This window comes from Lactuca saligna, chromosome 4 (genome assembly GCF_052625555.1).
Source record: "Lactuca saligna cultivar CGN05327 chromosome 4, ASM5262555v1, whole genome shotgun sequence".
Classification (NCBI taxonomy): Eukaryota; Viridiplantae; Streptophyta; class Magnoliopsida; order Asterales; family Asteraceae; genus Lactuca; species Lactuca saligna.
This window is the reverse complement of record NC_136420.1, coordinates 73726593-73798681: the sequence shown is the minus strand read 5'-3', so window position 1 is coordinate 73798681 and position 72089 is coordinate 73726593. Positions and strand designations below refer to the sequence as shown.

Below are 72089 nucleotides of genomic sequence, written 5' to 3'. Positions count from 1 at the left end.
GAATTTTACCAGAACAGAGAGTAACCGAGCGGTCTGTTAGGTTCGGTTCTTGAATTTTACCAGAACAGAGAGTGACCGAGCGGTCTGTTAGGTTCGGTTCTTGAATTTTACCAGAACAGAGAGTAACCGAGCGGTCTGTTAGGTTCGGTTCTTGAATTTTACCAGAACAGAGAGTAACCGAGCGGTCTGTTAGGTTCGGTTCTTGAATTTTACCAGAACAGAGAGTAACCGAGCGGTCTGTTAGGTTCGGTTCTTGAATTTTACCAGAACAGAGAGTAACCGAGCGGTCTGTTAGGTTCGGTTCTTGAATTTTACCAGAACAGAGAGTGACCGAGCGGTCTGTTAGGTTCGGTTCTTGAATTTTTTTTTTTTTTTTTTTTTTTTTAAATAGAGACATGAGGATTTGGGACCGATTCTACAACCATCATACCTAAGCCTTGCAATATCTGATTGAATGATGCTTCAGGAAGAGCTTTTGTAAAGATGTCAGCCAGCTAATCAGTGGTTCTTACGAAGTGAACTTCGACATTTCCATCTTCCACATGATCTTTGATGAAGTGATACCTTAGTGCTATGTGTTTGGTTTTGGAGTGTTGCACTGGGTTATGACAGATCCTAATTGCACTTTCAGAGTCACAATATAGTGGGATCTTCTTCATATTGAGTCCATAGTCTCGAAGTTGACTTTGGATCCAAATCACTTGTGATGTGCATGATGCGGCTGCAATGTATTCTGCTTCGGCTGTGGATAGCGACACACATGTCTGTTTCTTGGATTGCCAGCTAACTAACTTCCCGTCAAGAAATTGACATCCACCGGTCGTGCTTTTTCGGTCGAGTCCACATCCTCCAAGGTCAGCATCAGAATAGGCTTGAACGAAGAAGCCTGAGTTGGATGGATACCAAAGACCTAAGGAGGTGGTTCGCTTGAGATATCGGAGGATGTTCTTCACTGCAAGCATGTGAGGTTCACGGGGGTTTGCCTGAAATCGAGCACAATAACACACAGAAAACATGATATCAGGTCTGCTAGCAGTAAGATACATTAACGATCCAATCATTTGACGATAGAGCATGATATCAACAGCTGGTTTGTCTAGAGATGGGGTAAGCTTAGTGCCGAATGCCATTGGGACTTTGACTTTTGAGTCTCCCATCATACCGAACTTTGCTAGGAGAGTTTTCGTGTAAGCTTCCTGATTAATAAAGATGCCTTCGGGTCCCTGTCTAATGTTTAAACCAAGGAAAAAGTTAATAGGACCCATTGAGCTCATTTCAAACTTAGTCTCCATCAGCTTTCTGAATTCAGCCGTTAAGCTTGGATTTGTGGAGCCAAAGATGATATCATCGACATAAATTTGAACTATCATAAGGTGGTTACCTTCCTTTTTGCGAAAGAAGGTTGGGTCAACCGAACCTTGTTTGAATTTAGATATCTTTAAAAATTTTGTAAGCGTTTCATACCAGGCTCTCGGAGCTTGTTTAAGGCCGTACATAGCTTTATCCAGAATATAGCAATGATTTGGATGCTTTTCGTTCACGAATCCAGGAGGTTGCTCTACGTACACCGTCTCTTCAAGTTCTCCATTGAGAAATGCACACTTGACGTCCATTTGGAAAACTTCAAAGTTCTTGTGAGCAGCATAAGCTAGGAATATTCTAACAGATTCTAGCCGAGCTACTGGAGCGAAAGTCTCTTCGTAGTCTATCCCTTCCTCTTGACAATATCCCTTGACCACCAGACGAGCCTTGTTCCGTATAACATTACCTTCCTTGTCCATTTTGTTCCTAAAGACCCATTTGAGACCAACAACCGAAGCATCTGGAGGAGTTGGAATTAGGCGCCAGACTTTGTTTCTTTCAAATTCGTTCAACTCGTCTTGCATTGCTTGAACCCAATCAGAGTGGTCGAGAGCAGTGTTAACTGTCTTTGGTTCAACTTTTGATACGAAAGAATTGAACATGCAAAACTCTACCTTTGAAAATAAGGAAGTTTGTTTTTCCTTCAGTTGGGATCGGGTCAGAACTTTTTCAGATACATTCCCAACTACTTGAGAGACAGGATGATCTCTGGTCCATTTGATAAGAGGAGGGTAATTTGGATCAACGGTTGGGTCTAATTCGGCATTGATTATTTCTTCTAGTTCAGATTGGCTATCATAACCGAGTGTCACATCGTCATGTTCTACCTCAGTTGGTGTACTTTGGAAGATATGAGGTTCGTGTGATTCTAGTGGACCTGAGCTTGCTGGTGTTGAGACCTCTTCGGATGAAGTTGTGGAATTTGGCTCCCCCTGGACTTGAGCGTTTGGCTCACCCTCGACTTGAGTACTTGGCTCCCCCTCGATTTGAGTACATGGCTCCCCCTCGATTTGAGCTTCGTTGGAAGGAGAGTCGTTACAGATTGATTCTTCTTCATACATTCTCCTTGCAGCATCTTCAACAATCTGCTCCATATGATCAACTTTGTTATCTGCTGCACCAGCTTCAGAAAGTGAAGCATTCTCTGGTTCATCAAAGAGCTCCAGAAATGTCTCAAATAGATTAGCAACCGAGACTGTAACCATGCCATTTGGAGGAAAGATTTCCCCAGTGATATTTTCTTTAGCCTGTAGCTTCTTGACATAGTTGTCGTCAAAGGTCACATAATACGTCTCTTCAATTTTTCTTGAACGCTTGTTTAGGACCCTGTATGCCTTGGATGTGAGAGAGTAACCCAGGAAAATTCCTTCGTCGGCTTTGACATCAAACTTGTTGCGGTGTTCTTTGGAGTTGAAGATGAAACACCTTGAGCCGAACACATGGAAAAATTTCACATTTGGCTTCCTGTTGTTCAATATCTCATATGGGGTGAGTGCGAACCTTTTGTTGAGATATGACCTGTTCTGTGTAAAACAAGCAGCACAAATAGCATCAGCCCAAAAATAAAGAGGTAAAGAAGCAAAACTTAGCATAGTTCGGGCAGCTTCACACAAGGATCGGTTTCGTCTTTCGACTATTCCGTTCTGTTGTGGTGTGTAGGGAGCTGAGAAATTATGACTAATTCCCTTCTCTGCAAGAAACTCTTCAAACTCCCTGTTCTTGAATTCGAGACCATTGTCGCTTCGGATGTTGCGGACAACCTTTTTGAGCTGTACTTCAATTTGCGTAATAAACGTTTTCATCTTTTGAGTCGCTTCAGATTTGAGCTTTAGAAAGAACACCCATGTAAATCGAGAAAAGTCATCAACGATAACAAGAATATACTTGCTACCACCGATGCTTTCGATAGATGAAGGACCACACAAATCAATATGAATTAATTCGAGTGGTTCAACAACTTTTGTGTTGATAATGGATGGATGACTTTGACGACTCTGCTTTCCCATTTCACATGCAGCACATAGATGATCCCTGTCGAACTTGAGTAATGGAAGGCCCCTTACATGACCTCCTGTAACAAGACGATTGATATCTTTGAAGTTAAGATGAGATAATCTTCGGTGCCACAACCAGCTTTCATTGGATTGCGCTTTTGACAATAAGCATACAACTGGGTTTCCTTTGATGGGTTTCATGTTTAAGGGAAACATTTCACCCTTTCGCTCTGACTTGAGAATTATTTTATTTGACTTTTTCTCTATAATTTCTGAACCTTCATCATCGAATGAGACTTTGAGACCTGTACCTCCAACCAGTTGAGATACACTAATGAGGTTGTGTTGGAGTCCTTCCACATACGCCACCTTCCTTATAGAGAAGTCCCCATTGGTTATCATCCCGTATCCCTTTATGGTGCCGAAAGAATTGTTTCCGAACTTGACGTTGCCACCATTTGCAAGCGATCTGTACTCCCTAAGCTCTTCTTTCCTCCCTGTCATGTGACGTGAGCAGCCACTATCAATGTACCATTCTTCGTCGAACTGCTCGTCACTTATAATCTGCAAAATTTAGAGAGATTTAGGAACCCAAAGTTTCTTGGGTCCACGTGAGCTTTGCATGAAAACAGGAGCAATGAGAGAGATATCAACAAGATAAGTTCTTTTTACGAGAGTTGTTTTATCTTTCCTTTTAATGGTGTACACTTTTATTTTGTTAAGATTAGTAGTGTTAGATTCGGTCTTTGATGTGGATTTATGGACCTTCTGCTTCCACTTTTGCTCAGTTGATGAATGAGATTTAGAACGAGATCGATATGAAACTGAGGGTGAAGAAGAATTAGAAGAATGAGAAGAATCAGACTTAGAAGAAGACTTTAGGTGACCCTTTTGTTTTTTATCATTGGAGGGACCGACCTTAGAGTTTTGTACTCTTTTGTCTTCAGAACCGAACCTTTGTGTTTGGGTCGAGCCACCTTTGGAACAGAACCTTTGGTTCTGGTTGATATCCTTTTCAGAGCCGAACTTCTGCTTTCGGTTGTTATTGTTTTGTGAACCGAACCTTGGCTTTCGGTTTTTGGGACTTTCAAGCTTTTCTTCAGGAATGTTTTCATACTTTAGATTCTTGTCTTGATGAGTGAAGTATGCATTCTGGGAACGCCAAAATTGTTTCCTTTCCGAAAGGTTCTTCCGGTATCTGTTGTTCCTTTCTATCTTCCTGTTCCGCATCTGAGATGGTTGATGATGAACATTTGCTTTCGTTTTTGCTGACTCCTTGATCGGTTCCATTTGAACTGCGGTTGAATTACTTTGAGCTGAAGAAGCCGAAGAAATGGTTTCTTTTGGTGAGTGAACATCCTTCTGAGGAGTATCTTTTGTACCACTAGTGCTCGGCTCACTGAAGTTGTTTGGCTTATTCAATGGTTCGGGTATGTATCTTCCTTTGCTCTTCCAGGAAGTTCGTTCAGATAAACCAATGGTTTCGTCTGCATTATCAATAGGAGCTTCCAAGAAGTATTCATCGCAGCCATCAGCATTGTCTTTGTTTACAATGGCTGCAAGTTCAGCTGTTTGATGTTCAGTTACTCCTGTTACCTTGTATACTTGATTCGGAGTAGTCCTGACCTTTTGATACACAACAGCTTTCTCAACTAATTTCGGGGACTTTTGATCGGACAACCGAGCGAACTCTACTGAATTTTCAGAAATAAGATTCTTGTGATTTTCTGGCTCGGTTTTAATAAATTCTGAGCAGTCAACCGTGTCCTCTACAGAAATTTCACTCATATTGTCATCCTCGTTAAGCTCAGATGCATTTTCAACATCAATTTTGTTTTCTGAGCTTACTTTGGCGTTTAAAGAGTCAAATTTTTGTATGGTTTCGGTCCTCAGTTTAAGTCTGTCATTTTCATCCAAAAGATTTTTAAGCATGAGCTTGTGGTCTTTAGATTTAATGAAGGACTCAATTTTGTCCAGTCCATACATGTAGGTGGGATTTATGTCATCAGATGATATCACACTTTCACAGTTATAAGCTTCGGCATCGATTTCATCTTCCTTAAATTCCAGGAAGGGCAAAATCATGCGGTGAATTCTTTGGCCTATTTCACAATCCAAGTGGAGCTGAGTAATATTAGAATACAGACGTTTAGCAATTAAACAAAAAACATTTCGTTGTTTTAACAATTTCAAATTGTCTCTTTGCAAATAAATGTTTTCATCTTTAACTCTGACTAATTCCGATTCCTTTAACTCTATCCACATTCTCCGCTCCTCACTCTTCGACGCTGCCCTGCTCAATTGATCAGTTAGGTTAGAATTTGTGACCCGAGTTTGAGTTAAGCTACTATCTAGATGAGATATTCTTGAATTGACATTTTTTAGTTCTTTCTCATAAGAGGATGATGGTACTTTGCATGAAATAAAAACAGATTGTACCTTCTTTATCAGTTCATCCAGCTCATTGAACTGTTGGCTGAGTGGTTTGGCTGTGAAGCACATGTCCTCCTTTGCATTCTGTCCATCATGACCTCCATCGGTGTTGTATCCCCTCAATTGAGATACACCTGAAACCATAAGGCATTTACCACCACTGCCTTCCGCCTTAGACACGAGCGCCTTTCCATGAGTAGGCTGTCTCACTTCCTCGTCTTCTGAGTCGGTAGACCAAACTTCCGTGCTACCGAACTCACCACCTGGAACAGAATCCTGCACAATAAGAGCATTACTAGGCGGGTTATCAGCAGACTTCTTCTTTCTTAACTCATCTAGCCTCTTCTGCAACACAGTTTCCTCATTATTTCCATCATCTTTCTCAGCCATTTTCTTGAGGACACAGTCCTTAGCATAATGATTTTTCCCACCACAGTAGAAGCAGCTCACTCCAGAGTCGCCGTCAACCTTCGGTTCCTTCTTGTGCTCCTCAACTTTCGGTTCATTAACCACCTTTTCTGAGCTGTAACTTCCCTGCCAGTTTCGGTTTTTGTTGCTGGGAAATTTCTTCTTTATGAACCTTTTGGGATTGGATACCATCAAGGCATAATCTTCTGATGTGAGATCATATTCTTCCAGGCTGAGGTCTTCATCCTCCATAACGGCTTTACTTTTTGACAAGAGAGCCAACGAACCGAGACCAGAAACGACATTCTTTTCTTGCACCACGTTTTTCTCTTGAGACTTGAGAATTCCCACCAATTTCGCCAAAGAGTATGATTTAAATTGCTCATGGGCTTTAACTGTGGAAACTACTGCTCTCCACTCAGACCTTAGACCATTCAGGAATGTAACTTTCTGTTCGATGAGCTTCCTTTCGATATCATGTTTGATCATCTTGCTGAGAAGATGATTGAAGCGATCGAATGTCTGGGTCACAGATTCTTCAGCCCCTTGTCTGAATTCACCAAACTCAGATAGAAGCAGAGTTTGAATAGAATGTTCGAGATCTTCGTCTGTAGAATACAATTCACGAAGTCTGTCCCAAACATCCTTCGCCGTCGTACAAGAGCTAACCAATCTGAATGTATCGGACTGAAGGGCGAACCGGATCAATCTTAGTGCTTTGATATTGCATTGGAACTTGTCCTTTTCATCTTGTGCAATGTCTTTCACGTCCTTAAGCAGATCATTGTATTCTTTTTGAGTTTTAATGATTCTGGACGTTGCAGAATGAGAAAACGGTCCGTTTGTGATGGCTTCCCAAATCAAATACCCATTTTCCTCCGACCCAATAACGTAGTCTTCGAAATGATGTGCCCATACTTCATAATCGTTGGTGTATAAGATCGGAATCCTTGTCGTCGAACCAATGCTGTTTGAAATATTAATAACGTTTGATTGTGTCGCGTCCATTATGATCGTAAAAACCTGTTCAAAGATCAGACTTGTAATAAAGCAGATCAGGGCAAAATAATAAATATCAAGATACGTCAATAAAGAGATGACGGCTCAATAAATATTGATGATTGCGGAAAAACCCTAATGAAAATCTTTTTCACAGAAAAGATGTGTATCAATTACACAGCCTCCTGCTCTGATACCAATTGATGTGATTAAATAATCTTTTAATCTAAGAAGATCGATAAGATCTTGAACAAGTTATGAAAACAATGACGATATAAACACAGTAAAATTATGGAACAAGAATGAATCAAACGTGTTGAATGATTAAAACAAAATCCTCAGAAGAGCTCGATTAAGAACATCAACTGTAGAGGATTGGAAGGTTACAAGTATGATTGAAGAAACCTTTAGTCGTCTGGAAAAATTGTTTTCTCAAATCTCTAAAAACTTTACCTAATATGCATGCAAGCATAAGCTTATATACAAAGCATAAAAGACACACGGTTGGACAGGCCCAAACCGTAATACAAAGAATTATAAACAAACGGGCCCAAAAGACGCAATCTTCTAAGCCCAACAAAAATATAGTTGATCCTTTGACAAAAGGCCTTAGTAGAGAGAAAGTTCTCTTTACGTCGAGGGGAATAGGCTTAAAGCCAACATAAGAGTCACCACCTGGCGGAAACCTAACCTATCAACATTGGAGATCCCATGGTTTAGGTTCAATAGGACAACTAGTTGGGGAAGACTCAAAGAAGCACTAACATAAAGGTATGCTCACTCCTATAGTATTTATTTTGTGTCCTCCGTTGATGATATAAGGATGATTTCTTTATTCTTAATAATGCTGATAACTTTTATAGTAGAATAGTACGGATTATTCTAGATTAGCATTACCTATGTGAAATGAATGCGAGGTTGCATATTTGGGAGCTGATATGCCTAAGCTCTCCAAACTTCTCATGAAAAAAGGATTGTTTATGAAGGAAATGAATGCAACGGTAAGAAATGATCTATGCTTAGATATGATCCGTGTGATACTTCTTGTTTTTGATTCTACTATAAAAAAAAAAAGTGGTTAGTTCAAGACTCTAGTTCACTACCCACCAAGTAGATCAAGTAGTACTCACTATAAAAGGTTCAAGTTTTACAACACCTATTCAGATGCATGTCATATCTTACTTCCCTTATTTGAATATCAAAGTTCTCTTATTTTCTATTCAAATGTGGGGTATTTTTAGAGTTTGAATAGAAAATGTGGGGTATTGTTGGAACTTTGTTTAGTAATATACTTTGTGGGACTTGTCCCACATTGGAAGCAAGAAAGGAAAAGCTCCTCCTTATAAGTCTAAGCCTCATTAGTTTATCAATATGGATAAAGCATTAGGCTAAGTTGGATGGGCTTGGATTGTGGTGTTGGAGTAGCGTAACTGGACTCAAAATAGGCTAATTTAAATAGAATATTTAATGGTCAAAAGATGGGCCTTGGGGCTCTTGGGGTCTTCCTGATTAATTAAATATTTTTATTTATGGAATTAATTTTTATTTTATTTTTTAAAAATTCGTAATTACTGAATGACATGTATTATGGCAGTTATTTTCGGTTTTGTCAATTTCCAATTGTCATATTGAATACCTATAAATACCTGTTTTCAGTCATTTGAGGAGGGTCAGATAAATCATTTACACACCACAAATTCTCTTGCAAATTCATTTTTCCTGAAGATGAAGGGAACATAGAAATTTCGACAGATTCAAGATCACTTCTTGGATTGATTGTTGTATCCTTTGGACAGATCCCTACAAGGGAATTTTCTGTCTTAGGACACTGCAATTTGCAAACCTCAATCTACATAATTTTGCATTTGTGATTATGTTGTAAACATCAACATTCAAGTATGTTTTCTGATTATGATTCTTATATATAAATTTGATTTAATTGTATCTATTTGTTAGATTTTGTATTTTATTACTTTTGTCATAACAAATACAAAGTACACAAGCAATGCTAGTTAAAGTAACAAAAGAGTCTTCATGCATTGTCCATCTATACGGTTGTTCTTCAAGTCTGCGGTTGACATACAACAAAAACAATCTTCGGTTTCAATCTTCTCTATGGTACCATCAAGTGTTCCGCTCTACGGTTCCCTAGCTGAAAAAAGGGTCACTTTTTGTTATAAAAGTTAGAGATAAAGGTAGAAGCTTTATGACATATAAGGGTCTAAAAGAACTGCAAGGTAATGATGTAGGAGCTTGATTTCCAAAAGGATGCACCTAAGGAGTCTTCTTCTTCTTTAAAGAGCTAAAAACTAAATGAGCACCAAAAACCACCCTGAAGAACTATGGTTAGAATTTATGAGGTTTAGAGAGATGGAGGCTGGGAAATGAACCATAAAACCGAGTTTTAGGTCCTTAAATACGAAGCAAACCCTAAAAGATCATGGGCTTGGGTTGCAGTCCTCCTTACGTCGTGACCAACTAATTGTCACGTCGTGACTTCATTTGGCACGTCACGTCAAGACCCATGGATTTTACCAAAACCATGCCTTAAACTTCTTAATGCTTCACACTGATCGAATCTAGGAAACGGGTGTTACAATTCTCCTCCACTTAAATTATATTTCACCCTCGAAATATGTCCTTACCATTCACTCTGCAACAACCATTCCTTCGAATCCCTTCGAGGGACCTTCCAAGACTAATCACTTCTTGCTTGAGCCATTACCACACCAGAGTCCCGAAACTATGACTAACACACAAAGACTTCCTAAAGCAGCGCGTGCACGCCTAACCTGAGCAGAGACTTCCCAAAGGTCAAAAGTTGCATCCACAAATCGAGAAAGAAAATTAAGACATCACAACCAACTGATTCGAGAAGAATTGGCTCCCACGTTTATAAATTAGAGTCAACGAACATTTCTGTCTCTCTAGAAAACAAGGTATCCCTCAACATTAACCCATGTTGTCCAAAACACAAAGGTTTGACCCAATACAAAATCATTCCCAACCTTGCGCCATCACACTAACAAAAGAATTCAATAATTCACTACCAATTGTAGGAACTGCCAATCTCGCTTACTGTCATCAGAGCGAGAAGGAACAAGCGAGACCTAAACTAGTCCACACATCTCCATGCTTTGGCTCAAAAACATTGCATCGTGCCATGAAGATAATCAAACGGAACAACAACAGTCCATCTAACCCCAATCCAAAAATTAGATATCATGATTAAGGTCCTTAACTAAAAATCACGACTTATTGACAAGTCTTAGCTAAATATCTACCATTACGAGCGCAACCATGAGCATTACCAAAAGTCGTGTGACACTCAATCTCCTAGAACATCACAAGTATACCATCATCTATAATAATTCCAAAGGGTCTTATAACCACTCGCATCACCGGCCCCTTGGTATGCCCAACCAGCAAACCACTAACCCTATGCCAATCTAAATAACTATGGGTTATCAGCAATCCTGAGACTTTCAACAGTCCTTGAGTTTTTAACAACTTCGAAAATACTTATAACAACCACCAGCTACTAAAGACTCAACTAGAAGACTCAACTAGTGTAGCATGCACACCATAATGACATAGGGAGAGAATTCACACAATATTTCATCAAAATGAACACAAGTCCGATAGAAAACTCCAGCATTAACCTATCAACAACTACCATGACCTTCCCAACAATTCAACACTCTACAACTGCCTAACTCGATCTGTTGGTGACTGAGACACCAGTGATGATGCTATACTGCTCAAACACCCACCAAAGCCACATGATTAACGAGTCCACACCTAGGTCTCTGCCATTCAGTTGTTGAACTTGTTCACAAAATGGACCCTAAGATGGCTCACAGCATTTCGTGACATCATCCAACCTTTGGGATGAGAAGCTCACGGCTCCTTAGCGTTCTTCCCATCACGCAACCACAAACATGAATACTAATGACCCACATCCAATGGCCTAAGGACATACTATCATAACTCCAATGTAGGAACCCAATCAACATCTCACTAAACACTTGCTCGACTACAAGAGCCATACCATCCTAAAACATGCACTCGTCCATAGTCCAACTGCCATTGACACAACGTCAGATGAAACATGACTACACATAATCAGGGAACAAATAGACCTCTAAGATCCTATATCAACTTGAAAACATGACATGACATACCCACCAGGAGGGAACAAAAAGCTCCTTAAGACAACTGTGTTTCTTCTTAATCGTGGCCTTACCTAAAAGGTGACATACGTGTGAATCAAACAAAATGGTGAACTTCTACTGCCATCATACACATTCATCTAGTAATACACAAACCGATCCGACACCCTGATGAAATTGCACAGATCCCACCGATGGACAATTAGCAAATAAAACTTCCAATATCAGAGGATAACTCCTCAATTCTCTAGAACGCAACCAAAGGATCTGGTGGCAACAATTTGAATACCAATCTAACCAACACGATATGCTAGTACCACACTTGGCGTAACCATGATGGTACCCGAAAAACTGAACAACATTTCCCCGATATCCCATCATCCAATAACTAAGGCCAACTACCAACTCAACCACAAGAAGCAAAAAAAAAAATCACAACCACGGAATCAATAAGAAACATCCATAGGGTACTAGATTTACTGTGCTTAACTAAGGTTTGACTCATAGATTTCCCCTTAGATGATACAACTTGAATCTTTCGAATAACCTCAATTGTTCTGATAACGAAACAACCAACTATTGAAAATGGCTTGGGAACTAAATTTGATGACTCCACATATGCTAAATACAACCCCTGTGAAATACTCTTATCAAACTATAAAATTTCCCACTACATCAATGACTGCCCATTCCCAGTCATATCTAACCGACCCATATTAATCATGATCTCTACATCTGATGCGCAATAGAGTGATTCAACATCCCTCCATCCAGATCCATGGAGCTACCCCAAAGGACCACTGGCCACAACAAATTCCGTACCCATCAACTTTTATTACGAGGACAACACACAAAACTAACGACAACTTGCTCTGCACTCACGGTCTGATAAAACCTTGAATTCTCCGCATCTAAGGAGGAATCCATTGGATTCCTGAGGAAAGGAACGAGAACTTCCAAATCACGAACACTTCAATGATAGCCCATTTGCTTCCTCCATGTAGCCATAAATCTTGAACTAAAATCCTACACCCTTGAACTGCAGGTTACTCTGACCCATCATGATGAAACCATAAAAAATGAACCAACCAATGATCCTCCAAGCAAAATACATAGTTTTCCCCCACTTATGGTTTGAACCATCATCGTCTGACATCTGTAACACTAAAGACTCAGACCAGATTAACCATGAACATACCCAATTTGGGTCTCAGGATGCATATCACAACATAAGATGATCCAAAGAACAAGAAATATTTGAATCTCAAATGGAGACTTCAGAGACCTTTATCCCAGCATCGCCTAATAAACTTAGCGAAATTGGCTAGAACATCATTAGATAGACTTAGCACCTTTCAAGTTGAACTTACACACAGGAATCCTTAAAATTAGAGGGTTGATCCACAACCTCATCCTCTCCATGAAACTTCAAGGACTCCTATTATAGATGCTCAAAACACATCTCAAACAAACTTAACACCTTCACATAACTCTTCTGCCCAGAACAGGATCAACTTGACGTTTCCCTAGGTACACCCGATCTCCCATAATCCGCGCTACATATTCCACCTAAAACATGGCCTTCACTTTGGCCATCAAACTATAAGAACCACTTCGTCTCAAATATCCCTTCACTACTACAATTCACAATTCACCTTCCTTCAACAGAACCGGTAAGGAGATCACCATATTCTATCTTAACCATCTACTGACCCATAACTAATATCTCATCCCTTAAGCACAGGAGGTAAGAAAACACAAATCTGATGCAGCAAGTAATATCCATTGCCATCAGTTTACCACTCAGCCTCAGGTTGCAACCCTTAAGTTGATAATCACAACATCTTCCTGCACTCAGACTGACACTACTTTGAGCAAGGTCCTTGATATCTCTAAATCAGCAAAACCTCATAGGTCTTCACCAACCAGAACTAAACTGTCAAAGACACTCAGATCCAAATGATTTTCGTTGTCATTCTACACAATAATAACGGATAAGCTGACATCGACGATGGCGATTGCAATTAACATTAGTGTAATACCACACTACCTAACCTAAACTAGCTTCTTAAAAGCCTATTTTACCGTTCCTGATCACCATACGGATCATGTACTTTTAGTACTAGCTTCCACACCTATCTGTATGTGTCCTGAGAATTGCCTCCTAGTCTCTAAGTCACTATACCAGACCACTATCAATCTCAGATACCCATATCACCCCAGGCACACACTACCACTCATCCTAGAAACTCTCACTCTAGCATTCTTCTTATGCATTAGAACGCACTAGAACACTTTTCTAGGAAATCCACTACTACCATTTGTATTAGCACACCCATAAGCCTAGAAACGCCACCACCAACTACCTAGATTTCCACCTTGGATTTCCTCTCACACAAGTGCTCACACCAGCATACCCGAATACTTTCCTAATATCACTAGGAATACCCACCCCCACCCTGCTATCAGTTGCGGAAGAAACTTCTACCAATGCCAACTAACTATATTTCGAATACAATTACATGCAACAAGGATTAAATAGTCCTTCAACTAAAACATCACGCACTACAACTTTGGATTCAAACAAGAGTTACGCAATAGGCCAAATCAAACATTTTAAAGCTATTTAATCATTATGGCATGTAACTTAATGTATTCTCTTAGTAGCTAACTAATGTTAATATATGTTTCACATAGCACAAACCCAACAATATTTGAGCAAAAAACCAATAGGCAAAAACGCATCACAAAGATCATGCAATTCTAACACACAATTCTTAAGGATCCTTAGCTTAAACATGCATCTCTAATAGCTCATATAGCACACAAACAGAAAGGCATCTCTCGTAGCATGCTCTAGCATGCAACCATGAGTAAATCCTTAGCCTATCTTATAACATACACATCATACTCTAACACATATAACAACAACTCAATTTCAACATACTCCCTCTGTCCCATATTAATAGTCCATGTTTCCTTTTTGGTTTGTCCCAAAATAATAGCCTACTTCTAAAAATAAATATCACTTTACTCAATTTATTAGTTAAACTACCAATGAATTAAATGCAACTACAATGAAATTAAATGCAACAAATGGGTAAAATTTTCTTTTCATTTAACAAAGTTAGAGGTAATTAATGTTTTCTTAATCTGTGTGTTTTTTTTTGTCTATGGACAATAATTTTGGGACGCAGGGAGTATAAAGCAAACATGGATATTTGGGATATCACTTTTCGAGGTCCATATGACTATACACATCGCATCTTCCTTTTTCTGCTCTTGAAATGATGCTTTTCTAAAAAGGTTTATAAAAACTCTCAGCTCCATAGTTTGAGTTTGGAATCCCACGAGTGTTCATCCAAATCGCCCAAACTAGGGCTCTAATACCAACTCGTATTTAATAATAATACATTCAAATAAATCATTTGTTCAAAAACCATTATTCAGAAATCAGAGTTATAATGCAAAATCTCGAATCATAAAGTTGTTGATATGTGTGTACAGTCCCGCCTTCGCAAACCAAATGAGTACCGAAAAAAAATATTTAATCCACAACTATAACCACAAAGCTTAGTGAGTTCCCCAAATATCTCATACAACATAGCATATAACAACAACCTAGGAACTATCAAAAATTTTGAATATCACATACAACATCATATAATAGTTATGGGTCTTCAACAACCCTGGGGACTATCAATAGTCACAATGGCTAACAACACTCCCTGTGGATTAACAACACACCTCACGGGTTATCAGCAACCGCGGGGACTATCAGCAATCCTATGGACTTACAGCAGTCCAGGAGTTAACATCAACTTAATTCACATACATTAATAATCAACAGATAAGACCCAGTTGGTCAACACATACTACCATACAGGCAAGTATAGTGGGAGGAGACTCACATCGCAAGTAGCAATTAAATTCCATAACTCTTACTCAGCAAAGACTCATCCTAGATGGCACCTAACAACAACAAAGATTACCCTCACAGTCTGAAATCCAAAACCCTTAGTTTGACCGAAAGTCTACCATGTTCAAAAAGTCAACATTATCCAACGGTCACGTGGTCACCACCCATAGGTCATGTCATGACTGGAATAGGACAAAATAGTCGCAAACACCACATCTCACGACATGACAGGCTATTGCTCATGCTATGAGATCTGCTCTGGCAAGCTTTGAGCATTAAGTTCTTAATGCCTTAAGCTATTCCTTGAGATTTTCTAAAGGGTCTCCCCCAACCCTAAGGACCATAAAAATCGAAGCTTTACAATCATGCATGTCCAATGCATGACTTCGACACCAATTAGGTCAATAATAGGGAAAATAAGATTAACACTCATGCTTAAAGTCTAAATCAATACCAAAACTCATATCTGAACTCTTACTAAAAGGAAATGCCTCAATAAACCATAAAGTTGCTAACTTTATAAATCTCATGCATGCTATAAAAAAACATCCATAAAAAGCAAAGAATAAACCTTAGATCTAGCATGCATTAGAGATAAAGGTAGAAGCTTTATGGCATACAAGGGTCCAAAAACACTGCAAGGTGATGAGGTAGGATCTTGATTGCCAAAAGGATGCACCCAAGGAGTCTTCTTCTTCTTTAAAGAGCCAAAAATCACTAAATGAGCACCAAAAACCACCATGAAGAACTAGGGTTAGTATTGCTGAGGTTTAGAGAGGTGGAGGCTGGGAAATGAACCTAAAACCGAGTTTAGGATGCTTAAATACGAAGCGAATCCTAAAAGGTCATAGGCTTGGGATGTAGCCCTCCTCACGTCGTGACCAATTAATTGCCACATCGTGACTTCATTTGACACGTCACGTTGTGACCACCTATGGTCACATCGTGACCCATGGCTTTTCCTAAAACCATGTATTAAACTTGTTAATGCCCCATTGATCCGATCCAGGAAACAGATGTTATACTCGAGATTGAGCATGTGTTCCTAAGATTGATTAGGCTCACAAACCTAAATAAGCATACATGTATAATAATTTTTTTATTTTTATATATTAAAATAAGTAAGTATTTCAATAAATACATTTTTAATAAATTATGGTATACCATATACGAGTGGTGTCGAAACCCTTATAGTTCTTCACGACCAGGTCTCAAGCTTCATACCATAAGGCTCGAAACGAGACGAGCTCGAACTTGAACTAAAAAAAGTTAAATGAATGAAGCTTGTGTATGGTCAGGTTCGGGCTCAACTAAACTCGTTTGCACCCAAATGTGTGCAAAGGAAGAAGGACTTGTTTAGAGCATAGCGTTTTAAAACATTGTAGGTTGATTCTTACCTACACTAAGTTAAATTTTGTAAAATGTTACCGTATAAAATTTACAAAAACGTTTCCTTTCATATAATAATCTCAATTTCATGGTTGCTGGAATCATATTTAAAATTATATGGTTGGTTATTCAAATAAAATAAGGACTAGTGACTATTAAACAACCACCTAGAGTCGTCACGAAAGCAAGAAGAAGCGGGAAGGGAAAAGGGGTTGCTAATGTAGAACATTCGGTACCAACATAAACAACACCCCACCCTCTGTTGGAAATCAGCCTCCTCGGACCCGGAATCACACGCCTTGAACACTTATCAAAACAACAATTTGTATTAAGAGTAGCAATATTACTTTCAAATGGAAACTTCTATTATTCTTCTCTTTCAAAAGCAACCATTACAACTAACTCTATTACCAACATGACTATTTACTAAGTCATACTCCTAACAAAGATTAAAATGCCCATGAATAGAACATGTGGCTTTGACCTGGTTTGGATTAACATCAATCACTACAAGAAAATTTCGATTTAACTACGGAACAATTCCGTAGCAAAATGATGTAATTCCGTAGCTAAACCTAAATAACTACGGAAGTTGCTATGGAATTCGCTAATGACATTCCATAGTAAGATTTCTTGTAGCAAAATGTTTAACTACAAAATTATAGTTTCGTAGCAATTTTGCTATGGTCGTTGCTACGACGTCTATCCGTAACATTTCAACTACAACACACTTCTATCACAATTCCGTAACAATGAGTTATGTAGCAAATTCCGTATCTTTTTTGTTCCGTAGCAAATTCCGTAGCCATTTGGTCCGTAGCAAATTCCGTAGCTATTTGGTCCATAGCAAGTTCCGTAGCCATTTGTTTTGTAGCAAATTCCTTAGCCATTTGGTCCATATTAAATTTCGTAACTAATTGTTCCGTAGCAAATTCTGTAGCCATTCGTTCCGTAACAAATTTCGTAGCCATTCATTCCGTAGCAAATTCCGTAACAACTTTTTTGTAGTCAATTCCATAACAATCGTTCAATACTAATTTCATTTGTTATATCAATTTATAAAAATACAATTAATATAAAACCAAAAATAACAAAGTATTTCTATAGAAACTAAAAGAAATATCCAATACATCAAAAGATACATATTTCAAATTTAAAAGTCGCTACAAATTTAACGTAAAACACTATTCGATACATAATATTCTATCATTGTTTAACAAAAGTTTTGACTTGTTCACTCAATGTGTTAATGACATTCATTGCTTGTGCAAGTTGTTGTTCAAACTTTGCTTGAACATCTACATTTTTCTGCTGAAACTCCACATTCTTTTTCTGAGCATCCTCATATTTTTGCTGAACATCCTCATATTTTTGTTGAATATCCTCATATTGTTCGCGTTGTGTCTCAACTAACTTCTTCAAATTCTCAATCTCGACTTTTGTCTCGATATTATTATCCTCGTATTGTTCGTGATGCATTTTAGAAGATCCTTTACTAGAACGAATGCGCTTTCCATATGAGCCAAATCCATATAATCTCTTTTTTCGATCATGCCCTCCAACAACATCATAAAATAGTTTGTCCTCATCAATTTCCTCTCCTATTGCTTCCAAGCGATCACATCGTTCCATAAAATCATCCTATAATTTTATAATTGTGTTGAGATAAAACTTATACAAAAAAAAATGAAAATTTTTTTTACATGAAATTATTAAAAAAAACTTACATAAATTTTTTTAGCTTTGTCAACTAAAAAAGTCACTCCATCGTGATTCTTAGTGTGTGTATACAAGAATAGTTCATGGTGTGCTGGATCATGTCCCCAAAGCTTCTTCTACATATATACAAAATAAATCAATATTAAATTAGATTGCTATTTTTACATTTAGGCTTAGATTGTTAAAAATGAAAAAATAGCAACTTACTTTTAGGCTAATCCCATTTAAAAATCAAAACGGAACTAGATTGCTATAATACAAAAATAAATGAAAGTAGATTGCTATTTTTTTCATATAGGCTCCACTCTTTAAAAATGAAAAATAAAGTAACATACTTTTTAGGATTAGTCCCCTTAAAAATCAAAATGGAACTAGAAAAACTATAACATACAACTAAAAAAAATAGATTGTTATTTTATGTATTTAGGCTTAGTCCTTATAAAAATCAAAATAGAACTAAATAATGGTATTTCTAAATGAATGTAGATTGCTATAATATAAAATTAAATGAGTACTTACTAAATCAGAAGCAATCTTGGAATGAGAAGTCGAGCCACCGGTATGCGTAGAAAGGCTTGTCCATCAGCTACACCTCTACGCCTATTTTTTTGTTTTGTTCTGATTTCTTCTTGAAGTCTTCAGTATTTCATCTTGCAGTCCAGGATGTCCACACTTCTGATGTTATATTAACTGGTTTTTTTTAGAGTCAACATTTTCCATTTTGAGCTTATATTGTAGATATATTGTCTATATCTTTCCTTTGCCTTATTTTCCCAACAAGCTTGGACTAACGGAGTTTTTGCCTCATCCCAATGGCACTTTTTCTACAATACAAAATATATAGATGAGTTTTTTAGTTGATGAGTACCTAATAACTGCATAAACGAGATACATACATGAAACCCGTCGCAATAAAGGAGTTTTGTCTCATCACTTAAAGTTGCCCAGCTATACCCGTTTAAATCAGCTCTTTCACCAAAAGATTCATAGATAATGGAAGAACATGGGCCCGAAGGAAATAACCTACAAAATAAAAAATCAACCGCATTGTAAAATTCATGAAGCTCAATGTTGATAAAAATATAAGAATTTTAACTTACTCCTTATCTCGCACTCGAATATATAGACGCCCATCCAGTCCTGTAGATCCAAGCAAATACCCTTGATGTTAAACACCAACACTTTCCTCAACCGATTCACTACAATTTGTTGTGGATCTAGGTACAGATGATGTAGTAGATGCAGGTGGAGATGATTGGATAGATGTAGGTACAGATGATTGGGTAGATGATATAGGTAAGGAAGACTGGTTGGATGATGTAGGTATGGATGATGCATGTGTTGATGATGTGGCACCAACATGTGAAACAAATGTTGGGGCAGATACAGTACCAACAGATGATAATGTGGTACGAGATGATGATGACAACAATGCTGGTGTAGATATTGGGGCAGATATATTACCAACAGATTTAGCATCATCGGTGCGTTTGTTTATGAAACGTACACTTGTATGTTGCTTTCGTTTCAATGTGTCTCTTAATAAGAAGAATTGTAACATCTTCCCTGAAATTTTAAAAACTTAGGAAGTTATAAATCTGTTAGATCACAAATATTATAGAAATATCTTACTAAAAATTTAAGCATACTACTTTTTACTTTAAAAATACCAATATACTTTTGTTTGCTTATTTATTTTAGCATCCTACTTTTTACTTTGAAAAATACAAAAACTAAAGTATAATGCATATACTTTAATGAAAGTAGATTGTTATTTTTTGCATTTAAAAATGAAAAAAATAAAAACTTACAATGTCATAGTAAGTATAAAAGATAAAGCACAAAACTTAAACATGATGCTTTTGTTATCACCTGGATTGGATTGGATTGGATTGGACTGGAGTGGAGTGGATTGGAACCTGGAACAAAGAAAAAGTTGAAAAAGTTGATGCCTTTAATTAATATTGCATACATAAAGATTATTTGAGTATGACAAATGATTGTTTTACCCTTCACCAACTTAGCACATTATAACATAGTTCAAAGGAATGTTAGGAATGGAAAAAGGGGTGTCTAGATAGTATACACATTAACTCATTATAGCATTCAAAATGCCATACATCTAGAAGAAATGAGGTCATTTTAAACAAGAGTGTTAATACACAAACAAGATATAGGACCAAAAATTCAAAATTATCTATAAAAGTGTATGCATGTTTGTTTGTTAGTAAAGAAAGACCTACTTTCATAATATTCTTTGTAAGAATCAACAAAGCGGGATCCAAGCTCCTGCATTATCCAACAAGAAAAATCATTAATTGATTTATTATGAATGTTGATTCTAAAGATATTTAATATAATTGAGATGCCAACAATAGAATAGCAAAAACAAGCATAGAAGAGTCGGGTAATTTTAAACCTAGAAAATTATATCAAATGTGAGATTGGAATGGAATTGAATTCCAGTTGCATAAATAACAGTCCATTTTGTTGTTTACCATGGCAAACTAGCAACAAAATCTAATAGTCCATATAAAAAAACAATGAGAATCGTTGCTCCTACTTTATCTAGCTACTTTGTAGTCTGTTGTAGCCAACAAGGCAGATGAGTACATGTTGTTTAAGCAGAAAAATTATCATTGAATGTATTTCATGAGTAACAGATTTATATAGAAGGGAAGAGAAGTGATTGAGAACTTGTGATAAGAACCTGTAGGATGTTGTAGTTTTCCTTGGTGGTATCTACACAAAGATAATAGTATGTGAGTGATAGTTTCAACAAGTAATGATACAAAGTTTATGAAACAGATAACATAAGAAATAAGTTTATTGGTGATATAAGAGTGAATATCAGCATTGCTTATTTGCTTTCATCTACATTAAGGCCCTGTTTTTTTTTCATCATAAAGTGTAGTCTAGATATATGATATTTGTTTAATGGTATTATATAAACAAATGTTGATTTGACAATTAAACATGGTAAAAGATCTTAGAAGACTATAATCAAACAAACTAATCACAAATATCGAATAGACATACGATACTCCAACTGAGGAACTATAACAATTAGAAATGTTCTCCACTATATGATCGACATTTACATAAAAACATGACCCCAAATTTTTTCTGTTTGTCAAAATTTTAACCAATAGTTCAAGACCATCATAATTCAATTCACTTGTTATAGAAAAGACATATGTGCACTCTTCTTAACAGTTCCGATCAAAAGTCTAATCATGGTCAACCTAAACCTGTTGACCGAAACATAGAGAAGACTGTAACCAAAGAGGAAATCATGACCAAAATTGAGGAGTCCAAACTACAAGCAACAGAAGCTGCTGATTATGCCGCTGTTGCAGTCACACACGGCAACATGTATGGAGTCAATTAGAAAGACAAAATAGTTGTGGTTTGGCTTCAGATGATGAAGCAAAACTAGCTTCTTCAGCTGTTTCCATTGAATCTGTTGGTTCTGTTGCTAAAGTGGCTGCATATGCTGCTAAAATCACATTAAATGTTGCAGAACAAGCAAGATTAATATGCATTGCAAGTAGATAATTGATTGCAAAACAAATAAATTTACAACAGGAGAACGCTACTAAGAGTGGATTTCTAGGGTTTCTGAATCAGTGATAAGTTAAAATCGCATCAAATGTTGCAGAACGCTACTAAGAGAGATCATTATCCTTCGATTCATTGGATGATAGAAAGAGAAAATGGAGCAAAAATAAGAGAGAAGAATGTTACCTAGTAGGGATGAAGACGATTGAGAGTGAGAGGAGCTCCGATCGATAAACTGTTTGGGGAATGAGGAATGCGATCGGCGATTGAAAAGTTTGATCCGATACCTCTGATTTGGGGAAGAAGACTTATTTGATTAATCGATGGAGTTGCAGAAAATCAAACATTGCTTTTTAACAAACATCGCTTTTAAAAAAAAATACTAAACATATCTTGTATTTACTATACTAGCCAAGTTAACCCTTTATTTCCTTCGGTTAAGTAATTAACAATGCTTCTCATAAAATACTAAGAATTCAATTCCCTTTCGAGCTCTTTTTTTTTTATTAAATATTAGGGGTAGAGAATCAGACTTTAAGGTCATATATTTATTAAAAAAAAATTAATTGAAAGGATCTACACATATAAGGACCCCATCAATCACTTAGAGCATATTTTCTTGTTCATAAATCATAATCAATAATCTTTGACTATACAATTATTTCAATTATTTTATTAAATTCAAATGAAATAGAAACATAAAGATAATGATAATGGAGTCATTCTCAAAGCATTTCACGTGTGTCTTTGGGTCCTATTTTATTATTTTTTTGGTGTGTTATTATGGGCAACACTACCATTGCTTTACCTACAGTCATGATCATCAACAGTGGATGATGTATGATGACAACAAAGTCAAGGTATTTATTTATTCACTCTGCAATTTCTTATTTTTTTTCTTGTGTAGTAAAGTAAAAGTAAAGTAATAGTGAGAAATATGTAATTTTGTAGGTGATTGGAAGGTAGGAAGATGTCCAGTGTGTGAAAAAGGACATCTGCAACCCAGGTTATTTTCTATGAAGTTGTACACTAAATAGCAAAGCATTCAGACATTATTACATTTTTTGATGGTGATAGACGGATATGTGGAGTTACATAAACACAATCAATGTTATATATTTTTTAAATAAATTTGTACATCATTTGTAAATCATTATATATTTTTTTAAATAAACTTAGATAATTTAAACAATAACAGGATTAATAATTTCAAATGAGCATGATTATAAGCAAATGTTAAAAATATATTTGATGCTTCACGAACTAAGTATGCATTGCAAATCGACCCTTCCACTCTAGGTTTATTTTTCACATCTTTTTTCAACTGGTGGAGAAATCTAAAGCATAACATTTGATATGTTAACCAAGAGTGACAACCTACAATTTTGAAATATAATGTGATTAACAAAACAAACCTCTCAAATGGATACATCCATCGATATTGCACGGGACCGGCTATCATTGCTTCGTACGGAAAATGTATCGGCAAATGTTCCATCGAGTCAAAAAAACCAGGGACAAAGATGGTCTCTAATTTACAAATAATTATCGGGATCTCAGCTTCAATCCTTTTCATGTCTTCTGTTGTAATTACTGTTGAAGTTAAGATTTTGAAGAAAAAACTTATCTCGGTAACTGCTTCCCACACATTTTTTGGCAACATCTCGCAGAATGCAATCAGCAACAATCTTTGCATAAAAACATGGCAATCATGGCTTTTCATTCCAAACAGTCTACATGCACTCAAATCTACACACCTCCCCAAATTTGAAACGGAACCATCGGGGAAACTTAAACTCTCTACCCATTCACATACGACTTTCTTTTGCCTCTTCTCTAATGCATAATATGCTCTTTGATTTTGATCTACTCCTTTTCACTTCTTACAATAGAGTTTCAGATCATCTCTCGCATTTGCATTGTCCTTTGTCTTCTTCTTAACATCCATTATAGTGTAAAACATATTCTCAAAAAAATTCTTCTCAATATGCATAACATCAAAATTATGTCTAATGAGGTTTGTTTTCCAATATGGTAAATCCCAGAATATGCTTCTCTTTTTCTAACCACATTTTCCACGTGATTTATTTACTGCATCAGCATTAAGTTCAGTCACTTTTAACAAACCAAGTTCTTCAATTTGCCTTATGGTTTCTTCACCATTCATACTTGGAGGAGGACCCTTTGTCTCTACACGATTCTTTTTGAACTTATTTTTATCTTTTCTATATGGATGATCAGTGGTGAGGAATCTTCTATGACAATCAAACCATGATATCTTCTTACCATTTTCAAGCCTAAAAGCTTGTGTATGTTTCCCACAATATGGACATGCTAGTTTCCCTGCGGTTGCCCATCCTGATAACATTCCATACGCCGGAAAATCGCTAATTGTCCACATCAATGCAGCTCTTAATTGGAAATTTTGTTTCAAAGAAACATCATAAGTTAAAACACCTTCTTCCCATAACTGTTTGAGTTCTGCAATAACTGGTTGAAGGAAGACATCTAGTTTTTGCTTAGGGTTTGTAGGTCCGGGCACAATTGCAGTCAAAAACATGTAAGGCTCTTTCATACACATAAACGGTGGCAAATTATAAGGTGTTATAATGACAGGTCAAGATGAATATTTTTTTCCTGAAGCACCATGGGGTTGAAACCCATCTGTACATAGGCCTAATATAACATTATGTCTTTCAGCTGCAAATGAAGGATGGTTAATATCAAACTGCTTCCATGCTTCAGAATCAGATGGATGACACATTACACCAACATGGTGGCCATGATTATCAGCATGCCATCGCATGTAAGCGGCTGTTGTTTGTGTAGCATATAGTCTCTTCAACCTTGGAGTCAAGGGAAAATAATGCATCCTCTTGAAAGGTATACGCGAACGTGTGGACGAATTTCTTGACTTTTTGTACCTCTGTGCATTGCAAAATTTGCACCGATCAAGATCTTTGTCGCCCTTCCAATATATCATACATCCAGACCTGCAACAATCAATCAATTCCACAGGTAAACCCAATGCTTGTATTAACTTTTTGCTCTCGTATAAACTATCAACCATGTTATTCTCCTCCGGTAACCCATCCTTTATCAATTGACAAATGGCATCAAAACATAACTCAGGGATGCGATATTCTGATTTGATATTCAATAGACGAGTTAGAACAGATAGTTGTGTCACCTTTTTACAACCAGGCCACAACTCTCTATCGGCTGCCTCTAGCATATCAAAAAACTTCTTATCTTCTGAATTTGGCTCCTCATCAAGAGTTCTAGTCATGAAATCAGGACCCATTGCATCCATAACCAGTTCTCTATATGTAGGTTCATGGTGTTCATTTAAACTCGTGTATGTATCATCCATCCCTAATGAAGTACTATCCATTGATGTTTCTCCATGTTTATCCCAAAACCGATAATTTGGAACAAAACCAAACTTGTATAAGTGATATTTTGCGTCATCAACTGCTTTATATGCTTTGTTATTGCATTTTGTGCATGGGCATTTAATTTTATCTCCATCCATATAACTTTGCTTAGTAGAAGCAAACTCGATGAATGTTTTCACACCATTAATGAAAACATGAGAGACATGACCACGATCATCAAGTCGTTCATACATCCAATTTCTATTTCTATTGCTCATTTTATTATATCTGCACGCAAATATCAAAAACTAGGTGTAATCAAGGAATAATAAAAAGATTAGCAAGAAAGATATCAATAATAACAACACCATTAATCAAAATCATTCTTTTAATAAAAGCTTACAAGCATAACGATTAAAAGTATATACGTATACTAAAGTCACGCAAATATTAAAAAATAAGTATATAACAGATGCTTACACCAATGTCAGACAAATTCCAAAAAAATGTATTTTTATCAAGGATAATGCATTCATGCTTCAACAATAGCCATATTTTTTGAAACTTCTTAAAATAACTATATGTTTCACAAGGGTAAAGTAGTTGCAAGAATCTACAATACGAAAAAATAATAATAATAATAATAATTAATTGTCGTTTCAAAGACGATGAATTTAAAGTTGAAAAAAAGATGGATATTCGATTCTAATTTGGGCACTTCAATGGACTAAAATGCCCTTCATGTTCATCATCATCTGCAGCAAAGGGACAAATGGTTGTTCATCATCATACCTTAATAAAAATAATATTATTGTTTTGTAAATATTATTAGAACTTTTTTAATAAGTTATTTATATTATTATATTATAAAAATAATATTATTGTTTTTTATTACCTTAATAAAAATAAGTTTAAAACAATTAATTTTTAATAAAGTTAGTAATAAAAATATTATGAAATTATAAAGCAATACTGATCAGTATATAATAATTAAAGTAAAAAATTAGTCAAATAATAATTATATCCTAATGATTAACTAAAAAGTAACACCATAACGATATATGATAGTTAAGAAATATTTTAAAAACAATTTTTGAAGACAAAATACTTTTTAAAAACAACTTTTAGGTTTTACACCTTCCAAAACTAAAATCAAAAAGGACTTTTAAGATTAAAAGGGAATCCCAAACACCGCTAAAAGTGTATAAAAGGGTCCTATGATTTGCAACTTTATCTTTTTGGATGGACATTTGTTATTCCAATTAATCAATTGTCAACTGAGCCCTTGAATATTGTTAACTTTCTAATAATATTTACAAAACTTGTAATCGAATACGACAATTGTTTCATTTCATCATATTATTTCAAAAGAAATGAACAGAGCATGATTTTCAGATGTCACAAAAACCGTTGGATCAATAGCCCATAACTGCTCACCAACCACAATACTTTGAAGATCAAGATTATAATGAGACCTGAAAAATAACAAAATTACGATATTACCCCTCTTGCTTTTTCTTCTTTTCTTTTTGCAACCATGGTATCTGTGACACTTTTGACCAACTAGTTTTATTTACAACTTTTCATGGCCCTCGAAGGCTGAAAATGACTTAAATGCCCTTCATTTGACTCTACCCTCTCATGCAATTTGATGGTCATTAAGTAATTTAAGAAAATAATAATACATACTGTGATGGGACAAGGGGACTATAAACCATGGTCGGAGCCAAAATCTCACCAAGAACAAGTTTGCCCCCACCAGCTCCATCTCCACGTAAGCAATGGGAGAATACTTTTGGTGTAATTCCTTGAGCAGATAATTGTGATACAACAGATAGATCGTGTTGCCCAAATCAGAATAACTACATATCGTGTGGTTCTTGATTTCTGAAATCTTAATCTGCTCTGGATTGACCATATAAAGCCAGGGCTTCAGCAAAGATCAGAATAAGAATCATCCCCACTAAAAGCTTTGGTTGCTGTGCATTTTCTCTGCAATCCATAACAAAAATAAGATTAATACCCTCTTGATACTTCACTTCATGTATCTCTTAATCCTACATTACATCATCTGAAATAAATGATTTGAGATAACTTTAACTCCTTGTGTTACCCATTATACCCTTGATGCCATTGATAACTTTCAGTCTTCCACAAGTGTTCAAGACAAAGGGTATCATTGGAAAGTACGATTGAAATGATAAGAGCAGTTCCCTTAAGTTACGGACCACATCCCACAAGGAGGGTACCTGATTTAACCCCAACCCCATAAATTTTATCACAATTCAATTTACACCGCACCATAAATGGTAGTGCTTAACTAATCTAGAACTTGGATTCTCTAAAGATGGATATTCGACAAAAAGTCTTTTAGATGCTTCCACCAAATTAACATGAAACAACAGATGCTTATACCAATGAAATCGGAATATTGTGAGCAGCGACGACGTGGCTAAGCAACAGCAGCAGCGGCAACAGGTTGAGAGACAGGAAGAGATGAGATCTCTACATGTCCGACAATTCCCCTAATTTGGACTCGGCAAAAATACCTCTAATTTGGGAGGTAGTAAATTGGGGTTACTGGATTTACTAATTCGCCCCTAATGAAAAGTTATTCGGGTAAATTACACGAATGATCCCTATGGTTTAGGGTAACTTGTGCGTTTGGTCCCTAACTTATTTTTCTAACTCGGAAGGTTTCTACTGTTTGTTTTTGTTACACGTTTGTTCCCTGTCTTACATAAAAAGTCTATTTTTCCTTTGATTTTTTAATTTATTTAAATAAACACACCATCAATCTCATCCTCTCTCCTTACCTTACCTACTCTATCATTTTTCTCTATTTAAATAATTGTCTTTTTTACGTAAGATAGGGACCAAACGCGTAACAAAAACAAACAATATGGACCAAATGTGTAGCAATGACAAACAGTAGGGACCTTCCGAGTTAAAAAAATAAGTTAGAGACCAAGCGTGCAAATTACTCCAAACCATAGGGACAATTCGTGTAATTTACCCAAGTTATTCAAACAAGCTGAAACATTATTGAAACAAATTTTATGCGGCTATTTCCCTTTGGTAATTCCTTTTTAACTAAAAAATCAAAATAAACATTTTAATTCTTTTTTTATAATGTAGAAATTATGTTATAACTAAATTTTCAAAACAATTAAAAATAATATTTTATTTTTGTTGTTGAGTTTTCAAAGATAATTGTGAATTTTTAATATATATTTTTAAATAATCTTCTATATTTTGCTACAGAAACATATTTCGTAACTACTTGACTACGGAATTTTCCGTAGTCAAATACCTATGGATTGTGATTTCGTAGCTACTTTGTAAATTCATCTTTTGTAACAAATTCCATAATAGATTAACTACAAAATTTTATTTTGTAGCAAATTTTCCTAGCAAAATAGCTATGGATCCTAATTCCATAGCTAACTAGCTACGGATTTTTATTTTGTAGTCAATTATGTAGCCAACTAGCTACGTACATGGATTTTGTAACAGGTTTCATAGAGAACTAGCTACAACAAAAAAAACTTGTAGCTATTTTCGTAGTAAACTAGCTACGAATTTTAAATCTGTAGCAACTATTCAAGATTTAGCTACGGAATGTAATTCCGTAGCCATTTTCGTAGCAAATTAGTTACAACAAACCATTTTGTAACATATTCCGTAGTAAAATAACTATAAATTTAGATTCCGTAACAATTTTACGTAGCTATTTAAGATTTAGCTACACAATGCAATTCCGTAACCATTTCTGTAGCAAAATAGCTACGACAAGTCATTCTGTAGTATATTCCGTAGTAAAATAGCAACGGATTTTGATTGCATAGTAATTTTCCGTAGCTATTTAGGATTTTTCTTGTAGTGAATACCCTCTTGGCACCGAACATAAGGAAGCAACATCGGGTTTGTCTTCCTTATTCGTAAGTGTGCACAAAAAGGACCCAAAAGGATGGAGAAACAGTGTGGGAGGCGAAAACACACCACCCCACCCATTTGGGACCAGCAACATAGTTACATAGGAGGGACGCAAGAAATTAATTTCAAATAACAACAATTTAATACAAAATTTAAAGGACTTGATGCCAACAGTTGATGCAAAATGGAAGAAATGAAGACCAAAGTTCAAGAAACGGAGAAGCTATTTACTGTGATGCAAAAGATGAGGAGGAAATTGAAAATATTTAATTTTGATAGTTTGGAAAATTTATACTTTGAAATAGAATGTGAATGTTTAATTTTGATAATTTTGGTTTTTAAATAATAATGCTTTGGTTTTAAATTATTTGATTTTGTGAATTTGCTTTTCGAATATTTTAATATATTGAAAATAAATGACAACAATAGAAAAGAGACAACAAAATATATTGTCGATAATGTAAATTGCAGTCGGATATCAACAAATTTCAATAACCGGCTATTGAAAATAAATGATCCTTTATTCCTTTTGCATATATAGAACTTATGTTTAAGTCCCACGCAACTTGAAATTCGTTCGCTATCTGTCTTAAGGCTGTTACGACATTCTTAACAATTTATAAAATAAAACACGTTGAAAAAATACACTTATACAAAGAAACAACAAACAACAACAACATTACAAATTAACAAGTTCCATATTTTAGTAGCTTCACCAGCACTTAAGTTGTATAGAAAAGAATGTAACTTAACTAGGGATAAACTTCAATAATAGATCTTAACCCCAAAATTGGAGTTATTTTATAGTCGCTAAAGTCGGCATCAAGGAAGAGCTTTGCCCATTCTTTTTCGCTCCTCTCTTTTCCTGTGAGCACAGTCATCATAAGCATGTCAAAGTAGAGTTGAGTCATGAGTAAACTATTGTCCTCTTTGTGAGTCTTCACCACCATGTCTATGATGATTAGTTTTCCTCCATTTTCCTTACTCGGGATTGCCTCTTTGCATCGCATCAATATCTTTATGCATTCTTCATCACTCCAGTCATGCAATATCCACTATTTTTTCATAAACCAAAATCACCAATTAACATATATAATTATTATTGCACATATATAAACCTTAAGTCTAACTAGTACGTAATGTATAACTATAGATAATATATTTCAACAACATATGTGAGTTGGAAAATTTTGTCTTCATTAACAAAACGTCCAATTATTAGCAAATGTGTCTTCAAACAGATTGAAATAAAATGTCCAAAAGAAAATGGACGTTACTTTAAAATCAAAGTATACCTTTAACAAAACTGCATCCGCTTTGGGAATAGCTTCAAACATATCTCCACCAACATAACTCAAATTCTTACTTCCTACCAAACCCATAACGACATCAGGAAGATCAAAACTGATGCAACTTATATCAGGAAAAGCTTCGGCAATGGCTTTGGCAACAGTGCCAGTACCTCCACCAACATCAACAATCGAATTCAACGTTCTAAAAGCGTTTGTGTAGTGTTTTAGAACGACACTCATAACAAGCCTTGAATCATTGGCCATTGATTCGTTGAAGAACTGTTTAAGCTTCGGCTCTTCACCTAGAAAATCCCAATAATGACTCCCGTGGGTTGTAAGAAAGGGGTTCGCATCATCGTTTTGGAACCATTTGCTCATGTGTTGCCATGGATCCATCAATATTGGATCTAACATGGCGAGCACAAGGGACCTACTGCTTAGTGGCTCTTCTGTTAGAAGGTATTGAGAAGCTGGAGCTAACAAATAGCCTTTTGTTTCCTCGTCATCGTTGTCTCCAGTTGTGGATATACTTTGTTTTAAAAAGAAACCAGAGTGAACAAGGATGCGCATAAGTCGAAAGACATACTGGGTTTTCTCCTTGTTGATGGAGAGGGCTTCCACTAACTCGGGGAGCAACATTGGTGCACCATGGCGATTGATGATATCAGGTATTTGCAGTTGAATAGCACATTTCAGTGACATGGAATTTATAAAGCTGTAAATATGGTTCCATATGTGAGCTTCTGAACGAAGCAAGTCTAATGATTGCTCATCATGTTGCAATTCCATCTATCTTTTGTTAAGATGACTACGTGATGGACAATTTGACATGGTTTATGACTTTATGCATCATATATATATACTAAGAGAGAAAGAGAGAGTTATATCATATGAGAATGATAGGTATGATGAGAATATAAAAAGAAATCTAGAGCTTAGGATTGGAAAAAACAAGTATTTTGAATGATTATTGTGTGTTTAAAACATTCATAAATTAAATAAATTTATTTATGATAAAAATTGACTGCGATTTTGATCGACGTTCAAGAATCCTTCTTAGTTCTTACGTTTACAAAATATCACAAGGGTCACCAATGAAATGGGTCGCAGGGTCACATGCCAAATGTAGTTGAAACTTGTGAAATAATATTTCGCATGCATTTTTAATAATTTGGCGAAGGCGACCTATGCAACTCAAAAATATTGAAGATGTTTTTAAAAAATTGACTTATGTAAGTGGGCATTGACGGGCCCAATTCGAACGTAAGAAGCTCAACTTTTGCTAAATCTTGGAAGAATCTTCAGTGGATTAATCAAATGTCTTTTTCGCTAATGATATTGACGCATCATTTGTAGTGTTAGATTATATAATTTTAGAGTTTTGGTTCTAAATTTACCACTCAAGTTATAATTTTGTAAACATATGAGTGTAGATTATGAGATGACCCTTTTTTTTGTCTTGCATGTTTTTATTTGTTAATGTTAGAAAATTGAACCTTTGTTGACTTAAGAATTGAAGTTCAAAGTTTAAACCAATTTGTGAATTTAACTTATAGTTAATCTTTTAATTATATAAATTACACATACTATGAAAATAGATGATAATTTGTACACAACATTTTTAGACATACACATCAAATTATGATTTATACAGTTGTACAATACAATAGCTAAAAATAATTTTACAAAATAGAAAACCATTGCTTCCTATTATTTTCTGAAATCTAATAAATATACAATTCGCATAGCAACTATTGTGAGACAGACAGACTAAAATGTCAAGCTGGAGATGTAGTTATGTAGATTATATTTATTTGTTAACAATTATGATCATCGAATTCCCATCTATTTGTTCGTCAATTATCGAGTGAGTGAGATCGACCATTACATGTGTCTGCGCTATATTTCTTTTGAAACCTTTCTGTGTATGTCTAGCCGAATTTCTGTAACCAATTAGATTCGACAATTACATAACGGCTATGAGGACCAATTAACATTACATAAAACTTTCGCAATTTGTCACGAACAAAAATATGATGCTTTTGGCATTTTGCATCTTGAACCATCTCCATAGAGCATTACTTTAACCACTTGAAATTGCTTTTGTTGTCGAAATATCCCTTGATAAAGTGATTCTCATGCACTCTCCATATAAGAATCCATTATTATGATTCTTAAGGGACCCTAACATGTGGCATGTAAAGAAAGGGAAAATATAAAGTTATTAACTCCTAACATTAATTTACTAGGGATTAGGGAATACCCGTGCAAAGCGAGAGAATATAACTATATAGTTAAAATGATAACAAATATATTTCTTTAGAATATCTATGTCATTGCCATTAACTATGAAATAACTATTTTTATACCAAATCAAAATGTTGATGTAAAACATTACCATTATATGAAACCGTATGATAAAATAGATTAATTTAATCTTGAAGTTAAATATTTATAAACATTATATACAAACAAACGACCGAACAAAACCTTAACTGATATAGAGTCAATAAATGTTCATTAACTGTGAGACTCCATTTTGATTTTGAGTTTTACACTATACTTGATTGGGTCGACATCCATTTAATTCATCAATTCTCAAATCATATTTTATAGTATCCATTACATGAGATCCTCTAAGTGTTTTTACGAGGGCCCCCATGTGATATAATCGAATCAAGGATCAGAGTTAAATTCATTGTATAGTTGATCAAGTTATAATCACACATACAATCAATAATGATTTTTTTGTATTACGTATCAAATTGATTATCGAGTGTCGATGCATGTCATTTTCAATGTTTATCATTAATCGACTATTTGGATGTACTGATTAATAAGTAAATGTAACATCCTAAAATTTAAGATAATGTTCTTAAACTAATTAAGTAATTAAATAAATGATGATTTTCATAATTAAATCGTTAAATGGTGATCGTATCATTAGTTGATATGAATCTTAGAAAGTTAAAAGTTGAAATGATAACATTTCAAAGTTAAGGGACTAAAATTATCAATTTATATCTATAATAATATATTAATGATGTATTTAAAATATATTTATATTGAAACTAAAGGAATATGTATTGTAACATTATGTTTGCACGGCGTAATTAATAAACATAAACGATTTAAATATAGTTTTTTCTATTAATGAAATAACAAATTAATAAATTAAACATTAATTTTTAAAACTTAAGTTGTTTTTATTTTTTAAATAATAAACAATATGTTTGAAATAGTTTGTGTCAGTGGGACCGGTTATGAATGAGTGTATATTGTATTGATGTAGAAGTTTATTATAAAACTAACGTGACATATTTGAAAGATTAGTTGGCATTGCACTGATGTGGATGGTCTAAAGTTAAATGAATGAGGAGGGTTAAGAAGGTGAGGGTTAATGAATTATTATGTCAAAGCTTAAATTAAAATCTAAAATATTAAGGTTTAGTGGGTTTTGGCCAAAAGATGTAAATTAGAGGGATCAAATGTGAAAAAGGTGGGGAAATAAGATGCACACACCTCCTCGTACCTTCTTCCAATCGTGGTTTGCAAGAAATAAACTCTTTAATGGTGATTTTTGATTCTCAAGAGCTTCTAGGGTTGATTTAAGTGGAGATTTAAATGTCCAAAAAAAAGAAAGAAGAATCAAAGTCATTCTAAGTATAATTTATCCTCCTTTGGCTCTAAAATTTGAATGCAATGTTTGGGTGAACCCCAATATCGAAATTAGTTTGATTCGTTAATTAGGGTTTTAGTTTTTAAACTTCCTTGGGTGATTTCCATGGTTTTAATCTCAATCTAATCATCCAATTAATGGATTTGATGATTTGGGTAAAAAGCTCCATGAACCCTAGAAAACACAAATTAAGAATATTGAATTGATGGTGAAATGGGATTGGATAATGTAACATCCCAAAAAACAGAGTAAAATTTTTATTTTTCCAAAACAACCTCAAGTCAATAATTGTTTACAAAAACGTTGTTTCAAAAGTAACATAAAATCCGAAGGATGTGTACGATTGGATGCACAACATCAGAATGGCTCTTCGATTAGAGGTAAAAGAATATGTCCTTGAAGAAAAACTTGTTGAAGTTAATGAAGCCACTGCTACTCCTAAACAACTAGCCTCCTACAGAAAAAACTTCGATGATGCCACAAAATTTACTTGCATCATGGTCGCCACAATGACTCCTGAGTTGTAGAGGTTCTGTGAGGACTACTAGTCATTTGAGATGAACAATGACCTTGTGCAAAATTACCACAAGAGAGCCCGTCAAGAAAAGTTTGAAGTGGTCAAGTCCCCCATGGCTTGCAAGATGAAAATGGGAGAGTCTGTTTGCAACCTCGTGCATAGAATGAAAAGATACGTGGAGCGCCTTCTTAAGCTCAATATGCATTTTGGCGAGGAGTTGGCCATTGACATGTTCCTAGACTCTTTGCCAAGTTTTTATGATTAGTTTATATTAGCTTATCATTTAGACAACACATAAACCAAATTGGCTCAACTCCACAACTTGCTACAGACTACTAATTCGGGATTGAAGGGATAGAGTCAATCCCCCTCCACTACTTCTAGTGCTCTCGTTCTCATAATTGGTAAAGACAAACGAAAGAAGAGAAAGGTTGCTGCTAAAGCTAACAAGAATAACAAGGCCCAAGTTGGGTCATCAAGCAATGGACCAAAGCCAAGGCCAACTCATACATTCCAGCTGTTAGTGACCCCAAAGAGACCACCTACTACTATTGCAATGACAAGGGCCATTAGAAGAGGAGTTTCCCCAAATACTTGTAAGACATCAAGGATGGTAAGGTGAAGCCATTGTCGGCATGTATACACACTATTCAAAATAATAAGGTACCATCTACTTATTCTTCGGTCCTTGATACAGGATGTGGTTTTCACATTTGTTCTGAATTGCAAGGCTAAGAGAAAGTGAAGAGGTGGAGCATGGGAAGATGAATCTGATCATGGGCAATAGGCGATTTTCTCCTGTGACCAAGATTGGGACTTATCAACTTATGCTTAGTAGTAATGTTATTTTAGATTTGATTAATTGTTGCTATTCTTCAAAAATGACACAAAGCATTATTTCATTTCATGCATTGTTTAGACAAGGTTTTCGATACTCATTTAATGATTTGAATGGTTCAATTCTTGTTTATAAAAATGGTGTTTTTTATTTGAAGCTTTACCTTGTAATGATGTGTATGAAACTGTGACTTGTGTTGATAGCTTAGGTAATAGTGTATTTCACATTGATTCATCCAATGGTTTAGACAAGGCATGCTTGTGGCATTATCATCTTGGGCACTTTAACAAGAAACGCATCGCCCAAGTCCAAAAAGATGGAGTGTTGGGATCATTTGACCTAAGGCTAGATGATGAATGTGAATCTTGTCTTTTAGAAAAGATGACAAAATCACCTTTCACTGGCCTAGAGACTCATGACCAGCACCACATGGGCCTAAAGGTACCCAACCATCATCCTACCGACTTGAAGAAATCTAGACAACATCTATTTCAACACTTACCAAAACCATAGTATATATACCTTTCTATAACACATAACCCTTCCACAGTCAAGGTTGCCATGGACGCATCAACCGACAAACCATGCCATAAAGTCGAACCAAGTATTCTGATGCTATCATACTCGGTCCACGTATACCCCTCACAATATTATTTATGGAGTTTCCGACATTTCACTCTCTAGGAGAAAACAAAATGCTCAACATGTTGACAGTGTCCCTTCTTCATCAGAACCTTACCCAAAGGTTGGAGTACCAAGGAATCCATTAGGTGAAGAACCTCAACCTATAATAGAAACCTCCTCATGAACAACTGAAATAAGATCCCACACCTAAATTGAAACTGAACAGATCCCAATAATGCCTAAAGAACCTGTTAACACTTCCAAGTTCATAGGAAAATTCAGAAATATCTAGAAATGTTGTTAGAGCCCTGATCGAATCAACCCGATTGCCAACCCTATCAATGCAATATGCCTAAATTGAACTATACGTAGATCTAAGGTCATACCTAAAAACCGAACAACACTGCCCCAACATCCGAACTCCCAATAACCAAGAATAATAGTTCCACAACCAACAACTGAGAGTATACATATCCAAAAACCAAAATGTACACCTTACAAAGCTTGATAAAAGGTTGATGCATCAATTAAACTTCCAACTGATACAAATCGAAACCTTCGAACAACCTTATTTGTTGAGGATTAACGAAATAATCAACGATCAAAGATGTGTCGACCACTAGTAACAATGACCCACATACTACTAAACAAATTCCAAGTGAAAATACACATAGTGAAATCTAAAGCTAAATAAGAGATGCCCATCCTTGATTATAAATAGTGATATGAACTACAAGCTAACCAATCTCTTAAAAATCGGTACAAACCCGAGCGGCCCAATGCTTCTTAAAGCTATTTCTTGACGTTCTCGAAAGGAACCACTGGTTACAATGAGATATTCCTCCAACAACTTTTGAGGCGAGGACAACATGCACGTCCTTGAAGGCATGAACCCAAAAACAAATAACTTTGAACTCAATTATTTCATAGCTATGAAGGATTTCAAATAATCTTTGAGAACGCAACGATAAACTCCCAAACTCTATGCACTTTGATGGCAACCCACCTTTCTTCTCTTATACAGCAATAAACCTGAACCCAAACCTCGCATACCGGAACCACAGATTCCTATGACCTTGAACTGAAACCACAAAATCGAACAGACCAATAATCCTCCAAGAATAATGCCCTCACTTAGGGTTCGAACCATCATCGAATGATGTCTACCACACTAGAGTCTCAAACCGGCTCAACCAGACACATACCAACCTTTACTTTCAATGAGAAAGTTCAAGAAGTTTGAATTTTGAGAAATAAATATGAGCCATACATATGTCAAAGCTAGTGGAGATAGATCAAAGTGATTCATTGGATTAAGCTAAAGTACATGGAATCTTGAGGTAATTTGACACATAGAACTCAAGAAGGAGTTCATACTTAATAAGATATGTCATGACATTGAACGATGCTAATGTCCTAGTTCTACTATTGAGATAAAGGAAATGAGTTGTTTCCTACATGCTTTTGCTATTGGATCGATCATATATGCCATGGCATGTACCAGATTTGATGACTCGTATGCCTTGAGCATGCCAAGTTGGAACAGAACAATTTAGCAAGAATCAACAAATCAAGATTAAGAACATTATTAAGTGTCCTGGGAGGATAGAGGAAATGATCTTGATAGTATATAAGAGATCAACGTAAAAGTTACATTGATGCTAAGTTCCACACTAATAAACACGATTTCGTTCGTAGAAGGAATTCGTGCTTTTTTTTAAAGGTGATGTATTAGCATGGAAGAGTACCAAGTAATACACCATAATGGATTTTAAAAACTTAGATTATATTGCAGTTTGCTAAATTTCAAAGAAGACAACATGAATATAAGAGATTCGTTAGTGACATCTTGGTTGAAATTCAATCAATGATGGTCATTTTGGAGGCTTTTGTGACTTTTAAGGTGAATTTACCTCAAGTGTGGATCACAAATCACACAAGCTCACATGATACATACTCAGTAAGTACCATTACATTTGATATTTGTTCCAATGTAAAGACATCATAGTTAATAAGTCATATCGAATGATAATTTTGTCGATCCATTCAATAAGCCAATGTCACTGATCAAGTCTGACGGTTAGCAAAGTTGAGGGGCATTAGATTTGCAAATTAATTGGCTTAAACATTATGGTTTTAGTTTTTTTTAAACTTGATAACTTAAGCAATATAAGTGTTAATTCGATTTGGCGATTATTAAGTGGAGATGTTAATATATGATGGATTGACCATAGTGATTGGACATAGAATAAAGTATTGGTGGATTGACCATAGTGATTGTTGAATTGACCATAGTGATTGGACATAGAATAGAGTATTGGTGGATTGACCAAGTATCAATTTAATCTCAAACTTCCACATTCGGCCTACTCTGTAACGCCCGTAGATTCCGGCTAGTCATTTTAGAGACGATAAGCATCAAAAAATGAATTTTTGATGGAAGATTATTTAGAATAAATAATTTAAACCATGATACAGTATATGCCACAAGGGTTCCATACATATAAAGAACGCAGAATTCGAGTTATAACGAAGAAGTTATGACCTGTCGAAGTTTTGCGGCAAAAGCGACACGACACCGCATAACATAAAAAGTGATTTTTTGTTAAATTACTTTTTAGCCTTATCCATCTAAACTATAGTCATAGTATATGTTAAACCGAGAATGTGCATAAAAATAACGTCCAAATATGACTTCGTATGAGGAAGTTATGATTTTTCTAAGATTTAACATAACAGTGCACAACCTGGAATTCAAATTTTAAATCGAGCAATTTTTAACCAGCACAACCTAAATGAGAATTAAAGATCTCATTAATAGGAGCTCAAGAATAAAAAGACAATTGAAAACGGAGTCCGTATATAGAAGTTATGAATTTTGCACGATCGTTAAATAGTGTAATCTTCTGATATTGTTAAATTTGAAATCGGTTGAGAATTAGCCGATGGAGTCAAAAGGAGAGTTGTAGATCTTGTCAATACCTATGCGTGGATATAAAAAAACATCAAAATGGATTTCTTATTTGAAAGTTACGGAATTTAGAAGTCGGGATGGGCTGATGCGAAGCGGGTGGCGTGGCGCGATCTGAGCCATTGCTTTCTCCCCACGCCTTGCCACCAGATGGTGACACTTGGCACCCAAATCAACAAGTTGGAGGCTTAGAACTCACTGAGTTGAGCCATTTTTTAGCCTATAAATACCATGTGAGGCTCATTTTTTTTCCTCACACCTTAACCCTTCTCTCTCTCTCCCTCTCTCTCTCTCTCTAACTTCTTTCTAAACCTCCCTCGGTGTCTAGTAACTTCTAAGTGCTTGAGCAAACCCCCCAGAGTGCCAGAAGGCTTCGAGAAGAAGTTCTGTTTGGCTCGGAAGTTCTGCCCCCGCAAAGCCCGATTCATAGCTAAACCTCCCGGTAAGTGAGTTATGCTTACCCTACTTCAAGTACAGCTTATGTTTAAGTTCAATATCGTTATTATGAACACATAAACAATAAATATATTATAAAATATAATATACAAAGTGTTACTATAATATATTTTAACTACTCGCCGTACGGGGAATCTGGTTTGAAGGGTCGCATAGGGTTGTTGGATTTCAGAATTGCTATAATGCCAAAATGGTCTTGCCCTCCAGTGTTTCATGTCTAGCCCCTGTCCATACATGGTGGTTGAAAAATACTATTTAATACTTATAAAACAAAAATTGCTCGTTATTAGTCGCGATAAATATTAGACTAAAATCTAGTGGTAATAATACTAGGTTTCGTCGAAGGAAATTATATTGTTAAAAGTGAAGCGTTGTTGTAATATTCTGTTTCGGATCGTTTTGCAATTCAAGGCTCATGGGCCGTAATCCGAGTATGATAAGTTTTTGAGGCTTTGAAGGAGAAAGGTTTAGGCCCTTTGTGGATAGGGATAAGGTAGGTTGTGTGATGAAAGGGTTCAGGTTGTGCTTTAGAGCCCAAGATTATCGGTGAAGGTGTTGGCTCGATCTTTTATGAATTTTGGATTCTTTTCTCGTGGAGTTTTAAGGAGGTGATGAGTTACTAGAAGCATAGGGATTCTCACCACCTTTTCGTGGATATAAGGTTCGTTAGAAACGAACTTATAACGAGGAAGTTATGATAGTTTGAAGTTTTGGCAAGTTTAGTCCTTACTGAGAAATGGGTGGCAATTAGGTACGTGGGGCGTACACTTGTGTACACGCAGTGTAGTCATGTGCATAGAATGAATGCGAAGACCACCTAGTATGTTGGGTATACTAGGCTCAAAGTGTAAATCCTAATATTTTTAGGTGACCCTATTTAAGGAACATGATGGCCTCATTTTCAGCACCATTGCTAGTCTCCAAGCCCTCTCAAACCCTAATCTCATTTCCTCTAGCTTGTGTGAGTATGGAGGCTCATTTGAGTGTTCTTGGTGAAGCTCTTGGTGAAGAAAGAGACTTGAAAGAGGATAACTTGTGCTTCTAGCTTTTGGATCTGAGTTCTCCTCTTGTTGGTGCATCTTCCAGAGGTATCAAGTTCGACACTTGCTTATTGTTGTGCTAGTTCTTGTTTTGGGTCCATTTTTACGGTTTTATCTCCCAAGATTGGAACTTTGTGAGTTTGGTGAACTCCAGAGCAAATCCCATGTCCTTTTAAGTGTATTGGGTTGCCTTGATTCATAAAAATGAGAACTTGGTCATCTAGACCTCTTCATGCATGTGTTAAGATGATTTAAGAGAGTGTTAATGGTTATTTTTGGAAGTTAGGTCCCATTGAGACATGAAAACTGATAAAGTCACCAACTTTATCAATTAGGATCTTGTAATGAAGCTTCCTTGAGGTTTGGATGCTTTGAGCTGAAGTGGTTAAGTCGAAAATAGAGTTTTTGGACTTGATCCGTATGCCCCGCGTAAGTCCCAGTGCCCCCCGCGTACTAGTCTAGTTTCCCCGATCAGGATTCCTGTGTACGATGAGTGTACCAGGGGAGGTACGCCCTGCGTAGTCTCGTTGTGGGCTTGTTACATTTTGGGCTTCGTATCCTTGGTCCATTTTGTTTGGACTTTCTGTTTTGGCCTCTGGGCCATCTAATATTATTGTGGGCTAAGAGAATCCTTAGGCTTATGATAAGGCCCATATGGGGGTTGAGGCCAATTTGGAAAATAGGCCATTAGAGGGCCCTTTCTGGATCTCTTGGTTGTGTTGGATTAGTGTCTAAGTCCATAACTATTTTGGTATGTACTTGACCCGATGGTGCATGGTCCTTTTGGGTTGCCTTCACCAAAGCAACTTGATAGGATGAATTATGGAGAGTAAGGATTAAATATGATTTATTAATATATTATGGGAATAATATATTAAAGGAGAAATCATATTGTTTAATTAATATTAGTCAATAATTAATTGGTAATTAGTTTTGTGACTAAAAGAGATTAATTAAACTTAAGGGATTGGAATTGTAATTATAAGATAATTGCAATTTGGGCCATGGATTGCCTTGTATTAAGGGATGGACAAATTCTAATGGGAAACCCATAAGGAAATCGTCCATGGGCTTAATTAAAGGAGTCTATGGGTTGCTTAGGGCTTAGGCATCCAAATTAGGGTTTCCTTGTTAGATAACCCTAATAGCCCAACTATATAAAGAACCCTTAAGGCTCAAAAACGTGGCTAAGCTTCTTGTAAGGGTTTACACACGTTTTTGGTAGCCTCCATCCTCTCTCCTCTTCATCCTCTTGCTTATGGTGTTTGTGAACCATTAGAGGAGTGACACTTGTGACTCTAAGCCTTCCAAAGTCAATTCAAGGAGATTTGTGATTGTTATTGCTACATAACAATCAAGGTAATACTATAAACTTATTCTCATGTTAATATGATTATATGTATGCTAGAATTAGGGTTTATAGTCTTGGATTCAAAGCATGTACAATAGAGAAACCTAGATCCAAGCATTAGGGTTTGTATGAGCACATAGGATGTCTTATGACTAAAACCCATCAGTGGTATCAGAGCCTAGATTGGTTTCCATTGTATTGATGCTTGATATAACTGGAAAATTCGATTTTTTGGATTCTGGAGGCTGGACTCGCCGAGTCCATGGCTGAACTCGCCGAGTCCATGCAGACTCGACGAGTCCAAGGCTGACTCGACGAGTCAACTCGTCAGACAGGCGGATTTTCAGGATTTTTACCTATTATGACTTAGGATAATTACCATAATTGTTTAAACTTAATAAAATTCGAATTTTGTTAATCCTTTATGATTATCCTTGTCAAAATAAAAGATTTTGGTCATCTAATTAGATAATTGTTACCTTATTTGATATATGTGAAGTTATGGAAATTATTTGATCATTATCTTGCAAGAATTTGAACTAGATCTAATTAGATAATCACCAATTATAGTTAATTGTCTTATTTGAATTATGTGATCTAGAATATTCTTGACAAAGTTTGGAATAGTTTCAAATTAATCCCTTTAGGTTTTATAGTTTAAATTTGAACCCCAAAAGTTTTGTTGTTTTGAAATTTAAATAGTTAAAACCCTAATGTTTTGAAAAAGGTTTCAAAACTTGCCCTCAAGTTTTGGAATTTAAATTTTGATTGAATAGTTTAATTTTGATGCATATTTAAATTCTAAACCCTTATGGTTTGAAATGTTTCAAAACTTGCCCTCAAGTTATGGAATTTAAAGGTTGATTAAAAGGTTAATTAGAAATGTTAAATTCTAAAACTCTTGTATTGTTTTGAAAAGGTTCAAACCACACCCTTATGGTTCTATTAATTAATTAAGGTGTATAATTAAAAGAGATTTAATAAATCCATAAAAGTTTAGGTTAACCTTTTAATTGAATTAAAAGTGTAATTGTTAAAGTTAACCATATAGTATTTTAAAAGTATAAAATACACTCTATACTATATATAACATTAAAAGTCTAACATTATATATATGTATGAGTAAAAGTCAGTCTTACCGTTAGTAGGCCTCATTCACGAAGTTGGTCTATGAGGGGTGTTTAAGGAAATTGCCTATAAAATGGCGATTGAATGGGTATCCACTCTTACCCACCGCACTCTTGACTAGTGGAGGGTCGTTAGCCGAACGGGTAGGATAGGACGAAACCTTCCATTATAAGTATAATGAAATACCAAGTAACTAATTTTTTTTTTTAAATTCCCAATCTTAGTTACTTAGGCAAAGTGAATTGATGCAATTCCATGAAATTACACTTTGTGCCCTTGCGAAGACGTTAGTGGAGCATGTGTGGTTTACCGGCACACTAAATGGTTCTAAGCAAAGGTAGCAAAGGGTGACTTAATGTTTGTCATAGTTCGGTGGAGCGTGTGTGGTTTACCGGCACATCGAATAGGTGATTGTAACATGTGAGGGCACCATGTAGTTTGCATGGTTATTCACACCCGCTTTGTGATCCTCGACATCCCAGTCACAAACTAGAGGGGCATATCGAGATTTAAACATGCCATTGAAATGTTCAATGAATCTCAAAGGATCTAGGAGTTTTCATAGATTTAAAACTTAAATTTCCTTTTCGTTTTTCATGGTGGAAACTAGTGAATCGTCATTCACTTACCTTCAAATGTTCTGCAGTTTGGGTTACGGCATCCCTCTCCCGAGTTGTAGGATATTGTGTTGGGTCCTAGCCTTGGAATTTTATTTGGGTGATTTACCAAGGACTCAATCAATCAACTAACTTGAATTCGGTTTTCTCCCGATGCCAAAGTTCGACAACTATGGTCTTCTCAAATCCCGTGGAACAAGCATTCCACATGAAGATGATATTCCACGATTTGATCGAGGAACAAGAAATCATGCTTCACTTCCTCCTCCTCCTCCAATTATTCTCCCTAACCCACAAGATTGTAAAATTGAAAAGTTCAATATCACTCAAGCCCTTTTGGCAAGTAAACATAAAGAGGGCAAGTCGGTGTGTGCACACGTCTTAGGGATGAAGTCACACATTGATAGATTAAGAATGATGGGATCCGTTGTCAGTGAAGTGATGGCTGTTGATTGGGTTTTTCAGTCACTCCCTAACTCATGTAGTGAGTTCGCAAGAGAGTACTATATGATAAACCGCGACGTGAACCTTATAGATCTCACCTACATGCTTATTGCTGCTGAATCAGCAATGGTTTGGCGCAATAGAAAAGCAAAGTTGATTGGTGAATCTGCCTTCAAGACCTCTATGGATATAGATAATGGCAATGAAAGACATGCAATGATCGAAAAGGTTGATCATAAGAGAAAGGCGATGTCTGAAGTAGTTCCATATGTTGTTCCAAAAGAGTCAATTTGCTTTTATTGCCAAGAGAAGGGGCATTGGAGATGAAGTTGTCCTATTTACCTAAGAGATCTAAGAGATGGGAGAGTCAAAAGTATGACTACGCTTTAGGTAAGAATCCACTATCTAACTCCATTAAGTTCCTATTCATTGATTCTTAATACATGATGTGATAAGATTGCATTTGAATGTTTTGAAGGATCGGTGAAAAGAAAGGAAGCTTGATAAGAGAGCAAGATGAATCTAATCACAAGAGATGGATCTTGATCGCATGGACTTGAAGATTGGATTTTGAGCTTAGATAGTTATGATAGACTTGTTAGAAATTTTCTTTTACATAGTTTTCAATAGATTTTGCATTGTAAGGACAAATGTTTTTCCGCTGCTTTTTATAAACAAAATAAATTTTGTTTGACTTATTTATGTGTTTACTTCCTTGCAATGAAATTGTTATGAAAATTGATGTTTGCATATTTCTACAACGAATGGATATGATTCTTAGTTATGTTATTTATGGAAGTGTCAAGAATTTACCAAATAGGGAGAGTTTCTCATCGCCCAAGTTTCAATTGGACCGAAACTTGGAATCATGCAACTTGGTTGCACGATGAATGAGAAATTACGTATTTGGAAATTAGACTAACTCATTGACAAAGTGTCAAGTGAAGGACTAGGAGATCGAGTACACAAAGTTGTGTGTTGATCAAGTTCACCATAAGAGTAACAAATATATTCGTCATGATTTACTAAAGGTTTGGTAAATATGATTATACTTATAAGATTAAGTGTAATTCTGAATTGATTAAAGGGTTTAGATCAATAGTAGAACGAATAACAAGAATCATGTAGGCAGAGAGATAAAAGTTTCTCCATTCTAAGAAGAAGGGAGAGTACCTTTTATGCTTTATGATAGGTCTTAATGATTAAGAACCATATCTCAATTGATCCTCTAATGAGTCTTGGTACAATTGTATGTCCAAGAAGAGGAATCAAAGATTGAAGAAATGGTCAAATCAAGAAGTCAATCATACTTCGTTCCAAAACAAATCTTAAAGTCAAGATTGTGACATTGAGTGAATAGTATTAAGAAGGTTTATAACATTCATCAATTGTGGAAAGTTGTGATGTCTTGGATAAGACAAAGACCAACTAAGACCAAAATTATGAAGTGTTTTGTTTTGATATAAGCTACACTAACTCTTGAATATTTGTTTGTCAAGAAATGTTTTGATAAGAGAATCGTATATGTCAAGGAGTCAGTGGGAGTCTTAATAGTCTTGAAAGGTTTCAAGAACAAATCAAATAAACCTTATCGATCATCACTAGCACACGAGTTGAGGTTTACAACCTATCGTGAAGACATTATGTTTCTGTGCCAATCCAATCGAGTAAATTATGCATGTGAGTCCTATGAGTTCTCATTTGAATGCATAAAAGGCAAGGACCTTGATCAATGGAAAGTACATTGATAGGAAAAGGTGAGCTACTTAACTTATTGGAAGACGTGGTGGGCAGCTGTGCTACCATAAGGCAAGAAATCAAGATTAAGAAAGTTCAATCCATATGAGTTTGAATTTGTCGTAAACTTTGGTTTTAACAAATTCACATGGATAGGAACACATACACCGTTTAAATCTAAGTGTCATAAGATTTCCTCCTTCATGAAAATGATTGTGAGAAAATGCTTTCACTAAGAAAGATTTTAAAAGATAGTGATTGTAAAATTGCATTCTCGAATTCGATCATGGTTACGGCATCCCTTTCCATAATTCGAATTGTGAGGTTTGGCAATTAGTCTTAATTGTTAAGACACACATATGAATTATCTAAAGCAAAAGTGTATAAAAGTTTATGAATACATGTCGAAGCTAGTGGGAGCATAAGTGTTATGTTTTATAATAATCATCATGATAGTGGGAGCATAAATGTTATGATTGTATGATTATTAAGGCACGTATTGCAAAGTTGGCAATATTAATTATAGAAAACAAGAGTCATACTTTGCAAAGTTGTAAGAGTTGAAAGGTTGTTTTGCTATAATTAAGGGAGAGAATATTATGCTTCATTTCAAATCTAAAGGATTAGGTTGTGGAATGTTAATAAATTTAGTCAAGGGTACATAGTGTGTTCTTAAAATTTTGATTATGATTACGGCATTCCTCTTCACAATTCGAATTTTGAGAACATAGAAAATAAAACATTGTGCGTCGTGTACCATACGTTTCGAGTATAGGATCGATTGCAAATGCTTTAATGTTTGACCATTCTAAAATTTTCCAAATGTCGAGCGCATTTAGAGGGAAAAGGGACTAGAATTGGTTTTGACTAAAATAATTAAACAACTATCAAAGGACAATCCAAAGTTCGACGAGGATTGGTCGCTTGTGAAGTAGTTGGAAGTATAGTATTGGAAATTATGGAAATGTTTCCATATTGGATGGACAATATCGACATCATTACGAATAGATAAGATTCTATTAAGAAATTAGTTGTCATATGGAAAATATGGAAGCGTGTCCATATTGGGAAGTAAATATTGAAAATCTATGTCTAGATTAGAAACCTTTATGCAAAAGGATGTTCAAAGGAATGTACTTTGAGTGAGAGACATCGTATCTAAGGAATTGTCTTGTAACAATCTCCGATAGAGGACTTTGTAATGTCATTGGCAATAGTCTTTGTGACCTTGGTGCAGTGACATTACGAAAGGATCGTTGCATAAAGTGTTAGAATCTAGCATATTCTATAAGTAGCGAGAATTTGATATTCTTACACTTAAGAAAATGGATTTGGAGTTGTAAAATGAGAATGATTGGAAATGTGTTCAATTTGTCTATTTCACAAAAGTAAGAACCATAGGTAAACATTGTGTGCATGCTAGGAGCATGGGACAAGTGTAATAATTCAAGTAAAAAGTTGATTACCCGAAACGACAAATAATGAGTAATCGATATGGTGATAAATAAAATGTGTTTTGTTTATACTCAAAGGTTTGAGGCCATATGGGATTAGTATTATTCTTGTGTTTCACCTTGCATGTTTTGACTTCCAGAATAATTGAGTTTATTAAGAATAATCGAATTATTCAAACGGGCCACAGTCGTTCATATGTTGGAAGTAGATATGAATGAAGACTGTCGTGAATTGGTGTGTGGATTGTCTAGAAGAGTATTAGACATAAGCAAATGGTTGCTGCAACGTTCATGAGTGCTTATGAATATGATTTGAGCATTGGATTAAACCCACGCTCACTTGGATCACTCCATGAATTGTATTACGAGTGATTAGTGAGACGATAACATCTTATATTCTTGAAACCGAGATGTGTGAGTTGTATCTTGCGAATCGGTTGCACATTGATAATATGTAAACGCACCAGTAACTTGGTGTTATAAAACATATTGTTGTATGTAATTCGGTGAGTGAGTGCAAGCGAGCATTGTATCAAAGTTTATCCGTTCCTTTTATCCAAAGTAGGATAAAAGCGATATCTTTGGGCCCCTCGATGGTTTAGTGATGACATACGTAAATGCTCGGCCGGGCTAGGGCTAATTTGATTTGTTCAATTAGTCTGTCGTCATAAATCAGAAATCGAGAAGTAGTACAAAGAGAATGATTAGAAATCATATCTCATACGATATCTAGAATGGAGGAATATATGATCCCTTATCTAAGGACACGCGTATCTGATATGATCAGAGTTGACAGCGGCTTTGGAAAGCTACGATTGCAGATCAGGATCTGAAGTCATACGCAGAATAGTTGTTAGACTTATCCAAGTGGGAGACTGTTGGATTAGTGTCTAAGTCCATAACTATTTTGGTATGTACTTGACCCGATGGTGCATGGTCCTTTTGGGTTGCCTTCACCAAAGCAACTTGATAGGATGAATTATGGAGAGTAAGGATTAAATATGATTTATTAATATATTATGGGAATAATATATTAAAGGAGAAATCATATTGTTTAATTAATATTAGTCAATAATTAATTGGTAATTAGTTTTGTGACTAAAAGAGATTAATTAAACTTAAGGGACTGGAATTGTAATTATAAGATAATTGCAATTTGGGCCATGGATTGCCTTGTATTAAGGGATGGACAAATTCTAATGGGAAACCCATAAGGAAATCGTCCATGGGCTTAATTAAAGGAGTCTATGGGTTGCTTAGGGCTTAAGCATCCAAATTAGGGTTTCCTTGTTAGATAACCCTAATAGCCCAACTATATAAAGAACCCTTAAGGCTCAAAAACGTGGCTAAGCTTCTTGTAAGGGTTTACACACGTTTTTGGTAGCCTCCATCCTCTCTCCTCTTCATCCTCTTGCTTATGGTGTTTGTGAACCATTAGAGGAGTGACACTTGTGACTCTAAGCCTTCCAAAGTCAATTCAAGGAGATTTGTGATTGTTATTGCTACATAACAATCAAGGTAATACTATAAACTTATTCTCATGTTAATATGATTATATGTATGCTAGAATTAGGGTTTATAGTCTTGGATTCAAAGCATGTACAATAGAGAAACCTAGATCCAAGCATTAGGGTTTGTATGAGCACATAGGATGTCTTATGACTAAAACCCATCAGGTTGGGCCTTGGTAGGCCCACTAGGTTTGGGTTATTATGAACCTGTTTGGTTGGGGCCATCTTTAGGGCATAGTTTTGGAGTGTAGCCTTGCATAGTTTTTTATTATGGTGTTGGGTTGTTGTGGCCCAGTTCAGGAGCCAGTACACAGCGGCAGCAGCAGTGTAGGATTTCTCGTGTAGCAGTTGAGGTGAGTCTTCTCACTATATATACTTGTGTGGTAATGCATGAGTGACTGGAGGGTCTTCTTTGTGTTATTGACCGAAGGGTCTTAGTTATGTTGTCGACCGGAGGGTCTTATTTATATTATTGATTAGAGAGTCTTATTTATATTACTGATCGGAGGGTCTTATCTGCTCTATGTGTTATTATGCATTTTGTCTTTGTGACTTATGTTGCTATATTATTTTATATATATATGTTGAGCTATGATCGGAGGGTCCATTCTGAGCCGTGAGACCGGAGGGTCTTCACTAAAATACATGACCGGAGGGTCCATACCGAGCCTTGAGACCGGAGGGTCCTCACTGAGACACATGATCGGAGGGTCCATACCGAGATATAGCCATGAGAGGCTAATTATTTGTATATGTGGTATTTTGGGGAACTCACTAAGCTTCGTACTTATCGTGTTGATTTGAATGTGTTTCAGGTACTTATATAGATTTCGTAATGGCGAAGGCATGATTGTACACATCCATCGGCTTATGGAGATTTGAGGATTTTGGGATACTTTGATATTGTTGATAATAACTTACAATTTATGTGATGACTATAATTTTTGAGTAATATTTTGAGAATTAAAAATGAAAATTTTGTCTTGAAATTTGAGGTGTTACAGTTGTCCAAGTTAGAATCACCACTTTAACAAGTGAGTGTATAGTTACTTTCATCTTACACATAAGTATGAAGTATTTAATATAAATTATGTGATATGTATGCATATTATTTGTGTTGCTGATATCTATGTTGGATGAATTATTTATAAATGTTTTAAATGATTTAAACGGTATATATATTTTATATCTACGAATATGTTGGTAGAACATGGGTAGATGAATGATGAGGGTGAAAGATGATATATATATATATATATATATATATATATATATGAATATTGGCAGTTGCGCCACAACCTGTAGATTTTGTTAAACCACGATGTACTCTAAACATCCTAGCAGTTGCGCCTAAAGGATAATATCGCAGCTGAGCCTAATAGAGAACATGATAATCCTAGCAGTTGCGCCTAAATGATAATATCATCAGTTGATCCTAATAGAGAACATCATAATCCTAGCAATTGCGCCTAAATGATAATATCGACAGTTACGCCTAATAGAAAACGTCATAATCCTGGTAGTTGTGCCTAAATGATAATATTGACAGATGTGCCTAATAGATAACATTGGCAACTGTTTCATAGGCAACGATGGACTTCGTGCATATTCCTTAGGAATGAATGAGTGAATGATAGATGATTCTTAGGGTGGATCCCTAAAAAATAAAGAAGATAATGGGGATGAGTAATTGGGTTAATTGTCTGATGATGAAACATAATAACTTTATTATTGTGGGTTGAAACCTCTATGTACTCACCAGGTTTCCCAACCTGACTCACTCAGTTTATTTATATCACATGTGTCGATACGAAGCTACATTACACTGAGAGATTAAAGGAGATATAAATCACTAGTGTAAATGAATGTAAGGTCTGTTTATGCTTATGTTTCTGTATTGTCGATGACATCCCAAAGTTTTAATATAAACAAAATATATTTCTTCGGAAATGCTTTAATAATATATTTATCATATTTTTCTAGGAACAAAATCCGCAATATTATTCTTTAAAAATGATACTCTGATTTTCAAATAAACATAAATAATTTTTTTTAAATGACTGTGAATTTAGGGATGTCACATACTCATGGAAGTAAGTAGTGATTCAAGATTGTCATGACTATTAGTGGATTGACCATAGTGATTGGACATAGAATATAGATTTTGCTAACACTCATGTGTACTTAATAGAGATTTGAGTATTGGACCAACTCACGCTTAGATATTACTTCATGGATATAGTCACGCGTAATTCTAAGACGATAATATCTTTTATTCTTCAAACCTAGATACATGTGGGGTTTTTCTCTATGATTATATTATGCATTGGTTTACTCCAACGCTATATGTGGTAGTTAGAAAGGGTATGTCCATGTCTAACATGATGAAATAGACAAAAACTATGTAGTCGAAGTTTATTTGTTCCTTCTGCCTTAACAGGAGAAGCGATGTTTATGGGCCCCTTAATGATTTGGTGCTGATATTTAAAGTCCATGGTCAAGCCCTGATTGAAATTGATGTGTTCAATTTAGTAGTTAGATGAAGTCATCACAAATCTATATCAGGATACATAATCTTGAATTCTGAGATTGACCATTATCCATGTCTCGAGTTCATATAGATATCATAGAACGAAGGAATAGTTAATCACTTATCTAAGGATTGAATCTTGATTAGATCAAGAGTTCAGTAGTTGCATTGGATGGTTAACTCTCTATTGATCATTGGATAAATATTAGACCTCATAATGACTTGTCTAAGTGTGAGACTGTTGGAAATAATGTTCATGGTTATTAACTATTGGTAATATTTCTAATAATAACAGATTCCTTTTGAATATATCCAAGCTTGTTAACAAGTCCTAAAAGGTGGCAGAAATAAATTTTGGCTTTGAGTTTTCTGCTTTAGGTCGTTAATTGTTTCAACTATGTATTCAACTTGTGCAGTTCTTCAAGTAACATATTTTAATGGGAAATAGTTTTGACATTCATATCAATTTGTACTTGAATTTTGCCTTCTTGAATATCTATTGTTGATTATGGTGGCGTTCAAGTTATAGTCAAAAGCTAACTTTTTTCACATATATAGTGTTTTACTCGTTATGCATCATTATGCACCTGATTTACATCGCAATGTCTCAAAGGTTTTCTAAAAACATAATCCTTTTTTGCAAAAAAAATAAAAATAAAAATAAAAAAAGAAAGAAAGAGAGAGAGATACAAATGGGCATCAACTCAATTCATACAAATATCACTTCTACCTAAAATTACAAATCAATTGTTTATATAATTTTGCGCAAGGTTTAAGTCCCATCTCCAACATTTCATCATGCAAAATCATGCCTTTTCTCATCTCGTTTCCACGACAATATCCATTAATCATGATCACGAAACTTTCACTAGTAACCAAATTCTTAATTCTCATGTAATTAAAGATTCTTTCCGCATCTTTAACCCTAAAAACCTCCACAAGTCCATTTAGAAGTGCATTATAAGTTGTTTCATCCAAAGTCAACCCGTTTTCCTCCATTTGATCATGCATATTAATGGCTAAATCGATTTGCGTCCTCTTGCAATAATGCTTAACTAAATAACCACAACATGAAGCTTCAAGAAAGATGGATTCTTGAAATGCCAAATTCGCAAGTTCTTCTGCTTCTTTCCATTTTCGTTTCTTGCATTGAGAGATTATGTAGTTTGATAATGCCAATGAGGATGGTTTATACCCTTTTGAGATCATATCTATAAGTAAGGTGTTAATTTCTTTTGATGGATATTCGTTGCAAAGAATGTTAATAAACTCGTTGTAGAAAACGGGGTTTACTTGAATTCCTCTATTTTCAATAACTTGATGAGTTTCTATTGCATCTTTTACACGAGCTTCCATGGACAAGGATTGTAGCATGCAACCATAAGTCTTGTTTTCTAATGAGTTTTGCGGATCACATGATATCTTGAAGAACATGTCAGCTGCATAAGTCTTTCTCATGTTGCAAAGGCTTTGAATCAGTGAATCGTGATTGATTAAAGGTTTTGAAATGTACCCTTTTTCTACCATGGAGTCCATTGTGGATTTGATCACTTTTTCATTCTTATATTTACAAGCACCGTTAAGAATTGAAACACAAGTGTTGAACCCAGGATTGAGATTTCTCTTGGACATTTCATCGAACATGTGGAGTGCAACTTCAAACATTCCCATTTCACTGCTACATTCAATCACTAAATCGTATATTAAGGGATCATCGACACCCATATTGATGATTCTAAGCATTTGTTCAATCTTTCCTTGTTTCCCAAATAGCTTGGCAAGAATACGCCATGTAAAACCATCAATTAAAACCCCGTGTCTAATCATGACAGCATAAAAACACAATCCCAGCTTAACCTCATTGTTCTCCTGCAACGCACTAAGCAATGTATTATATGAACGAATCGGGAACACTTCACGAGCATCTGAAGTAAGATCTCTAGTCAGATTAAAAACCTCCAAAGCTTGGAAACACAAACCCTTTTCACAATACCAACCAAGAACACAATCGAATACTACTAAAGATTCTGAACTACAAAACTTCACATCTTTAGAACATGACTTGATCAGAGACTGAACAATTTGAGCAGGTGGGTTGTTTTCAAGTAGCGAATTTAAGATGGGCTTTGAAGGATTAACCAAACCAGAACCGATTAAGAGACGGGTCATTCTGCATTGAACAATGAGGTCTGGTTGAAAAGCAGCGTTCTTGATTGCCCATTTGAAGAAATCTAATGAGATTTGAGGTTGGGTTTTTGTTGTGTTGAGGATTTGGAGGAAGAAAGATGGGGTCAATTTGGATTTGAGATTTAGGGTTTGGAGAAGTGAAGGCCAATTGTGTCTTTGTAAAAGAATTGATGAGATTTGAGAGACTAAATGAGATTGATTAATTTGGGATCTCCAATTTTGAGTCGAATTTGCTTTGTTATTGGAGAGTGCTTTGATCAAGAGCTTGCTTTTCTGCATAATCTTCAGCAGGTTTTTGAGTATGGAAACAGAGAAAACAAAGCAGATTTGTCATCAGTTCTTTCTTACTTTTTTTAATATAAAACATTTTTAATTATTTATTCAAAAAAAAAGATATAAAATATATATCATTTATTTATTTTAAAGGAAAACAAAAAGTATGACAGCTGTGGGATTTGAACCCACGCCCTTTCGGACCAGAGCCTAAATCTGGCGCCTTAGACCACTCGGCCAAACTGTCTCAAGATGAATAATTATACTACGGTAACTATAAATTGTGTTCAAACGTTTGCCTATCCTTGTATTATTAAAAAATAATTTAAAATGTTTAACTTATAATCAAATATCTTGTTGAATTTAGAGAAATTTACAAAAATAATCATTTACACTAATGACATTACAAAAATAGCCAAAAAAAATCAAAATTACAAAAATAGCCACCCATTTCGCAGATGAGAAGGTCCCATCTGCGAAATGGGCTTCTCATCTGCGAAAGTACAAGCACCTAAAGCACAGCTGTGCTTTAGGTGCTTGTACTTTCGCAGGTGGTTTTAATATTTTTTTTTTTTTAAATTTTTTGCTGTATATATAGGGGTAATTTCGCAGATGGAATAGGTCCATCTGCGAAATCCTCTGACTCTATCTGCGAAATCCTCTGACTCTATCTGCGAAATCGTTGTTATTTTTATATTATTATTATTTTTTTTTAGGTTGACTATGAAATGGTTTTTTTTACTACGAAATTAGGTTGCTATATAAATAGTTTTGTAGAAAAAATATCATTTTGGTTGTTATTTGTTTAGGAACTCTCTTTACAATTTGCTCAAAAAATGATTGAATATATGGTTTGTCTTGTAACCGGTGGGAGATGGCAAGTTAATGGAACTAATCTGGAATACATATGTCCACAGGGAGGTATTTTTGAACTTGCTTTGATATTTTCTAAGTATATTAGTTATAGTGATTTTGTATCTTTGGTAAGAAGCAAAATTGGTTTGTTAGACAAATATAGAATTAGTCTTCGTTTCCACCATCCTGAATTAAATTATTATATAGCTATAGTTGAAGACTTGGATGTTAGAATGTTGATAAACGTAATCAAATGTAGTGGAGCAAGGGCTGTGAAAGTGTTTGTGGTGGTTGATGAAGTTGAGGAGGTTAATGGAGGTGGTGAAATTGGAAACCAGGTTGTTGGTAATTTATGCAGTTATAAAGGGAGCAACGATCCGATAGGTACTTTCAATACTCCTAGTGAACCTCAGTTTCACAGTGTTGCTGAAAATGTTAATGTTAGTTATTCACCTATTCACTATGTGGAACCTGAGAATTACAAGTATGTTGGTGATGATGATGTTGGTACATATCTTAATCATGTGGGTGGTCGTTGTGATGATGTTGCCAAACAAGAAGTTAAACTTATGAATAGGCATGTGGTAGATAAAACTAAAAAGAAAAAAAAATTCAAGTCAAAAAAATGAAAAAAATCATGTTTACGGGCATTATGTTGATGTTGGTGATGTATGTTTAGATATAAGCGAGCTACAAAGCAATTCCGATAGAGATGAGTTGGGTGATGAAGTTAAAGCTAAGTTTCCCGATAACCTTTTTCACGGTATGCCCCCTGTACCAGCATGGCCAGTTGATATTAATGAAGATAGCCCAACACAGATGGTAGACATGAATCTTCAAAAGATTCAATGTGAGAGTATATTTAAGAACAAATAACTTTTAAAGCGGTGTATTGGTAAAAAAATGTCTTCGAGAAGGTTTCCAAACGAGGACAAGTAGATCCACCAAATCAAGGTATGAAGTTGTGTGTGTTTCGAAAAATTGTTCTTGGTTACTAAGAGCAAAAGCAATTAAAAATTCTGATGGACTTTTCCAAGTGAATAAATTTGTTGATGTACACACATGTTCTTCAACATTGTTGCAACCTAATCATCGACAAGCAAACAAATATGTTTTGGGTGAATATGTTGCTGATGTTTTGGTTGAAGACTATAGTAGAGTTTATCGGGGAAAAGAAACTGTTAATGATATGAATGCTCAATTGAATATCAATATCTCATACCATCAGGCATAGCGTGCGAAGCAATATGCATTGTTGTCGTTAAGGGGTTCGAAAGAGGATTCTTTTACCAAACTTCCGGCGTATTGTCACAACTTGGCCAAACATAATCCGGGTACTGTCACACATATTAAAACAGATGTTGATGATCGCTTTGAGTTTTTTTACGTCGCACTCGGTTGCTCGGTTAGTATTATCATATTATATTAATTTTTTAATTTTTATTTTGGTGTATTTGAATAGATATACAATGTATTGTAGGTACGCGCTTTTGTCAATTTTTGTAAACCGACCCTAGTAGTAGATGGAGCTCACCTAAAGGGCGATTTCAAACGTACCATGTTACTTGCAGTTACTAAGGATGGACAAAACCAAATATTACCGGTTGCTTATGGTATATGCAAAAATGAGTGTACCGATTCTTGGACATGGTTTTTTCAAAAACTACTTGATTGCATAGGAAATATGCAGGAGCTTACAATAATATCTGATAGGTCTCCATCTATAGCAACATCCGTTACCAACATATTTCCTCACGCTCATCATGGAATATGTGGTGTCCATTTGTATTTCAACATAGTCTCTAGATTCGGCAAGAGTAAGACGGTTAAAGGAATTTTTTGGGAGGCGTGTAGGGCGTACACAGTTGATGCTTTTGATGCTGCCATGGATGTTATGAAAAAGACAAAAGAACCAGTATGGGAGTATTTGAAAAGTATAAATCCAGAAATTTGGTCCAAAGCACATTTTAAAGGGAACCGATACAATCTTATGCCGTCCAACAGTGCGGAGTCTATAAATGCATTATCTAGACACGCACGTAAGGTGCCAATACTTATGTTGATCGATTTTTTTCGTGCTACAATGCAACAATGGTGGTTTCAAAGACGTAACTTTGCAGGTATTAAGTAAATTTTTAATATTAATGTTTTATTAATTTTGATGTTATTGATCTTAACTTCTTCATTTTGGCTCTTTTTTAGCGGAAGCAACAACAATTCTTACCCCTTGGGCGGATGAAATTGTAAAAGAGAACAAGAAAAGTTTTAGCAAATGGGATGTTCGCATGATCTCAAATACGAAATGCGAGGTCAAAAAGGGGGCACAAAATGTGATTGTTGATTTCAAACATATGATGTACATGTAGGCATTGGAAAATTGATGGGATACCTTGTGGTCATGTCATAAGATGTTTAACAGTGAACAATTACGAGGACTGCTCGAGGTATGCATTAAATGCTTACTTTACCAAAACACTGAGGAAAACATATGAGGAATCAATAAACCCTCTGCCAAAGCCATACGAATGTGAGATCCCCGATGATTTGATGATTGTTAAGCCACCAATAATGGATAAACGTCATCCAGGCAGGCCAAGAAACACAGACCGCATTCCATCCCAAGGCGAGGGTCCAATTATAAAAGAGTGTTCTACATGTGGTCAAATTGAACACACGAGAAATAATTGTACTGGAAGGGCGTCCGGTAGCGGAGCACGTCACATAATTTCTACTGCAGAAATGGCATTTAATATTGGTGGTTCAGCGAGTTGCTCACAAACCTATAACGCTGATTTTGATATAAAACATCCTTGAAATGAAGACTAATGACGAGTTGTTAACTTATTATGTATTGTAATATTTTTATTAAATCTTACAAGACGTTGCTATGCTTTCATATTTTTGTTTAGTTTGTTGATTATATCAATTAATGAAGCCTTTATATTATAAAATATAGTTTGCAGATTTTTTTTAACAGTTACAACATGTTATTTAAAGAAACAACAAACGATCCTTTTGCAACCTAATCTGTTTCATGATAATATTACAACAACTTTGTAACTAATTTTTAAACTCAGGGAACTGCAACGGGTACTTCTCTTTCTCCATTGTTATATAGTCATCCCTAATTCTCATTTTGTCTTCGAAACGATCCTTTTTAACCATAATGTGTATCAACTGCTCATCCTTCTCAGCAAGCCGTTTTTCAGTGGTTTTGATTACCTTTTTACTCTTTTTTATCCAACCTTTATGCTCTTTGATTTTGTTTTTATTGAGGTCATTCCATTCTTGAGCTTGTTTGCATTCCGAATCTATATCATTAGCAAGTTGAGTGAGAAGTCGAGATGACTCTTTGTCCTCTTCTTGTTGTGCTTCAGCCTTCTTTAATTCTTCAAAAATTTCATGTGCCATATATGGCCCGACTGAAGAGGGTGTAAAAAAAGGGTCTACTGAATCACAATAATAACAATCTACTTCGTTGCATGAGCAAATTTCGATTTTGTGTGAGGAAGTCATAATAAAGTCGATATTGTATTAAACTGGAGAAACAAGTGGTATTTATACATACTAGACAGTAATGACAAGTCTAACTTTGAAATGACTAGACAGTAATGACAAGTCACTGTAGTAACCTGCACATAACAGTGGGAGCCTTAAGTGACAAGAGATAAATTACAGTTTGACATGACAAAACACTGCATAAAGCTGAAAATCGTAGTCCAAATATAACCATTTCGTAGTCAAAGTATTAATTCATAGTCTATTTATTTATATAAATAGATGTTTAAGATCTAAAAACCAAACACCCGAATCACCTAAACAAAACGAATTCCCATTATTAGAAATGTCGTCGAATGCAGCAACTTCTTCGAATGAAGTACCTGGTTCCAATTCTGAAAGGCCATGGACGACAAACGAGGTGTTAGTTCTAACACGATGTTGGCTAAGTGTTAAGGATGGTGTATCGTTACTTGTTCCCCCGCATTGCCTAATTGGTGATGAATGGAGTCGCATCACATCTTTGTTTAACCATGAGATGGGAGAAGGGCAAAAAAGAGAAAATCAGATGTTGTTACTAAGTGGACGGATGTAAAGGAAGAAGTGACATGGTTCAATCGAGCATGTGGTTATGCAAAACGTAACAATGTTCGTTATCGTGACGAAGAAGAGTTCTTGGAAGTTGTTACAGAGTTTTACATCTGTGAGCATGACGGCAGAGACTTCGAATATGAGGAAGTTTGGAAGGTTGTTAGAGATAAACAGTATTTCAAGTAGACCGCTCTAATTTGTGTTAAGAATAACCCATGGACTTGTGTTTTATGTTAATGCTTTGTTCGTATTATGTCGTTGTTTTTCATGTAATTGTTGTGATGTTTTTAATGGTTCATGGAATCCTTGTTACTAATGTATTCTAATATATTGTGATAACTAATGCAATGACCATTTATTAACTCAAGTTAATCATACGAGTTGCTCACATAATAAACTAAAATACATTTTAAACAAACGAAATACATACGAAATACATAAGAAATACATGAAAATAACCTAGTACTCAAATAATAAACTAAAATAGATTTTAAACAAACAGGATATATTTCAAAATATTCCAAGGGGCTTCAAACTGGAATTCCAACCCGTTACTTAATGACTTGTATTCCTCCTTAGCAGCTTCCAAGATAACCTTCTCAATAGCATTTAAACGGGTGTCGTCAATTTTGGTATAAAGATCGTTGAATAATAGAACTTCGGTTTTCATTTCATACCATCTTGCTAAGATGTCTAGTTCATCACGATCGTTTCTTGTAGCCCTTTGGTTTTCAGCATTGAAAATATTGGTTAAACGGCTCCAAAACATTGGATCGTTCAACTTGCTTGTCTCGTACACATGAATATAAGCATGTGTAAGAACAAAGAACTCTTCATTGCTCCATGATATAGAACTCATTTTGATTGAAACTAAGAGAGTGCAATATAAAAACAATATTTGAACAGCTGTATTGGTTTATTTAATAAAGTACTTATGTAACATAAGGTCAATTTATAGTAGTTTCTACACAAAATCGCAGTCCAATCTTCTAATATGTCTGCATTTCATAGTCAAAATTAACTGACGAATGCAGTGTACTATACTAATAACATAACAAAGCACTGTTCGAGTTGACAAGACATCCCCGGTCGAATGACAACACAATACATTGCTGCTTGAATTGACAAGCCATTGCAGTAGGAAATGAAGGAGTCGTTATAAATAGATTTTAATATGCGTTGTAGTTGTTTCGTATTACTTCCCTCCCTGCAATTATGGACTCACCACATACATGGAGGAACGCAGAGGAGGTCGCTTTGGTTCAAGCTTGGATTATAACTGTAGAGGAGGATTTTCCACCGGATCCCCCACAAGTTCGTGCTGCATCATTTTGGTCTCGTGTCTGTCATTTGTTTCACCATTTAATGGGGCGTAGTCAATATCGAAGAAGAAAAGATGTCAAATCCAAGTTTCTGGATTTGAAAATGAAGGTGAAAGAATTTCAACATATTTACAACGAGTTGGATAATGAACATGCAAATACGGATGAAGACATTCTACGGCAGGTGGCTTTGGAACTATACCGTTTTGAATATGATGGTAGCGAGTTTACCCACTTAGATGCATGGAATGTTTTAAAGAATGTCCCTTATTTTTAATATGCATGTTGGTTAAGGTAATGGATTTTCGTTATTTAAGTTGCTTGTTGTTGTATGTGTGTAGGCGTCACTATTTAATAAAAGTCCATTTCTTTTAATGTATGTTGTTTCCTCAATAGCCAATACATAATACGACATAAATTAAATAACTAATACATAATAAGTCATAAAATATGAATGAGGTACATAAATAACTAATACATAATACGACATAAAATGTAAACAGGTTTCACGGATAACTAATACATAACACGACACTAATACATAATACTACATAAAATATAAAGGTGCTACATGAATAACTACTGCATTGAGGGAGGTAACAGGACCACCGTTTCATTTGGTATTTCCCAATGCACATGTGATGGTATAGTATTCACCAACTCAGATCCATATGCAAGTCGATACACATAACTAGTGAACTTATAATCAACCAATCTGTTTATGGATTCAGATGTACGGGTTCTTAGACATGTTATAGCGTGGGCACATGGTATACCGCTTTTTTGCCATTTACCACCAACTTATAATCAACCAATCTGTTTATGGATTCAGATGTACGGGTTCTTAGACATGTTATAGCGTGGGCACATGGTATACCGCTTTTTTGCCATTTACCACAACTACATACCCTTCGTTCAAGTTGTACGTTGGTGGTGGCAAAATTGTCATCGACTTGATATGTATCCCCATACAAACGTCTTGCATTCCAATTGTAAGACTTGTTGACACATTTTTGAACTTTACTCTCAACGTAAGGGGTCAACCCACCAGAAAACCTCCCTATAAAATTTGATATTTTAATAAAAATAATAACACATTAAAAAAAGTAAATAAAACAATCTCCCTTACCCGCCACGTCGGCCCGTTCAGCATACTTTGATTGTATCGACGTGGTGATTAACTCAATTATCGTTGTTATAGGAAACTCACGTCTGGATATAATTTGCAAAATTTCAGGGACGTCAATCGATTTAACATTGTAGCGTATTATTGGGAAAAATGCTCGTGTCCATTTTGAAATCGGTATATCGTCAAGCCAGTAAATTGGACTCCTAAGCAAGGAAAAGAAAGGTGATTTCCTACATGCAGTTTGCAACCTTTCCAAACACAAGTAAAAATTATCAATGCTATATGCATTGCATGACTTCCAAAACAACGATTCAACTTCCGTACTGTTATGTCCCACACAGTCACGTATCTTTCGAGCTATATCTTTAGGACAATATCCATGATAGGAATCCGGGTAGGCACTCTGAACACCAAATTCTATTTTATCACACAGGTTGCTTATGAAACCAACCTCTATGTCGTCACCTAAACAATCTTTTAACCTCATCATGAACCATCTCCATGAGTCTTCACACTCTAAGGTTCCCAAACCAATTGCTAAGAGTAGTGGTTCATGATTTCCATCTAAAGCCACTGCGAAGTACATTTTGTTGTCAGATAGCTCCCAATAAGGGGTAAATAACCCACATATATCAGCGGTATCATGCACCTAAGGAAGGTATGAATCTACATAAAAACAAACACATATTAGTGATGAGTAAAAACTAATTGAGATACATTACCATGAAATATTATATAACTCAATAAAATTAGTATGTTATACCACGCAACCTAAAGCCACAAAACAGAATTGAAAGCGGTTGGTATCGGTTTTCTTGATGGCTGTGAAGGTATTAGGATTTGTTCTTTGAAGGTTATGCAAGAAAATTGGTAGTTGAGAAAAGCTTCTTCCGATGTTAGTACTCATTTTCAAAACCGATGAAAGTGCTCTACAATCATCACACAAATGCAATATCAATAAAATGAGATTATAAATAGAAAAATATTGTATCTCTAATGTTCACAATTCATAGTTTAACTTTTTAAATTCGTAGTCAAACCAGTTCATTTCATAGTCAAGTTTCACTGACCGACATGACAATACTACAGAACGTACTTGTCTGGATTTCGTAGTTCAACTTTTTGAATTCATAGTCAAACCAGTTCATTTCATAGTCAAATTTCACTGACCGACAAGACAATACTACAGAATGTACTTGTCTGGATTTCGTAGTTCAACATTTTGAATTCATAGTCAAACCAGTTCATTTCATAGTCAAATTTCACTGACCGACAAGACAATACTACAGAATGTACTTGTCTGGATTTCGTAGTTCAACTTTTTGAATTCATAGTCAAACCAGTTCAATTCATAGTCAAAAAGATTTGTCTGTAACATGATTTCTTCTATAAAAGGGTGTCACTCAGTATGAAAACTGTATCAGTCAAAGCAACTCCTATTTATAAGAAAAACAAGGCTAATGGTATACTGCAATTGCGGAGGAGAACGCATCGTTAAGATTTCGGGAACATCTAAAAACCCAAGAAGATTGTTTTACGCTTGCCCATATTTGGTATCATGTTGTTAACGTCATTCAAATTTAAACCCTCGTGTTTACATCACAAAAATTTATTTTCTTACTGTGAATATTAAATTTAACAGGGACCAAAATGCGGGTTTATCAGTTGGGTTGATGAAGAGAAGGACCAATCTTCTATGGTAATAGCTAAAGTAGCTAACTCTAATAAGCTCTTTCAATCAGAAAATAAGAAGTTAAAGATAGCGTTGGTTTGTAGTTGGGTGTTGTTCTTGGCAGTTCTTGTTTACAAGTTGTAAGCTTTTCAATATTGTTTTTATGGTTTTGAAGTTGTTAGGTCAATAAATTGTTGTATTTGTAACGTTAAAACAAATGTTGTAGTCGTTCTTATGTTGTATGTATTGATAAGTAATTAGTAGGTCATTAATTTGTTGTAATTGTCGTAACGTTATATTTTTTGCCATCCGTTGAGTAAACTGTAAAAATAAACTAATAATGAAATCCAACATTAATTTGTATATACATTTATATAATCCAACTACATAGGACCAAGACAAGACCCCCAAATAATTTTTGCCATCCGGAGACGGAACTCTAAAGCTGCGTTCTTTGGGTCAATAAGAACACGTATAGGTTGACCTGAAACCAATTGCTCCATAAGCATACAAAGAAAAACACCGCAATCTCCCAAATGACCACTTTGTTGGGGAACATTTTCTTCATAAATGAATTGCATATTCAATGGAATCCTTGGGATGTTCCTCCGGACCCAATACTTAATCTTGTCCAAATAATTTGCCACCCGACGTTCAAATTTGGAAAAGATTCCTTCAGATTGGAATTTTTCATAAGCACCTCTACCAAGACTGTCATAAATATGCACTTCCATTGACGCTAATCGTAGTTCCCCAAATAGCCAATGATTAGGGGATGAATGAATCGGCAATAAGACCTGTATAAGGATCAGAAAATAAAATTATGTTTATTTACATCACAATACAAAAACATAACAAAAAAACGATATTATTTTCAATATAAACTATTAAGTTTACCGTATCAACATCCCACAAAGCAACCATGAAGTTGGGGTACGTAGCAATACCAGCCATAAACGCCCTCCAGTCCTGTCCTTCTTCCAAAGCATGAGAAACAAAAAAATTTGGAGGCATTATTGTATCTCGGTCGCTCTCAAACCGTCTCTCCATCAAAAGTCGGTACCAAATGGTTATATGCTGCACACATGATACTTTTGTTATTGACTAAAAAACAATTAACTTTTAAAAGAATTAATTAACAATTAATTTACCGCTGACTCCAACCATCCATCGTGTGTATGCCCAAACAATGAGCTCCAAAAATCTCTATCTAACACGAAATTAAACAAACGATGCTGGACATCATATGAATGCAATACATAATTTTGGATGACATCCTCACCGCCTGCTACGTAAGGTTGCAGGCGCAACATGGAGAAGTCATGAGCAACACCAAAAACTGGAGGAGGAACGGGGCTTGTTGATTTCATATCAACCTTCTTTTTTGTTCTTCTTTTTTGCTTCGGTATCGTGTGCAACTAAAAACAATATTGAAATGTTTAAATCTATATCTTTCAGATAATTCACATAAACATAAAATCATCAGTTTATAAATAAAACGAATACCTCGGTGTAAGGAGGGCACAAATATTGTGATGGTTTTCGACTCCTCGGTTTATCGGGTGTAACTTCTTTGTCATCATCATCATCATGAAAATAATCATCATGAAAATAATCTACATCATCATCATCATCCTCGGTTTATCGGGTGTAACTTCTTCGTCCGGCACATCATCATCAAATTTGTTCCCCGCATTGTCATTCCTCTCCTCCCACTCCTACATTAAAAATAATACTTTATACTTAATAACGAAATACACATAATTTAATAAGCAATAATATCTAAATAAACAAAATATTTATATTAATGTAATTATAATAACCTCTTTAACTTCACTATAATCATTTACATCAAACACATCATCATCAAATTTGTTCCCCGCATACTTATTCCTCTCCTCCAACACCTACATTAAAAATATAACTTTTTACTCAATAAAAAAAGACACTTTATTAAAAAGTAATTATTAAAATCGTAAAGGTAACATCTATAACAACCTTGTCGTCTTGAGTATCACCAAAAACATTTTCAGTTGTATTGTTTTTATTCATCACTTCATCTTGCACAACCTATATTTTCATATATAAAATATGAACACAAGTATTCATATATGTTAATAAAATTTAATAAATAATGTAGCGTGTAACTAACCTGTTCATCATAATTTCTTTGTGACACTGTCCTATCATCATAAAAAATGTCGTTCCGAAATTGGTTATTATTCACTTCTTCAACAAAAACCTCTGTAGGTTGTCGGTTCATAAACACATGCTGCTCCAGTGCATGTAGCCGTTTCAACACCTCGTATAGCTTGTGTTTCCCACTGCCCCGACCTCTACCATGAGAGCGACCACTGGACGACATACTAGACGAAGATTCGTCTTGTCTCCTAAAATGGTCCCGTACTGGGGATGGAACTGCTTTCCCTTCACCATATACATACTCTTGAAATGACATATAATAAAAAGATGTCATCTCACCATCATCCGGTAACATGTTTTGTCTTGGTGGTAGCCCCGCCTAAAAAATTAAACATATTAAAAATGCATATAAAAGTATAATAATCAACTTTATTAATAATAAACGAATTATTTTTAAACCTGCATCTTTGACCAAATCTTGTTCACGTCACCCATTTCAATTTTTTTGTTCCACTCCATCGTTTCATCCGAGGCAAGTCTTTATTTTTTCTCGATGCAAATCCACATGCACGAACAGCCGGAATCATCTCATATATCCATATCTACAATTTTTTACAATTACAGTAATAAAAGTTAAAATTAAAATAAAAAACATAACAATAAAACAATTTAAATATAAGAAAATTTTTATACCCTTATTGGAGCCGTAAATCCTGAGACGGAGTACTTTAAAGTTTTACCACGCTCAGAAACTGATAAATTATTATGTATCTTATTCCATGTATCGTTAAGGTCAACATAGGTAAAATCCCAGAGATAGCTACCCCAAGCGAAGCTAACAAAACAAAAAAACAAAATTGATTATTATATAAATTATAACTTTAATAAAATAGAACTTTTAACGTAAACAAAATATACCTATTCCAAAGATCCAAATTCTCAGCCAAATAAAACCAATCTTGTGGCACCCGATCGTTAACTTCTTTACCCAAAAAACCTTCACACAAAATGTATATCAAACATACTCTAACTGCATCAACGTCGTCAAGTGCTAGGAATGTTCGATTTAAAATTAAACATTTCAGGTCGCCGATTTTCACCGAACTATTAGTATGGTCCGGAAATAACCGTTCACGCAGTAAACATCTTTTTTTACTGCTTATTAATTTTTCTGACCCTTTTCTCCCAATGTTTTTTGGATACTCCCCAAAATTGAAGCCGGTAATCAAACAAAACTCTTCCGGCCCATAAACCATTTCCGTATTGCCTACTCGAAAATATAAACGTTTTATTCCATCTGGGGATAAAACAGGGTCCGGCCGGATCTGATTAAGGAACATTTTATGAAACAATAATGCGTCACCTTGTAAACGAGGGAATCAATAAAATAACCAAAGACGGTATCTCTGAAAATAGCACGTCGGGCATCATCTAAAACTTCAAATACTTCTCATATGTTACCGCCAGAGCCTTTAAAGTTCGCAAAGGCTTTCATATTCATTAAACTAAAATCATGCTGCAAAAAAAACACAAAAACAAATTAGATAACTAAAAATTATTTTTTTTTTAAAATATATGATTACGAACTGCAAATACAATTTCTTAATTACTAATATATATATTTCCGATAAAAAAACAATAACATACACATATATAAACAATTTTCCAAGTTATACAACTAATATATTAACGATAGAAAACAATATCATACATAATTATATAAACATTTTATTAAACATATTTTCAACTTAAACGACAAATATATCAACGATAAATATTCAACTTAAACAAATTTTCAACTTAAACGACAAATATATAAACAATTTTTATCTTTCTAATTAAAACTAACATTTTATAACCATATAAACAAAAAAATTTAAAAATAAAACGACAAACAAACTAACAATTTTGCAAGTTATACGACAACTTTATACAAATTTTCAACTTACACGACAAATACAAACAATTTCTAACAATATATATACAACAAATTTTCAACTTATACAAATGTTATACTTATACGATAAACACAAACAATTTCTAACAATATATATACGACAAATTTTCAACTTATACAAATGTTATACTTATACGACAAATATATATACAAACGACTATTTTGCACTTTATATAAACAATTATAAGATAAGAATATACAAGATTTCAGGTTATACAACAACTAAAAAAACAACAAAAATAACAAATTGTAAACATTATCTACGCAGTCTCTACTTGTCTCTACTTGCATTTAAACTTCAAGTATACTAAAAAAATATTAAAACTATCAAACACAGCAAAATTACCCTTTTTTAACACTAAATAATACAACAAATGATAAAATAAAGAGATTGTTGATATTAAAAGAGTTAAAATCTAACCATATTTGCGGGATTGTTGACATAATCCTCCATTTTCTTCAAAAACTAGGCAAAATTCCGAGATAAGCCCAAAGTTAGAGAGAGTTTTTGTGTAGAGAATGGTGAAAAATGAAGAAAAAAAACGTTTTTATAGTCAAATTCGAGGGCATTTCGCAGATGGGGCTTCTCATCTGCGAAAGTACAAGCACCTAAACCACAGTTGTGCTTTAGGTGTTTGTATCTTCGCAGATGAGAAGCCCATTTCGTAGATGGAACCTTCTCATCTACGAAATGGGTGGCCATTTTTGTAATTTCGATTTTTTTTGGCTATTTTTGTAATATCATTAGTGTAAATGACTATTTTTATAAATTTCTCTTGAATTTATATGTTAGATGGTTGATTACTTTATAATTTAATATAAATGTTATTTTTTTGGACCTAGGAAATAGTTTTTTTTGCATTTTAATGTTTGTAAAAGTAACCATTCACATTATCACATATGTTTTTCCATTTATACCCTTAGGCTGAAAGGTGTTATGTATTTTTTTATCACATATGTTTTACCATTTATACCCTTAGGCTGAAGGGTGTCATGTATTTTTTACCGATGTCATCTAAATCCAACATAAGATTTATTATTATACCTATGAAATTTTCATATTGGGGTATCGGTTTTGAGTTTACCATCGGGAAAAAGCTCACAAAACCAACACATATTTGATTTTTATCATCGGTGAAGTTCCATCGCCAGCAAAAAAAGAAACACGGTGCGGTGTTTACCACCGATAATGGTTTTCACGTAGGTTCACCACCGTAAAACTTGCACGACACCGTACAACCTTATAACTCGTTTCTTTGCCACCACGAGGGCATGGTACATGTGACATCCCCAAAATCACGGTCAGAAAAAACCAATTTTCATTTATGCTTTTTAAATTAATTTCAGAGTAAATCCTTTTGATTTGAAAGAGTTGCGGAATTTGTTCCCAAAAACAAAACATGATAAAACAATATTTATCAAAGCATTTCATAAAAGAAATGTATTTTCATTATATAATCAAAACTCGGGGTGTTATGTTCCGATACAGACCAATAAGCATAAACGATAACATTACAAGTCATTCAACAAATATATACATATGTAGACTTGTAAACAAAACAACTTGATGGTTCATCCATCTTACGCCCGTGCGCCACTTCCTGTAATACAAATAAAACTGAGTGGGTCAGGCTTGGGAGCCTGGTGAGCATATAGGGTTTTCAACCCACAATAAATAAATTATATTTAATTTCACCAACCAATCACTATCCCGATTACCCATTCCCGTTATCCTCACTTTACGTCCCTAAAACAACATCTATCTCAAGGGACCTAATCTAGGATTTTCATCGGGACGGACATTACTGCTAAGGGGTTTCCTCAACAATAGATATCCTAAAGGCAACCATGAGGGGGATAGAGTACACCGGTGAACACATCGTTCACAACACCTACAGGTTATGAACCCGCTAGCATTCCACGAGACTGTCTAGAAGGAGTCTATGGTCGTTATCCATACTCCGCTGAATAACTAGGTCAACAACAACAACATCGAGGCCTCTCATCTGTTTATTACACACCAACTATCTACCCATGTTCTACCCAACATATTAGTAGATAAAAATATATATTTTTATACATAGTTTAAAACCTGTATATAGCATTTTCATCCAATACATATTTCACATAACAGATGAGGCATACCCACGTAACACGTATTTTATAGAAAACAAATCAGATCTATGAGATTGAAGAGAGTGAATATACATTCACACACATAACAACAAAATTATACACATAACACGTATTTCGTATAAAATACTTCATAATTATGCGTTTGCAGAAATTAACTACACACTCACTTGATCAGAAGATGATCGGACAACACTACGGCTTGTAGAAGTAGTAATCCTCAGCAGATCTGGAAGATCTCTACAAAAATCAAACTTCTCGCGGGCAGAGCTTCGGCTCGGAAACCGTACTTCTCGGGATCTTCAGAATCTCGGGACTTGCTTCGGGACTCAGGAATATTACCGGGGCTTTGGGGTATTTATGGCATGCAAATCGATGCAAAACGGGAGAGAGAAGAGAGAAAAATAGCAATTTGGCCGGCTGCCCTCGCATCCTATTTATAGGAGGCTGAGGTCTCGCAGTACGCGGGTCGTACTGCTCCGAGTTCGTAAGCACATGCGTCATCCGAAGTCCTCGAGTGCGAGTGTCGACATCCTTCGTCGTACGCGGGGCATACTCCAGATGAGTCCGGTGACTCGCCTCCGGATAATACCGAGGTTTAATAATTAAATTTAATTATTAATTATTTAAGAAACTTCGAAAATTCATATCTTCCACATACGAACTCCGTTTTCGACGTTCTTTATATCCACGTGAAGGTGAGACTACGCTCTACAACTTCCGTTTAGACTCCATTGGCTAATTTTGAATTTATTTTTATTATTTATTTTTAATAGGCCGGGACAGAAAATTTCGTTATAAATTCATAACTTCTTCGTTTGACGTCCGTTCTCGCCTAACTTTTTATCGCTTTGATACTAACAATGAGATCTTAGAATCTCATTTAGATCACTAAGGCTAAATATCGCTCTAATGTAAATTGCACTTTTTACGTCATTCAGCGTTGCTGGTTCTGTCGTGAAACTTCGACAGGTCATAACTTCTTCGTTATAACTCGGATTTCGGCATTCTTTATATCTTCGGAAACCTTGTTTCAACTACTACAACATTATCTAAAGATATCAAGTTTATTTTATACTTAAATTTTGACGCTTATTTTTATTCTTAATTAATCAAACCACATAATTAAGCAATTAAGCACAAAACACATAATACTCAAATAATACACTTTTATTATTTCAAAACGGGTTACAAAGGTTAACCTAGACTATTACATTGCTATAAATGGCAAGCCCAGAAACGCAGGCGTTACAGTACATATGTGGCTCAAACATGGCAAATACGATGATGTTGGCTATATATTCATTAGGTCCGTCCCAGAGGGTGAGCGATAGGGGCGATCGTCCATTGCCCATCTTTTAAAGGGGCTTAAATTTTTTTATGGAAATTGTTATATTTAGAAGATAGTACAAGTAATTTTCTTTCACATATTAAGTTATTATAAAAAATAAAAAATAAATAAATAAAAACTTGATGACATTTGTGTATTTTAAGGGCCAATTTTTTTCTTTCGCCCATTTTTAAAGGGGCCTATATCAAATCTCATGCGGATAAAGAGTCTAAAGCAATCTCCACTCATACTTCTACTCCTACTGTGCTTGCTGTTTCCACTAATCAGTCTCGACAAACTCCAAGGGTTGCTTATGATGAATGTGCATTCTTCAAACAAAAAAAAAATTATTAGAAAGCTTAGTGTTCATTGTTAGTTAACAAAGGTAAATCTAGTCAATCTCAGTCGGGACAACAACATAGGTTTTGTTAGCAGAAGTTCCAGCCATGTTCTTCTGGTGCTCCTTCATGGATACCTCGACCTCCATAGTTCGTTGTTGCTGCTACTGCACTATTAGTCACTGAGTTTGTTGGTAACATGCCACCTTTACATTGGACCCCAAGGTTTTTGAGAGTTTCATATAGTATTTGGCCTCCAATCCTACTGTCATGTTTACATTTATGTCTCATTCCGGTCTTACTTTATCTGGAACTTCAGGTATACCTTCATCTTTGTGGATTTTAGATTCGGGTGCAACCCATCACATATGACCTTATTTGTCATCATTTACTTCCCTTTCATGAATGTCATTTATCTCTGTTATGTCTACCAATGATAAATGTATGACAGTAGAGGGTGTTAGGTCTATTTATATTCCTCATATGTCTTTCCCTTATGTTTATTACATTCCTAAACTCACAACGAATCTTGTTTCGGTCAGCCAATTGTGTAAGTCTAGTAATTGGGTGTTATTTTCTGATTTCTTTTGTGTTATACAGGACCAACACACTCAAAAGGTGATTGGTATCGGTCGTTAGGTGGGAGAACTTTATGTCTTGTAGGTTCTCAAAGTGTCTGTTTTTGTTGCCTCCAACATTGATTTGTTTTCTTTTTTATCGAGCTATTTATCATCTCAGTTTTATCTTTGACCTTCTCATTTGGGACATGTATTTTATCACATTTGAGTTTTCTAGCTTCAAGTGGTGTTTTGGCTTATTTGAACACTTATGATATTTCTAATTGTAGTGGTTGTAAACTGGAAAAATTCTCTGCTTTACCTTTCAGTAAAACTATGTATTGCTATATTGCTCCTTTTGATATTATTCATTATGATGTGTAGGGTCTTGCACTAGTATTCAAAAAGAGTGAATCTACATATTATGTATCTTTTAGAGGTGATTATACTCACTATACTTAGGTTTATCTTATAAAACACAAATCAGATTTCCTTGGCATTTACAGCAATTATAGAGCTCTTGTTAAAACTTAACATTCAGTTGTGATAAAGTGCTTCAGGTGTGACTAATGGGGTGAATGTACCTCTAATGATTTTACTAAGTTAGTAGCTTCTGATGGTATCTTACACCAGTCATTATTTACTGA

The 72089-nt window shown here is 35.3% G+C and overlaps 4 protein-coding genes, 1 long non-coding RNA gene and 1 other non-coding gene across 6 annotated transcripts; all 6 read right to left on the bottom strand.

Annotated features, from left to right (window-relative positions):
* Positions 1 to 24573: 24573 nt before the first annotated feature.
* On the bottom strand, positions 24574 to 25611 carry LOC145039753 (uncharacterized). The gene has a single exon (XM_078987770.1). The coding sequence runs from the start codon at positions 25609 to 25611 to the stop codon at positions 24574 to 24576; it is 1038 nt and encodes a 345-aa protein (XP_078843896.1).
* A 4295-nt stretch (positions 25612 to 29906) lies between these two features.
* On the bottom strand, positions 29907 to 31478 carry LOC145038618 (trans-resveratrol di-O-methyltransferase-like). Its single transcript, XM_078986921.1, has 2 exons — positions 30565 to 31478; positions 29907 to 30324 (listed from the first exon to the last, which is right to left on the bottom strand). The coding sequence occupies exons 1-2, from the start codon at positions 31348 to 31350 to the stop codon at positions 30022 to 30024; spliced, it is 1089 nt and encodes a 362-aa protein (XP_078843047.1). The 5' UTR covers positions 31351 to 31478; the 3' UTR covers positions 29907 to 30021.
* A 20706-nt stretch (positions 31479 to 52184) lies between these two features.
* LOC145039752 (Tetratricopeptide repeat (TPR)-like superfamily protein) lies at positions 52185 to 53924 on the bottom strand. The gene has a single exon (XM_078987769.1). It carries the CDS (start codon positions 53922 to 53924, stop codon positions 52185 to 52187), a length of 1740 nt encoding a protein of 579 aa, XP_078843895.1.
* Positions 53925 to 54085: 161 nt separating this feature from the next.
* TRNAL-UAG (transfer RNA leucine (anticodon UAG)) lies at positions 54086 to 54165 on the bottom strand. The gene has a single exon. It is a non-coding gene; the product is annotated as a tRNA-Leu (tRNA).
* A 6826-nt stretch (positions 54166 to 60991) lies between these two features.
* LOC145039751 (uncharacterized) lies at positions 60992 to 62805 on the bottom strand. Its single transcript, XM_078987767.1, has 5 exons — positions 62783 to 62805; positions 62077 to 62242; positions 61314 to 61962; positions 61093 to 61244; positions 60992 to 61000 (listed from the first exon to the last, which is right to left on the bottom strand). Exons 1-5 carry the CDS (start codon positions 62803 to 62805, stop codon positions 60992 to 60994), a joined length of 999 nt encoding a protein of 332 aa, XP_078843893.1.
* Positions 62806 to 63604: 799 nt separating this feature from the next.
* Positions 63605 to 64216, bottom strand: LOC145038617 (uncharacterized). The gene is made up of 3 exons (XR_013679463.1): positions 64137 to 64216; positions 63883 to 64062; positions 63605 to 63782 (listed from the first exon to the last, which is right to left on the bottom strand). It is a non-coding gene; the product is annotated as an uncharacterized LOC145038617 (long non-coding RNA).
* Positions 64217 to 72089: the final 7873 nt, after the last annotated feature.

Bases quoted from the DNA above. Each gene is read 5' to 3' on its own strand.
- LOC145039753 (XM_078987770.1), bottom strand. From the start codon at position 25,611: ATGAGCAATAGAAATAGAAATTGGATGTATGAACGACTTGATGATCGT.
- LOC145038618 (XM_078986921.1), bottom strand. From the start codon at position 31,350: ATGGAATTGCAACATGATGAGCAATCATTAGACTTGCTTCGTTCAGAA. The intron at 30,325-30,564 runs GTATACTTTGAT...ATGAAAAAATAG, and splicing joins CGGATGCAGTTTTGTTAAAG to TGGATATTGCATGACTGGAG.
- LOC145039752 (XM_078987769.1), bottom strand. From the start codon at position 53,924: ATGCAGAAAAGCAAGCTCTTGATCAAAGCACTCTCCAATAACAAAGCA.
- LOC145039751 (XM_078987767.1), bottom strand. From the start codon at position 62,805: ATGCGTTCTCCTCCGCAATTGCA. The intron at 61,963-62,076 runs GTATAACATACT...TACCTTCCTTAG, and splicing joins TTGTGGCTTTAGGTTGCGTG to GTGCATGATACCGCTGATAT. The intron at 61,245-61,313 runs GTAAGGGAGATT...CAAATTTTATAG, and splicing joins TGAACGGGCCGACGTGGCGG to GGAGGTTTTCTGGTGGGTTG.